Below are 72,089 nucleotides of genomic sequence, written 5' to 3'. Positions count from 1 at the left end.
GTTAAGATGTCAATTCCGATAATATATTCAGAAAGGGGCACGAATAGTACATTACATTCTCTTCTTGGTATTTTTCCGATTCTTAATAGGAGATTGGTTTGTACTGCTGGGGTCTCTTTACCACCTAATCCTGTAATTGTAAAATAGTGTCCTCTAAATTTCTTGAGATTTCCATATATCAAAGTGGCCTCCGCTCCTGTATCTACTAAGGCTCGCGCCCGTTGCATATTACGATGCCTCCAGAACATTTCTATATCTACATAGGGTCTATCACCCACATGCATCATTGTTACATTTTGCGATTTCTTAATTGCGAAAATTAAGGAATCGCAATTAAGAAATCGCAAAATGCTATGCATTAAAAAATCGCAATATTTTTTGCGATTCCTTAATTTTCCTTAATTGCGATTCACAATTTGCGAATCGCAATTAAGGAATCCCTTCCCATTGATTCCTATGGGCCTAGAGGCCCATAGGAATGAATGGGAAGCCATTCTCATTTTGCGATTCGCAATTAAGGAATCGCAAAATGAGAATGCTATTTCAAGGGTGCAGGGAGGGTCCCAAGGACCCCCCCCCTGCACCCCTGAAATTTCACTTTAAGAACATTTTTCACACACACATGCCCCAAGAACTTGTGTGTGTGTAAAATGAAACTTTAAAAAATGCACTTTTGTGCATTTTTGAATGTTTTAGAAAATTACCATGAAGTTGAACTTCATGGTAATTTACCTCTTCCTGTTTGCGAATTCGCAAAAAAAAATATTCATGCATTGCATTTAAGAAATCACAAATTGCGATTTCTTAAATGCAATCGCAATTTAAGAAATCGCAACATAATTGCAATTCCTTAAATTACGAAAAAATAAAAAAACATGATGCATCCCAAATAAGGAAATTGCATTCGCAAACGGCCGAATTTTGCGATTCACACCGTTTGCGAATGCAATTTACCTTGATGCATGTGGGCACAAGATCTTTGCGAGCCCAATTCTGTACCGGAGCTTGACCTATTTCCTAGTCGGTTTTGCTCCTGTCTTGAGCCCAAAACAAATCAGGGTACAGACTCTCATATCGTTTAGGAAGTATGTCTTCCTTGTACACTCTCTCTTCATAATATGAATTTCTCATATTTCTGCCACTCTGTGATCTTCGATCAGGAGACCTACCTCTTTCATTTCTCATTCTCAGTTCAGGAGATCTACCTTTTTCATTTCTAGCCCTGCGTTCTGAGGAGTCTTCCCTCTTGTATTGTGTTCTATGTACTGGGGATCCTTCCCTTCTCCCCCTATATAACTCGTCACCACCTCCCTCTGAATGTCTCTGTTCATGATCCTGTTTATTAACTCTCCTACTCTCTTCTTTTCTTTCCAAACCTCTTTTTGGATATATAGTCCATAGCTTCTGAGTAGGTTCCCCATCTATGTCTTCTATTATCACCCTATCCTTTATTAAGGCTGTAACAAATCTCGTCTAGTCAATTTGTTGTTATCTGTACGGACCTAAGATCTAGATGGTCTTTCTGTTTTCATCCATTCTCCCAGTTCGCCCAACTCACACACTGCTTCAATCACTTGAGCTAGTGTGCTTCTGTTTGATTATTAACAATGTCATCATTACCTGCTTATAAGCAGGAGGAGCAGTACGTATGATCTTATTCCTTACAGAAGTTTTAAGTAATCCTTCCATTAGTCTGTGTGCGGTATCTAGAAAAATAGATGTTTTCTTCACCTCTTCCTTTAATCTCTGTGTCGCACCTCTCAACGTATTCCACGGTTATTCATTCACTGGCCAATCTGATTCAGGCTGATTCAGTCAGGTATTTATGACTGCATCCGGCCACAGCCAATTGTAATAGGCTAATCTGATTGCTAAGCCCGTAGTTTCTAAAATGTTCCTGAATTGTTGGGTGTGTGCTTATCATACAAAATTTTAAAGCATCTCCTTGGCCTGCAGCACCCAAGTCATAGATGCGAACCGTCCATATAAGCATGTTCTCACCAGGTCGAAACCTATCCAGAATGTCATTGAGCTCTTGTTGCGTAAAATCCTAAAAGCTGTCTAAAGCCAGCCCCTGGGGATGTTGTGGACCACTTGCAACTTTCTCCGTTGTATCGGCTGCGTATGCACCTCTCTACGCTCCTCTGATTTAATTTCAGTCTCAGTCTTAATAGGTTCTGTTTTCTTGTCCTCCTCCTCACCTGAACCCAAAAACTCTGAAGAATCCCAAATATTTCCATCCCACTTCTCAGGATCCCAGTCAAACCCTGCTTTTACAATAACTTAGTGTACCTTCCTCTTACTAACTCTCCCTCGCTTGTTCCTGTACTTGCAATGCGGACTGCAGCCCTTTCCGCTACGGTCTGATAAGTCCCTATCTTGTCCAACAGTATTTTTTTTTGACATGTTAACAACGTAGTGGCACGACCGTGTGCTGCCTCTTCTATTACAGCGCTGCTAGACCTTCATTGGCTGCCTGTTCAGCAGCGTACTCTTTTTAAAGCATCTTGCTTGGTTTTCAAAGCCTTACATGGACAGGGACTTGTCTTGCTGCAAAATCTTTTCTCCTGGTATTCTACCTCTCGAACTCTATGATCCTCTTCGGCATGTCTGGTAGTTGTTCCCAGGATCCAGATGTTAAGGATAGAAGGCCGTTCCTTCAGGTTTTCAGCTGCCAAGCTTTGGATTTCTCTCCCGTTTTCCCTGAGGAGTCAGGGAGAACTTTCGCCATTTAAGAGAGGGTTGAAGACCTATCTCTTTCCAAGAGCAGTATGATCCTTGTAAGTGTGTATCAGCTATGCATAGTCAAAGTGCCAGGATACCCTTTGGGTGACAGTGTTGCGCTATAGAAGTATGCAATACATACATACAATACATACATACATAAATTCTTTGCTTCAACATACCGTTCTTCCAATTCTTTACACTCACGCTGTAACTTCACATATTTCTCATGTATCATTCTGTAAGCATTTAGCAAAACCCATCCCCTCCGTCCTAATATAGGAAGCTCTTCTCCTCTTGTTACCGGCACTTTTTGCAAACATGAAAACACCTGAGCCGGTTCGGCTTCGAACAAACACGCATTCCAGTTTTCACTCAAACCAGCAGATTTAGCCCATTCATGAGCCAGCACTCCATATGGAGTTGATTCCCATCCGGGAATTTCCATTGACAATTGAAACTCAACCTTTGTTTTCCTAGAAAACATAATCTTCTCTTTTCCCCTATAATCCACCTCTTCGATCCTTTGAGTCACGACGCCAAGATGTAATGACCTGATAATTCTGCCAATCACCAGGGCATACTTACCTTATCCCCTCTCGGGACCCAAAAGAATATAACACTTGTAAATTGATATGTAAATTGATACTTGGCGTCCACTCCTGGGCACCCCCAAGGTGGAGGCCAGGCATCCTTAGCGTTGTAGGGGCCGTCGTGGAGATTAAGCAAGCTATTGCCCAGAGTTGCAAAGTGGGACTCAATGATTGGAATAGGCACCGAGGCGAGACTTATCAGGTCCGTGGAATTTTGAGCCCAAGTCCCGCCGAGGCGGGGAATTGAACCCGGGTCCCGGGCTAGACCTCTGCATCAGGGTCTGCCGCTCCAACCATTGAGCCACACTTCTCCTTCTTCACACTTCACAATACTTACCCAAGAAAGGAATAATACTAATGATTATCTATACATATAAGCCATTTTCCGGGGAGCTTGCAAACAGCAACAACAGTGCAAGAATCAATACCAGTGACGACAACAACAACAACCCGGGAAAACAACGCAACTCTGTAAAACAACGCAAGAAACCAAGGGCCACAAGGTAACAACGTACCCCAGGGTACGAAAACACAACACAATATCAAGGGCCACAGGGTAACAACAATGCGAAACAATGCGAAACAAAGCCTACCTAGGTGGAACTGAATAAACACTGCACGCTCCTCCTAACAATGCCTTGGGTGGATTACTTATCAGTTTTGGCTTCCCTGGATGAGAGCAGGGACATCCCTCGCTCTACAACTACCTGCAGGAAGGGAAACTTACCATCCTTCTGATGCTACAGCATTTGGGTCAGAAGGGCCCTGACCTCCCATCCCAAGGAACACAGACAAATAGTGATATACTCTGGGGTTTCTTTATTACATAATGATAGAAGGACAAAAGAAAGAAATTACTACTATGTCACGATAGGCCTTCCTCACTTCAATCCCTAAGCAGTTGCTAAATGCAATCAGGATGTACATATACAGAACCTATATATAAATCAGTATATAACCTGAAAATAGAAGACGATAGTTAGATAAGAACAGTTAGGAAATAAGAGTTAGTGGAACACCTCACCAAGTTTCTACACATCCCGCTTCCACTTCGCCAGAGGGGAGCCGGTTTCTCCAGCCGAATCAGGATTCTCTGCTCCACTGTCACAGCTGCACGTCTGCACCGTGATGGACTACCAGTGGTCGAGACCCGAACACCCCCTTTAGTACAAGTGGAAAATTGGTCGAAGCTTCTAGCAAGCCTTGCCCCCCTGTTCCCATCAGATTTCGTACCACTCCGCGCCAAGACCACAGCATCAGCTAGCTAGGCATTTGTTATGACTCCGGGGCAGAGCGGGCACATTCCTCCAACAAGAACCGGTTTCTACCAGCATACAAAGTGCAGAAAACAAGTGAGAAGTAAAGCATGACTCCTCACCCAGAAAAGCTTAGAAGATGGCGACAGCTTAGAAAATGGAGTCGCTTAAGCATAGGCCACTGTTCCCGCAAAGAGCCCGAATTAGTATGCAAGATGGCATTAGGTAAGCCCTGCCTTTAAGCAAGATACAGTTAGACACGTAAAGAACATTATCGGGTCTTACTTTACAGCTAGTTTGTATTATGCATGCCTACACAGCATTATATTGGAGCAAAATATACTGAGATGGTAATGGGCAACGGTCATAATCGAGCCGTTTCCATTCAAAATGGCTCAATCACTACAGGGTGACATTTATCATTCACAAAGAAATAGAATCCAAAGGACTAAATAGAGATAGAAGGAGTTAGACATATACACCTAAAAATAGATAGAAGGCTATCACTACTTTCAATATTATTGAGTATACTCTCAAAAAGAAAGCGAAGGAAACAATAAAAGAGACTACAGTCAGGATCGCCTCAGGATATTTGGTATCCCATCAATACACAATCATGTGCCCAGTGTCATCATCTGGGATCCCAGACAGTCCTCTACTGACTCTCTTGTTAATCAGAGAGACTAGAAAGAGAACTGTATCCTTCTGTGCGATTCTTTACAGAAGGAAAAACAAGCAGGATTATGTTTCTAAAGATTGGGTACTATCAGGTAATCCCTACAGTGCAGTGCAAATAATACTGTGCAAGAAAGTGCTTTAAAAAGGATAAACTAGTGAAATGGTCTATTACCCTATCTATTGGTAATCCTAGGGCCTCCCCTGGTTTTCCTGTTTAAAATCAATATGAAAGTGAGAAAAAATATATATAATGGGCAGTTCGAGATTAATCACTGCTCATACGGTCGACATGTTTCTGCCAAATGGGAATATTCTCCCTGGCTTTCTTTAGGATCAAACTAATCTTGTCACTGCATTTACAAATAAAGAAAAAATTATACATACAGTATTACTGATGTGTTAGTCGTATTCAAGCCCTTGATGTAGGAAATGATGCCTGGACTGCATCTAGGGAGAACAGACACAAATCTCTTTGTGTACCACTGTTTCTAAAATCATTAAGCCTTCATACAGTTCGCATGGAATCAATCACTATTGACTTTTTTAACAATGAAGCTTACCATTTCCTCTCAGGGGATAAGCCTCACCTCACTCGGCACCAGTGCAAGTTTAAGTTTCATGAGGCCCTGCTCTACAAAGAAATAGTTCAACAAAAACTTGTTTGAATGAACTGTATTGATATTCTCTGATTATCAATTCATTAGAAATTGATAATCTCTGATTATCAATTTGTGAGAAATATAACCACAGCAAAAAACCTAGCAGAACGTTAAAAAACCTCGTTGACATCACAAGTACAGTTGTTAGTTGGATATTGATGCTACTTGTATCATATAATCTTTTGGATATGTGTGTTCTTAATTCCTTGTGTCATAAAATTCTTACTCCCATTTCCTATTCCCACTCCAATTTTACCTAATTGGGGGAAAGTTTTGGACACTAAGGGCCAGAGGTAGGTAATCCCATTTTACCGATTATAAAATACAGAATTTTACCGATTTAGTATTTCAGATCCAGAAAATGGGTTGTAGGTAAGAAATCAGTAAAATTTACAGAATCGGTAAAATTTGGAATTTCCGATTCGGTATTTACCGATTCGGTAAATACCAAATCGGTAATACCCATTCATCCCTATAGGCCTCCAGGCCCATAGGAATGAATGGGAATTACCAATTTGGTATTTACCGATTCGGTATTTAAGGAATCGGTAAATACCGAATCAGAAATACAAAATTCAACCAATTGAGCTGCTCAACCAATCAGGTTCCACCACCACACCCCACAACAAAGCAACAGAGGATTCAACCAATCAAATGCATCTAGCCCACCCCACAACCAGGAAGTGGCCACACCCATGCAGGTGCTGAGTAACTGATCATTCAGGAGAGCTGGGAGACACATAGCAACTGGCTGCCCTGAGCCTACCTGAAGTGCACAATGGAATCACAGGAGTCACAGAGGGAAGGAGCAGAGCGCAAGAGAAAACTGAAATTCAGCACAGCTGCACTGCAGGTGCTGGTGGAGGAGGTTGTGAGACAATACACCCAGTTATTTGGTAAGCAGTCTCTGCTGGTTGCAGAGACTGTGAAAAGAAACACCTGGATGGGGATCCAGTCCAAGGTGAATGCCATCGGGGTCACATCACGTGAAATTGATGACCTTAAAAAACTGTGGTATGATCTTAGGATCATCACCAAAAAAACTAGCAGCTCAGAAAAAAGAAGCCAGTGCCACCGGGGGAGGAAGGAGCAGGGCACCTACATTAACAGACCTGGAGAAGATGGTGGAGTCCACCCTGGAGCCAGAGAGTGTCCATGGGATAGGGATGCTGACAGCTCAGCCAGAGCTGCATTAAAACAAGGTAAGCTGCATGGACTTCAACCCTCCACCCTTCCCTGTCACCCTTCCCCAATGTGGTTGTGTGTTTCACACACTAGTACAGGTTTTAGGAATTACCTGCAATGCATCATGGGAGACGTAGTCATAGTAACATACATCACTACATTCATCACAAAAAACAACAAGGCATGCCACATACTACATCCATAAGCAGTTGAGGACTTTGCAAGTGTGTGACAGGAATGTGATTTAATAATGACACACAGGTGTAAAGCACCACTGAGCCAATGTCCATATCTGTCCACAGGAGAGTCATCGCGCAGGACAGCGCTGGAAAGGGAGAAGAGGGCACCCCAAACTGAAAGGAGTGAGGACGCAGGCACAAGTGCAGGGCAAAGCACAGAGCCGCAACCTGCACCCACAGCACAGGCAGGATCAACACCAGAGCGACCCACCACAGCACTGCCTTGTTCTCCTCTGCTGTACGACTCACCACAGCAGGAACCAGCAGCACTCTCTCCCACACAACCTACAAATACCTCTGAACTGGTAAGGCCAAGGAGGCATGATGTGCCCCCTCTCAGAATCTTTGAGTCGTCCGATGAAGATGAAAGGGAGGGAGGACACCGAAACAGCTCCACCTGGAGGCTGAGAACGCTGGGCAGCAGTCCACATGTTGTGCGGACCGGTGCCAGACGCCATAGGGTACGGGAGAGAAGCGCAACTCAGGATGGAGAGGGGGTCTTCTGTGGGCTGGAGGCCAAAATGGTTAAGGTGCAGCTCCTGCAGGCAAAAGGAATATCAGCAGTTTAGAGACAGGTGCGCAACTTAAACACCAAGATGGGCAATATAGACCGGGGCATTAGCTCCATGGCAGAGAGTATGAAAGACATAACAGAAGGAATGAGGGACATGTCGCAGGCCATGATGGCTCTCTGTGAAACCCTAAAGTCTGACCGCACACAGAGGCGCCGTGAGAGGCAGTGCATGCAGCAAAATACAAAAGCTATGAACTGATTTGCAACAGCCACCTCCCTACTATGTTGGCGCTCTGTGGCCATGCAAGAGGGCCTTGTGCACTGCTGCACAGATGTGTCTAGGGGATGGGGAGAGTGCAATCTGCCATGGCGCTGCTGCTGACAAACCAGTCAGCCAACGCTGGGGACCTAGGTGTGGTGGACACTGAAGACACCACCAGCAGGAGCAGCACTAGCACACCCACACCATACATTAGAAGAAGCAGCAGGTGCCAATCTGTTGACCCTGGATCAACAGCCACTGTTGTAACGCAGCCTCGGGCATCCCGCACTGTTGTGCGTGGGCGCAAACAATAATGCTGCCCACAATACACTGGACATGTCAGGGTGAAGTAACCTGTGACCACCCAGTGTGGTAATAAGACATTGGAGTACCATGGTGTGTCATTACTGATTTACCGTAGTGCCCATTAAACTAGGTCATTCATATCCAATGCCTGGCTGTGTCTCCATACTTACTTAGAAATAGCTGCGTGTGATCTCTGCCCGTCTCAGTCTCCCATCTGTTGCTGGCGCTGCTCCTGCTGCATAGGGCTCTGGCTGTTCTGTTCCATCATCAATGTCCTCATGATGTGTTATTTCTACTTCTGTGCCTTTCTTAGTGGCAAGATTGTGCAGCATGGCACAGGTCGCAATGATTTTACAGCAGATGATAGGAGTGTACTGCCGTGCACCTCCGCTCTTGTGGAGGCAGCGGAACCTGCTTTTTAGAAGTCCAAATGTGCGTTCAACAATGTTGCGTGTTGCTCTGTGTGCCACATTGTAACACCTCTCACTCCTGGTAGATGGATTCAGGTAGGCGGTGAGAACAAAGGACCGCAGAGCATAAGCACTGTCGCCTAGGTGGAAAAGAGAGTGCCATAGGTTACATACTCAAAATACATTCATCTGCAGTAACTATCAGGGTGTGTCACAGTTATTTACCTAGCAGGTAACCTTCCCCAAAATCTCCAGCAGCAAGCCGTGTGTAGATCCCACTGTTCTGGAATATGTAGGAGTCGTGGGTTCTCCCAGGGAATTTGGCCACAATGTCTGTTATAATGTTGCCAGCTTTGCATACCACCTGCACATTGATAGAGTGGGGTGACTTTCGGTTCCTGTATATGTATTCTGTGGATGCAGGTGGGCAGATTGGGATGTGGGTGCTATCTATACAGCCTATGAAGTGAGGGAAGTGTGCCAGTTGATAAAATTCTGTTTTGGTCTTCAGCAGTTCTGTATGTGTGTCAGGGAAGCTGATGTAATGATGCATTCTCTGCATCATGTCCTCCAGGAACTTCCTGAAGAAATGGGACAGGCAGCTCTGGGACACACCACCTAATACACAGCAATCACACTCCCAGATGCAAGCAGGTGTAGGCTACACAGCACCTGCACATGGGGTGGGATGGCGTGCGCCCTTGGTGTTGGGTGCTCCAGGAGTGGGTGCAGGTCCCTGATCAAGTCCAGGATGGTTTGGGGGTGTAGCCTGTACCTTTGCAATATCTCTGGCTCAGTGAGTTGGAAGAGCGTAATCGTCTGCCTGTAGACTTGCTCCTCCCTTCTCCAGACCCTTCCTCCTGCTGTCCTGTATCCGTAGCCGCCTTGCAATGGTGTAGAATGCCGCCATTCTGGCCACACTGTTGCATTTTGGGGCCTTTTTTATAGCATGCACCTGGTTACCACCTGCTTTCACTCCATGGTAAATACTGACTCTTAAATACTGAATTTCATGAAATTCGGTATTTTTGAGGTTTCCTACATCTCAAAACGCATTTTTTACCATTTACCATTTACCTGACATTTACCATTAGGACACTAAAAGGGTAACATTTACTATTCTCACTCCAATGTGTATCAATTTGTAGAAGGTGTTGGACGCTAAGGGGTACATATACTATTCTCACTGAAATCTTTAAACATTTGGGGAAGGTGTTAGACACTAAAGGGATCACATTTACTATTCCCATCCAATCTCACCCAATTAGGGGAAGGTGTTGAACTCTAAAGGCATGCCATTTACTATCCCCATTCCATTCTAAACCAATTTGGGAAAGGTGTTAGGCACTAAAAGGGTGACATCATTTATTATTCCCACTCCAGTCTAACCCTTTTGAGGGAGGCTGTTGGACACTAATGGGGTGACATTTACTATTACCACTCCAATCTATGACAAATTGAAGAAGGCGTTGGACACTGAAGGGGTTTATAGAAGGTGTTACTAAAACTAAATATTTTATATACACTATCAATACACCATGCTCACACACAATTCTTTATCTGTAGAATAAATGAATTGTAAAGCACACTTACCAAAACTGCTAAGCTATATATTCATATTTAGACATTAACATTTATAAGAATTTTTTTAATTCTACTAATTAGCTTTAAACCATAAAATAAATTATAAAATCATAATCCAAAATTGTCAACAAAAAATAAATGGACATTTCAATTATGAATTTTTTTGTCTCAAACAATTATAAAATGTAAAATGTTTATTATATTATTTTGTTTTGATACAATTTTAATGTTATATCTGTTGTAATTTAAATATTTATTTAATATTTCAAAATTATATAATTTGTAAAATAATTTGTAAAATGTAATACCATCAATATATATTTGAATAAATTATAATGACAAGTATAAATATAACAAAATGCATGTAAACATTTTACAATATTACTTTGCATATTAAACTAATTAACAGAAAGCTTACATTAAAAAATGCACTTTTCAAAAATCTCTCTACACTCAACCCCTAAAAACCCAATATTCCACTGCTACAGAAAAGTAGAAATCCATTATTTGTATACATTAAAAACAATAAAAAATACAAATTTCAACAATTTCATGATTAGCAAATTATCTTACTAAAAACAGAAATACAAAAATTATTAAATATATAGACTCAAACACACTACAATAAATGACATACTAATTAACACCTACAAACAATATTACATATGACAATATTTTCAAAACAAATATTTTTTATTACAAGGATTTTAAAAACAACATTTAAAATTATATTTTTGCCTTCCATATTCCTGTTGGCAATATTTTTGTTATTGGTATTTATTTTTTGATATTTTGTCCAAACACCTTTTTTGCCTACACTCACTTTGTTTCCAACTTATCACACAAGGTCGCCAGACGGGCTACACCTTTGATTAATGATAGAAAATCCATGTTACCTCTATAAAATGTACTTATGACTCAATTTGCAGCACTTTTTTATAGACATCAGGATTCACAATCTGCCTGTACTGGTTTAATACTCTTCCTTCTCTGCAACTTCAACTTCCACCTGGGAGATCCCTCTGAACATTGTGCCACCGACCTCCTTGAGAAGCTACACAACATAGGACTTTCCCACTCATCACAGACCCTACTCACAATGCAGGACACACATCAGATGTGATCCTCACCTCAGACAACTGCATCAAGTACCTGTTTGCCTCCCCACTCAAATGGACAGACCACTACATCATTCATTTCACCATTTCCATGACTCAAGCCAAAGGTCCTTTCAACACCAACCTAATCAGCTGTTACTGGAGAAGAATTACAGAAACAGGCTGGCACTACACTGTTGAAGGAAACCAACAGGACACCACCTCAACCTAGCCATGGACATCACTAATTTCAACCAATGGATCTCCAACAACATGCTCTCACACCCATCAAAACAAACACACATCACTGAACCAACAACCAGACCTCTAGGCACACAGCCGAACTTGAGACTCCAAAAGAATCTGGAAACAGCTTGAAAGGAAGTGGAGAAAGAACCAAGATGCAGACCCCATATTAACCTAAAAGACCACCACTTCCTGAGAATTACCAAGAGTAGAGCCCTTCTGGATAGGATCGAGGCCAGTTCCACCAGTAGAAAAAAGTTATTTGCCATTGTCACGGAATTCGACACCCCTGACAGCTCAACCAACACTATTGCGCCCTCCCAGGAAATCTGAGAAGATCTTTCAAATGACTATAACAACAAAATCAAAAATATTTACAATAACATCGTAAAGCAACCAACCCCAGGGACCATCTTCAGCAAGCTGCACACCTACCACTCTGACAGACACCTAACAAACTGTAGAACACGCACTGAGGAAGACTCACCCTAATCATGAAGACCGTCCACTCCGGAACCCCCACAAAACTGTGCCCACACCTCATCTACAAAGAAGGAGGATCTATGATCAGCAAGTTGCTCACCCATATCATCAACTCCTCCATTGAGTCTGCTACCTTTCCTGAGGAGTAGAAGCATGCTGTAGTCATAGCCCTCGTAAAAAACATTAGCTGTCCCGAAAAAACTCAGCAACTTCAGACCCATCTCCATACAAACGTACCCAGCAAATATGATAAAGAAAGCTATCACCAGCATCTCACCAACCAACTGGAACACCACAACCTCCTCTACTATTCCCAATCTGGATTCCGCAGCAATCACAGCACAGAGAAGGCATTCAACACCACCACAAGTGAGATCCACAACCCCCTAGTCCGAGGAGACTCTACTGCCCTCATACTGCTGGACCCATCGGCAGCTTTTGACACCATGTCACATTCCAACTCGTCAAAAGATTACATGATACAAGCGTCCAACGCCCAGTCCTAGAATGGATATGCTCCTTCCTCACAAGGAGAACTCAGAAAGTCCTTCCTACCCCACACATCAGAGCTAAAGGGCCTGATCTTCAGAGTCTCCCAAGGATCATCTCTTAGCCCCACCCTGTTCAACATCGCACAGCATCTCAATTATCTCCTATGCCGATGACATCCTGCTCATCCTTTCCATGTCAGACAAATACCCCATGACCAGATTCAACTTCAATGAATGCATGATCCATGTAGCAGAATGGATGAAAAACAACTACAAGATGATCAAAACGGATAAGAGAGAAGTGCTGATCTACAGAAACACACACTCCCCACCCTCCTGGTGGCCATCAGAGTTCGGTCCAACCCCATCACCCTCCAACCATGCACATAGCCTGGGAATTTGATTAGAAGACAAATTCAACTTGGCCGCTCTGGTGAACACAGTTAACCACATGGTACACATCCTTAACAGCATCTTCAGATGAATTCCTAAGATCACCAGGCGCTCCATCACTCAAGCTGTGATCACCAGTAGGCTTGACTATGGCAACACACTCTATGCCAGACTCCCAAACTGCCTCCTCCACTGCTTTCAGACCATCCAGAATGTTGCCACCAGATTTGCTGTAGACCTCCCCCGGCACACACTCATCACACCTCACCTCAGAGATCTCCTGTGGCTGCCGATACACAAATGTTGCTAATGCAAACTCCTCATGCATATAAAGCACTGCACAACCTTGGACCAGCATACCTCAACTCCCGCCTTCACTTCCACCAGCCTGCCAGACACCTACGCTCTACCTCCTTCTCTCGCACACACCCCCCTCACCCACAGAAGCGGAGGACTAGCCTTCTCATATTCGCACCCAAAACATGGAGCAACCTCCCTCTACACCAATGGGCCTCATGTTCGGTTCTAGAATTCCATTAGAATCTGAAGAGCTGGCTCTTCAATGTATGACCCTGCAGAGGGCCTTCACACCTGCTTCAGTGTCTGAATGGTCTCCGGATGATTAGTTGCACTTTATAAATCTATGTAACATAACAATAAAATAAGGATTTAATGATTTCATCTTGTACATTAGCTAATTTCAGCAACTCAGTGCTGAGGCTTCTTGAACTGACTAGGTAGCCTCTGGAGTATTTTATCCTGGCTTGAGATATGGAAATTATGGACCCACGTCCACTGTACACCTCACGTAGCACCAACAGAGCTGTATCAATGTGTGGCCAGAGTTGTAGGCACAGCCCACATCTTGAGCGCGCCCGCAGGGTCGGCCTCACCGTGTACCACAGCGCTGTAGTGAAGGCTCTCCGTGGGAGAGCGAACACCCTTCCTTGTGGGAACGCTCAACCGATCAGACCGCTGTGTCCCAGGCTTGCCTTTGGGCCTCAGGGACCCAAGAGCGGCCAGGACAATGCAGCAGCAACAGAGTGTCTCTCAAGGATGGGTGCCGTGGCTACTGGTGGGTGAAGGGTCAGGACTCAATCCCACTCACCTCGCTTTTCTCCTGCACCAGAGGGAGTGGGACTCTGAGGCTTTAGCATGGGCGAATTTTGCGAATCTCGCGTTCGCGAATTTTGCGGATTTGCGAATCTCGCAATCCGCAAAATCCGCGAATTCTCGCGAATTTGCGTTTTTTTTTTTTTTGTGTTTGCGCGGGTTTCTGCCAGTTCGCGAGGGTTTTGTACAATGTCGCAAATTGCGAACTTACCTGTCGGGTCGCAAGTTTCGCGAACTTGTTGTTTCTACGTGTCCAGCTTGTTTGGGACACTCTTCTTCATCACTGCCACTCTCTGTCACCACTGCCACTCTCTGACTACTCCTGCCACCCTCTGGCCCACCCATGCCACCCTCTGTTTCATCACAGCACCCTCTGGTTGTCCAGTCAGTGTACATTATTGTGGCAACGCAAGCACACCTTCCCTGCCTCAAGTGACCTGAATTAATTTGGGGCTGATTAATGTGTCACAGAATATTTTTTTAGCTGGCACCTGCTTCCTTAGTGCTTCCTGATTAGTGAACTTTTGCACTTGCTAAGTGCTTTCATTGTTGCAAAATTAGTTACAACACCTGCCCTGCCCCAACTGACAATAATGAATTAGGGGCTGATTAATGGATTTGAACTGCCAGCCTGGCTCCTGCTTGTCTCCCTTAGCTGTAATTCAGGACCTTTGTGGCATATGTGTAACTATTCTGAGGTTCAGAGCAGGGTCACATAATAGTTGCAACTGGCAACTGAACTCTGGAGGGGCCCCTCAGCAAGCACTACAGGAAATGGCTACTAATGATGAGCCTGAACTTTTGAACCTGGTAAGTAGTTTCAGTTTTGATAAGATCGTATTTCTGCAATTTTGCACTTATTCGCGGGGCGCGAAGTTGTACTGGGAAGCCGCGAACTCACGCGAACAGTGCGAGCAGTGCGAGCAAAATCCGCTGCTCGCGGATTTGCGGATTTTGCGGGAGATTCGCGAATCTCGCGGATTGCGAATTTACCGAAAATCCGCAAAATCCGCGAGCGAAACGGATTTTCCGCCCACACCTTTGATGCATGGGTGGAGGGGTGTACACCTCTTGATGGTCGCGGTGCACCTGGACCTCATTGGGCTGCAATCCAGGGCCTGGCTCCGCCCAGGCAATCTTCACAGGCAATAAATGGATGGAGAGGGCCGCTTTGCTGGCATAGCTCCGGGGCTCTGGAATGCAGATCGTGTGTTTCGTGCAGCGGTCTCGTCCTCAGTCACCCCCAGGAAGCCATTGGGTAGGATCTCTGGATGTTAACAGGGTGATCCGGCTGAGCTTCAGTGCCGCTTGGCCATTCTGGTCGGCGGCCAGGCCACGCCCCCTTAATTCTGCAACTTTGGGTCTCTGGCACCAGGCATAGAGCAAATATCTAGATATTGCAAAATACAAGCCACCTTGTTGTGTCCGACCTAAATATGCGTAGAGCATCAGAAGGGCGTGAGAAAGAAAGCAGTCAGAATATCGAAATGATCCATAGTTTCCTTACGTTTCCATACACGGGACAGAAGAAAAAAGAAATGTTCTATGGTCTCTGGGGTAGAGCGATAGGACTGGCACAGGGGGGATATATTAACATTTACCCAACTATTTTCATTGCGTTCAGTAAGATGGTCCCTGTCCGAAATTGTATGTAAAGTGCTTGTGCCTGAGGAGATTCAATATTATCCATATACAAATCTACTGAACTTGAAGTTCTTGGAGGAGTACAAATTCAGAGAGATTCAGGAGCCCCGTGATAACTCTGTTGGGTGCTTTTGAATTGGAAAACCTACCGGCTGCTGACTTGTTGTGTGGGCGCTGTTACTCCCTGCCTGCTCCTCGCACTGCTGTTTCAGGCTGTGGGCTGTGATTACCGGTCTCCCCCGCCACCGCATCCTCCATCTACGCGGCCGCCGAGGGGGGGGACCACAGCCCCCAGAACACACCGCAGGCACAGCCCCGCCCACCCACTGCCACTTTTGCGCCCGGAGGCGCTTAAAGAACCGGAGCTCCCTCGAAGGAGTGGGAGCTCCGTGATAACTCTGTTGGGTGCTTTTGAATTGGAAAACCTACCGGCTGCTGACTTGTTGTGTGGGCGCTGTTACTCCCTGCCTGCTCCTCGCACTGCTGTTTCAGGCTGTGGGCTGTGATTACCGGTCTCGCCCGCCGCCGCATCCTCCATCTACGCAGCCGCCGAGGGGGGGACCACAGCCCCCAGAACACACCGCAGGCACCGCCCTGCCCACCCACTGCCACTTTCGTGCCTGGAGGCGCTTAAAGAACCGGAACTCCCTCCGCGTCGCGGGACGCGCAAGGGCGGCGCCGGGCGAAGCCCGGGCAAAGGGCAGGCCCTCTTAGGCCCTCAGAGGCCGAAGGATGCCGGGCTAGGCTCACTCTCTTTCCATTTGGCTTACTGATGTCTAGGACTGCACAAATACTCCAACTATAAACCACTGAGTAAGCAGACTATTATATTTGTAATTTGGTTCTCTGGCCATAAATGTCTTAATAGATATTGGCTTGTTACCATTACTGTCAGAATTGAAGAGTGAGTTAAGTGGGTCCTCCTAGTCGTTATTTGCCTGCTATAATGACATCCATCGTAAAGGAAAAATCACTTCTCCGCGGGGGAACCAATCGAGGTCCGCTCGATAACTACATTTTTAGGGTTGGCAATGAGATTGACAGGGAAACAATGCTTGCAGACCGTCGGGCCGATAGACGCCGTTCAGTGGAGCTCATTAAGAACAAACGTTCGTCTATGGGTGCGTTGCAGCAGGCTGTTTCCCCTGTCCCCGGTCTCACTTGTGAAAAGGAAGGTTGTGCTGAATCCCCTGATGATAGCATTCCATTAATTTTCCAGGATAGATCTCCCACTCTGCCTGTTACCAGTCATCCAACAATAAATGTTTCCACACTCTCTTCTAACTCAATTCCAGAGGTCGAAATACTGTTAGACACTCCACCACCAAAAGCTAAGTCTGCCGAAAAGGTTAAAAAGACCCATAAATCCACTCCTGGTTTGGGTTCCCCCCCGAAAAAAAGAAGAAAAAGAGGTAGCGGTTTAAATAAAAATAAAAACAAGACTACCCATACTAACTCTGGGAATACTAAAAATTCATCAGATAACCCACCTTTAACACCTGTAGTAGTTACATCACCGCACGTACCATTGAAAGACTCATTATCCACTGACCTAATGGGTAACATCGAACATTTAATGAAATCTCTCATACTGCCAGTGGCAGAGAGGTTGAAAAGAATAGGCTTGCAATTAGGAATTCTGGAACAAGTCATGGGGGAAATCAACGAAGCCACAAAAGACCTACAAAAGCTTACACCTGTTCCGCCGAAATCTGTCCCAGCCCCAAATATTGCAAATATTGCAAAGCAAAATGTAATGAAACCAGTGAATCCATCCAAAACAAAGGCAGTAAAACGAATCCCCCCTAAAGCAATAGTACCAAATATAAGCAATAAGCACAAAGCAGAAAGACAAGGAGGCCTTGGCAAGTGGGAAATCGAACCCTCCTCGGAGTGTTCCAAAAGCGAATGATCGAAAAAAGTAATGAGGGAAATTCCATCTAAAAGGCTCACTGTGGAATTGCCGCCGGAAGCAGTTCCATACGTAGTGGTTCTTACTGGTGTGCCACCCTTAGAGGAAGGGACTTCTGAAGCTGAATACCAACTAAGGAATAAAGTAATATATTGGCTAAAACAGAATCGCCCTCTCCCCCCACACATAAATGGCAAAATCGTGTATGTCAGACGTCTTCCCTGGCTAGGACAAAGGAAAAAAGATATAAAGGGAGACATAATAGTAATAAATTTCAAAGATGAAAGAGCTATTGGTCACATTAATAATTGGATTCCCCAAAACGGCAGTAACACCATTAACACATGCGACCTGACATATTTTTATCCTAGAATCCCAACGGCCCGGGTAACCAATGTTAGGCCACTGCTTCAACCTATGAGAAATCACAGAGAGCCTCCTTCACGAAACCAGAATGACTGGTTTAGGCATCCGCCTTTAAATCTGGAAGGTTACCGTAGGCCCCTTTGCCATCAGCAACCCAATTATTCCATTCCATTATACAATCGTTATGCCGTTTTCTCAGGCATGGAGGGAGTCGATTGACTTGATACAGGAATTCTAGTTAAGAATAGTTTTGACAGCTCACAAAAGGTCCCAAAGGTCCCATTGATGACCATCGAGCAACATCTCCCAAATGGCATCTCACCTACCCAAACCCCAAAGCAAGCCTGCTTGAAGGATACAGTGAATGTTCCTGTGACTCTGATCACAGGTCAAAATCACCCTTCCTTAGTTCCCCCTCTAATCAGGATCATAATCCTAGAACTGATAACAGATTGAAACTAGACAACGGGGGACATAAAGGGGACGAGAAAAAACATCGTATCTCAGTCTTATTCTGGAATGTGGCAGGGCAGCGGGCTAAAGTGACTAATGACAAATGGATAGATTTTATTCCCAATTTTGACATCATAGCATTACAGGAGACCTGGGCATGTGATGCGATACATATGGAGGGATTTAAGACCTATTTTTCACCTGCCAAACCTTCTACCTCAGGCAGAGTGAAAGGAGGCCTAACAATCTATGTTTCAAATCTCCTTAATACAACTAAAGTTGTATCTATCAAACTAGACCCAAATTTCCAGATTTTAAGGTTATGCTTCAATAACAAGGATAATTTCCTTGTAGTAAATTTTTATAATAATTTAGCAGATCTTGAAGCACTGAATGCGGGAACTTTGATCCAATCCATATTACTAGCTTGTAAGAGAAAAGCTGTTAAAGAGGAGACAATTATTTGGGGGGGGGGGGACTTCAATCTGGGTCCATGTATTTCTGAGGGAAATGGCATCTGCGGCATCGGAGACGAAGCCAGCAATCCAATCACACACTTTAGGCATTGCACCTTAGGCAATCTCCTTGATGAATTATTGTTTGATCTAGATTTAGTAATAGCAAACAATGTCAATAAGTAAGATTCGCTAATCATTCCAACATTCCATGGGAGGGGGCACCAAACAGTCATAGATTATATTTTGGTCTCTAATGGTGATATGCTGGCAGAAGCTGTGTTCACCTCACATAAAATTCCATTAAGTGATCACACCCCAATTAGCATCTCTATGCCATTGTCCCAGAACCCAAGGAGTGGCTATAGTTCCATTCTAGCACAAAACAATCTGGCCTTAAACAGAATAAATGGCTACGCCCTGAAATGGGGGAAAATAGACCCTACAGAAATAACAAAGCAAGTAGTAGTAAGGGCTTTCCCTCATTTCACAAAATGTCTTAGCTTGGACGTATGCGATCAAGACATTATTACTAATTTTGAGGCAATCATAAAAATAATAAAAGAGGCGTTGTGGATTGAAGTAAAGCAAAAATCCAGACAGAAAAAGGGCTGGTTTAACCATGCATGTACGGTTGCTTACACTAATTTAAAAACTGCCCTGAGGAAATCAGTTAGGATCCCACTAGAGGTAAAAGACCTACGGAAGATATACAATCTAGCACTCAAAATGAGGAAAAGGGAATTAAAAAAACAACTTTGGGACCAACTGCATGAAAGCTGCACTTACAAGAACTCGGCTGCTTTCTGGCAAGTGGTTAAATCGCCTTTTCTAAATGACAATAACAAGATCCCAAAAATAGAGATTGCAATAGATGAGAAAGACTGGGTCCAACACTTCCCCAAGATCTTCTCTCTTAGCCCTGACTCTCAAAATTCAAGGGACCCCAGACCTAATGATCTATCCAGCTCTTACCCCATCGACCTACAGTTCACAACGATGCAAATTGCACAGGCTCTGAAAGTCAGCAAAAATGGGAAGGCGCCTGGTCCTGATGGCGTCCCAATCGATCTGTTCAAAGCCCAAATGGATCTATGGACCCCCCTTCTCACCAGAGTCCTGAATGCAACTTGCAACGTTGGTTTACTGGATTCCTGGTCGAGATCTGTGTTAGTTCCCATATTTAAAAAAGGGGACAGAGGGTCTGTTTCTTGCTACCGCCCAATCTCACTCTTAGACTCCCTTGGTAAAGTGGCTGGCCAAGTCATTTTAGAACTGTTACAAGATTGGGCAGAGGAAGGCAGAATTATTTCAGACCTCCAATATGGGTTTCGTCAGGGCCTAGGGACTATTGAGCAGGCCTTAAATCTCTCCCTCCTGATTGATAAATACGTTTCTATCAAAGGCGGAGACCTTTATATGGTCTATGTGGATTTATCATCCGCGTTCGATTGTATCTCCCATTCTAAACTCTGGTCTCTATTGATCGATATGGGGGCACCATCGAACGAAGTAAAGTTCCTGAGAGAACTTTACTCAAATGCCGCAGCAAAAGTCCGCTACGGGATGGGGGAGACCTGACGGAGGAGCTCCAGTGGAAAGAGGAGTGAGGCGAGGGTGCATCTTGGCACCCTTCCTTTTTACTTTGTACACGAATGGGCTGGAAAGTGAGATGTTGAAGGATTGCCAAGACCTTCCAATGGTGGAAAAGCACCCAATTCCCGCACTCCTTTATGCGGACGATACAGTTATATTAGCCCGCACCCCCATTGAATTGCAAAAGAACCTGGATAGATACTCTACGTTTATGGCTGGTCTGGATCTGAAAATAAATATCAGTAAAACCTTTGTTATGAGGGTGGGATCGTGCCTTAAAAACAAAATGAGGGGGATTTACCTCAATAAGGAAAAAATAGCGACTACTGATAAATATTCTTATCTGGGTATAACAATAGACCACAAACTTTCGTGGACAGCAGCCGTGGAAACCCGTAAACTGCTCTTTTTAAGAACTACAGCTGCCCTAACCAACTTCGCGAGAAAGCTGGGAAAGAGAGCTCCCCCAGAAATGATCAAGATATACAAAGCCAAATGTCTCTCCATGGCCCTGTATGGGGCTAGTCTTTGGGGTTTTGTTGCTCTTGATAGTATCCAAAGGGTAGAAAATTCCTTCTTAAGGTTTCTTCAAGGAGTCCCTGGTAGCGCGGGCACCTTTGCCTGTCACACCGAGCTAGGGCTTTCATATGTCATGGACCTAGCAAAAACTGAACCACTGTTACTGTGGCATAGGATTTGGACCTCAGATAAGGCAACCTTTACCCAGTTCATTCTTTCTGACTGTTTGAAAATGGATAACGCTAATAACTCAAGGTGATTGCGATATATAGCGAGGTTTCTCCATGATTTGGGGTGGGATCAATATTATCTAAATCCCTCACTAATCCGCGAGGTACCGAGAAAGGTTCTAAAAAAGAAATGCCTAGCCCATTTAGAGAATTTGAGGCTGATGAGTGAGATCACCAAACCTTCTGTTACTCATGCCCTGCTCATACAAGCGGAACCTACTATACAGCCGTACCTCACCTATAACACCACGAGTTACGAGCGTTATCTGTTGGTAAGGTTTAGAATGAATTCCATTTATAGATTGGTTGCATTTCCCACTAGGAACAACTGGGCAAAAGTCCTTCCCCTCTGTCCTTGTGACGGTGTCTCGTTACAATCTACTGCTCATATTTTATTTTTTTGTATCTTTTACCATAAGCTCAGGAAAAAATGGCTTACACCTATACTAAGGAGCACCGTTTTTACACAATATCGTCCAGCATTGCTTTTTTTACAATTATTACAGGGTGAGCGGTTGGTTTTTTCAGTGGCGAGCTTCCTTAAATTTCTCGTTCGCCACCGTTTGACTTTAGATTGCCCCCTGTATAATACTGAAACTTGAATTTTAATACTATATTCAAAAAATTGTGGGGCGTGTGATTGTCAACAGGTTGCTCGATTGGGCGGAGGACCACAACATTTTATCTCCCTTCCAGGCCGGATTTCGCAGGGCAACCAGCACTGTGGATCAAGTCTTTCGTTTTCAACTGATCCAGTGGAGGACCGTGGTGCTAGGCGGAGGCAGCCTTTACGCGGCATTTGTTGATCTGCGGGCTGCCTTCGACCTGGTACCAAGGGCAAAACTGTGGGAAGTGCTTGCGACTTTAGGGGTCCCAGGGGACTTGGTGTCTTTGATCATGCGATTGCACGAAGGCAACTATGCCAAAATCCGATGGGGTGGATATGGTAATGACACAGCCGAATTTCCTGTTGAGCGCGGGGTTCGGCAAGGGTGCTCAATGACCCCAACTCTGTTCACCCTTTTTATCAATGGTATTGTTTCCCGCATGCAATCTAAGATAGTGGATGCTCCCTTTCTTGCAGGTGTAATAGTTCCTATTTTAATGTTCGCCGATGATACGTTAATTTTATCTAAAACCCCAAGTGGTCTGCAAAAAGCTTTGGCAATATTTGACGAGTTCTGTGTAGATCACGGCCTGGAGGTGAATGCTTCCAAAACAAAACTCATGGTTTTTAATCCGCATAGAAATTTTAAACCCAAAATTTCCATGAGTGGACGCATTCTTGAGGTCGTAAAATCATTTACCTACCTGGGGATCCTCATCTCAAATGATAATAGGTGGCACCAACATCTTAACATTGCTACATTAAGGCACAAGCAACTAGCTGGCACTATTATAAAGGAACATCGGAAATCACTGACTAAACCGATTAAACCACCCTTGATAATATACGAGGCTAAAGCAATTGTGTCATCTTTGTATGGTGCTGAGCTACGGGGGCATGAAAATCTGCAGGAACTACAAATTTCAGAGAATACATTTTTAAGGACACTCACAGGTACCCCTCAGAGTAGTCCGTTATTGCCCCTGCGTTATGAGCTTGGCAGGAGAGAAATTTCGGAAATGGTCAAACTACGCCCGATTCTATACTGGCGTAGGCTCTGGACCACGCCAGAGCTCTCCCACTATGCGGATGGGTTCATTGACGTTATTAAAGCTGACCGCTTTAATAAAATCAAATGGTTCAAAGCACTAAAGATTGCATTGTTCGAACTAGGACTAAATGCTCTATGGTCCGATCCAGCTGGGGCATCATTTCCCACCAAGTCTATCCTAAAAAACATTTTCTGGGAACAGGTTGCTCAAAGGAGTTTGCTTAGTACCAACAGTGGGTCCATGACCACTAGTTTTCTTGAAGTTAAAATGTACCCTATTTATGAAATGTATTGGGACTATATAATGAAGCCCATGGACAGGAAACTGCTTTTTCAACTAAGGGTCGATTCCCTCCCTCTCCGTAATTTAACATCTAAGTGGAAATCAGGAGGTGTAGCTACTTGCCCGGTATGTGGGGAAGGAAATGAAACCCTCGGTCACTTTTTGTTTTCCTGCCCAGTATATTCTGCCCCAAGGCGAGCCTGGTTGGCACCTATGTGCAGGAACGTAGGTACAAAAAGTAGCATGGTAGCGCTGCGTATTGTTAGATCTACTTCTGTGACTTGGATCACAATTGCCACCGCAAAGTACTTGGGGTGGGCGTGGGTAATAAGGCAGAGATTGCTAGTAGGGTAACCACTCTCTGCCTAGTTGTCCAGAGACTGCTAGGCTATTGTCTATTCTCTGTAATTGTTTATTTTGTCGTTCAGAGACTGCTAGACTATTGTCTATTCTCTGTAACAGTTTATCTAATGTATCATTCGGAATGAAATTTTAAAGATTTTAGCTCAAGGTTACCGCAATCATTTTTGTATTTTTAAATAGTAATGAACTTTACACCTGTGATTATGATGTCCAATAACTTTTTATATGTGATATGTGCTTATGTCTAAATGACTTTTGTAATTTAATTGACTTTTTATTATATGTTTGTTTGTCTGCTTTTATGAGTAATACTCGAATAAAGCACTCAAAAAAAAATACTATAATAAGTAATGCTAAGACCCTTATATGAATTCAATTTGCAGGTTGCCAATTCATCTAACATTTTATCCTGTAAATATTGTATATTGTATTTTTAAAAATTGTACTATAAATGTTATTTGATTGTATTTATTCATGTATGATTTGTTTTGTATGCTTTTATGATTTGCAACCAAAATCGAAATAAAGCAATATTGAATTGAATTGAATTGAGAGATTCACAGGTTAAACCAGGGTCTTCTCATTCACACTCATCTCCATTCCCTTGCATTAGAGAGATTGTTAGGTTTCTAACCCATTAAATCAATGGGAAGGATGTGTGTGGCAAGAATCGAAAAGATGTCCAGTTTGATCACAATACAAGCACTGGAATATCTTTCGCAGCCTGGCCTTCTCTTCTTTAGTCAGGGGCCCATTTATAAGTCCAACTTGCATGGGTTCTCCCTCAGGCTCAGGAACCTTGCAGATAGTTTTTAACACGCGTTTGTTAGGAACTTTAAACTGAGATTCTTTTGGTATTGATTCCATCTTTCCTGAATTCGACTGCCAAATTGGATGGTCAATTGAATGAGTTTCTAGTCTAGCAACCCTAATGAGTCTGACTGGTTATTTTGTAGTATTGTGAGCAGGATGTGAAAGGATTTTAGAAAAAGAGTAGAAGCTCTCTACAGCACATCTTGTCACCCATATTTCTAGGCCACACCGCCCAAAGATGGAAGTTATCAAACCATCTCAAAGTAAGTGGAATTCCCCTGTGGTTCCAAAAACTGATGGATGCATCAGGGTCTGCAAAGATTTGAAAGATTAATCCAGTACCTCAGTTTGATATATATCCAGTGCTTCCTATTGATGAGATGGTAAAACAACTGGGAGCTGAAAAATATCTTACTCTAAAAATTACTAAGATATATTGGTGGATACCATGTAATCCAGTATATATGAATAAACAGCTTTTTCCATGCCATTAGGTATTTATCTATTCCTCATATTGTCTTTCCGACTACGTGGGGCTCCTGACACATTCTGACGTTTAAGGAACCAATTATTGCAACCACACATTTCTATGTAGGCGTTTGCTAGGATGATATTCTTATTTATAGCTCCAGATGTCTTATGCACGCAAAAACTGCTCTCCCTTCAATACCATATGACGTGCCCCTATGTGATACCCAACTAACATGGTTGATTCAGGGGTATGGTCGCAACCTTTGAATACTGTGAATGTAAGTTATAGATAAACATACCCATTAAGACATTAAGACATACCCATTTAATATTTTGCATGAACAGCAAAATCGTAGGGAAGGGGTTCCTTACCTGAAGGATTTGCCGCCATCCTCCCAGCCTAAGTTGAAGGGGGAAGACCCGGAAGAGGAGATGGAGTTAGGCTACGCAGGACAAAGAAAAGGAGTGAATACAAGATAACTTGGGAAAAAGAGAGCTGGGAGCGAAGCCAAGGAGAGAAGAGAGTTGCCCAGTAGAGAAGGAGAGGGAGATCAATGCTGTTTCTATTAAATCGTTTCTTCTCTTATCTTAGAATTTATTGGCACATGTGGCTCGCCCTTGAACCGCTGACCTGTTTAGTTTTGACCATGTGTGCAGTGTTAGACCAGCGTGAAATCACTTAGTAAAATAATTTTAAATTAAATACATTGAGTTCTAAGTGTTTCAACATATTATTACAGCCTTGAAAAATCCCCACACATGTCTGCCAATGTGAGGAGAAACACTATTGGCTGTCCAACCTCCAAAATTCCATCAAAGTACTTAAATATGAACAGGATGGAAGAAAACAAGAATACATAATAAATCTGCATAATTGATTTTGTGAATCAAGTGAATTTTGAATTTGTCTACCCATGTTTTGCTTTTTCATTATAATTTGGGAAGTCATTGGCTACTTTATTCTTTTTTTGGTGTTTGTGTGCAGTTGTTTTAATCAGTGTCCTGTGGGTCAGTGGCCCTAACCAAAACAGTCCCGAATGCTTATACAATCCAACAGACTCATTAGTAAAACATAGAGTGTTTGTAAAATTCCACACCTGGGCTGGTGGGGTCAGATCCACATTTCAATCTCAGATTGCAACGTCTGCGCATCAATCTCCGGAACTGGTCTTTGGGTCTTGCTGCAAGCTGCTGTCTGCTCCTGCCTGGTCTGCTATCTGCTCACTCCTGAGATCAGGTGCATCCCATTGGAAGTTGCTGCCTATAGCTGTGTGAGTGGGCCGGCGAGGGACGTCACAAGTGCAGCTGGAGGAATCTATTGCTCGTTTAACTCCAAGATTATTCCTAGGAATCCTGCTGTGATGTTCTGCCCCACCCATGCTGCAAGCAGCTAACTACACCCCACAGAGGACAGAACAATTCAATGTAGAGGGGACAATCCTTGGAGGACAACTATGGTGATCCTACATATGTGCCTACCTCCATTACTCTCCTCCTATATTTTGGGTGACAGTTCCACACTAATGAGTTAACATCCAAATCACTTCTACACTGCAAGCGCCCTGAAGCTAAGCGTTCCCAGTTCACATTCCCAACATAAACCCGTTAGCTCTGAAGCTTGTTTATATTGAAATCAAACCAATCATCTGTTCCATAGCATGGACTTAAATACTACTTCCGTTCAAGATTTGTGAAAACATGACAGACTACCCCAACAGCTCTCCACTATACATACACTTTTCCAAGCTAGGATCCAAAGATTACAAAATGCTGTACCACCCCCCACCCACAGAATCTCACCAGATATGTCACGAAAAACTCGAAACAGAAAATTCTGAAAATGTTCCAGATCTTTTGATTGCTGACTAATATCTATGACCATGTTCCACAAATACCTCTTCGCTCATTCAGAAGGGCCTGTCCCTATCGGTCTAAATGGGAAGCTCTTGATCCAAGCCTCTCATGAAATTCTAGCCCAGTTCGACAGCAAATTTCACAAAGTTTGTGAAACTAAATAAGATCTCCCACTCTTTCAGTGACCCACACCAGCTCACTTCCAATCGCATTTCGGCCTCATCCTCCTCTGCCTACTGTGCCTTCACCCTGGCCTTTCCAACGTATCTTCCTCACCCAACACTGTCCTATTTTTTTTATTCAGAAGCCAAATTGATCAGTACAAAAGGTAAACCATGTAATTACATCATATAAATAGCAGTTCCAATATCTTAAATACAAAATTCATATTGCATAAATTGTTATACCAATTTTCTTTTTAAGTAGAAAAAGAGAATGGACCATAAAAATAAAATGAAAAAAAGAATACACACATTAATTCCTTCTATTATGTACTTGCTCCATTTCTCTCATGCCTGCTCTTCAGGAGTTCTCAAATTTTCCTTCACATTTCCCTGGCTCATTTGCCCTTGCTTTTATATAACCCAATTTCCTGTGTGTTGATGTTAAGTAAACGATGGAGCCACTGCAGGGGTGTAGGTGGATCCAAGTCTTTCCAGGCAGTAGCAATCTGCAGTCAAGCTTCGGCTGCTGTCATTTCATTTTTAAACATACTTTATTGAAAACCTTATCCGCATAAAAGGATGACCGTTTTGATACATAAGGTATTTTGTCTTTTGTTGTTTCCGACTTATACATAATACATATTTGGCTATGGTATAACTTCTGGTTACAGATGTAGTTCATCTGACGTCCTTATTTGGAGTATAACAGGTATGTTCATATAAGCAGAAAATAATATTACATTGAAATCAGTAATACCAAGCATGTTTATGTTTAAACTAACTTTAACTTTCTAACTCTTCCTTACCCACCTCCCGCTCCCTCCATCCCGGTCTGCAGGTTCCGAGTCATATGGCCGCCTAAGCTACTGTCATGAATGCAAAATCTCTCTCCGATGTATCTAGATTAATCTGACAACCATAACCAAGAAGCATCATTTCCGGGGTAATAGTGACTACCTTGTTGAAGGTTTGTGCCCAGAAATCCTCTATAACTTCCTTCAGTTTAGAACAAGAAAAAAACATGTCTATTAATAATAATAATAAATAATAAAGAAGCTTATAGAGCGCCTGGTAACGCCATCCCGGCGTGTCCCCGCGTCAGTTATATCCGCAGGGCCTAACTGACACCTAGGGCATTTATTGTTTTCTTTCTTTCCCCATGTATAGAGCTTGGCTGGCGTATAATACAGATTAAAAATTATCTTAAAATGCTGAGCCTTTAGATTGGCTGACAAAAAAATCTTTTTACCAAAACTTATTGACATATCCAGGTCGGCATCGCCATCACCCAGCTTGACCACCCATTTGGCCATTTTGCCCAACACTGTCATATCCCTCAATCTGGAAGTACTTTCCATATATTGGCCCATGCACACACCAACCTCCCTGCCTCCAGTACCACCCCTCTCTCCCCCTCCTTGCTTCTCTGCCCCAGATCATCACCAGCACTTCTCCCCCCCTATTGCAGCCAATACCTCACTTTCTGTAATGACCCCCAATGTGGCTAATTCCTGCTTCCTCACCAGAGATTTTCTACGCTTCCGTTCTCATGTCTCTCCGAAGCACTCTCTAATCTGCTCTCCTTGTCCCCACACCATCTACACTATGCTACTACCCTCCTCTCATACTCCTCTCCCATGACCACAATCCTGTTCTCTAACCTAACTATGCAAGCCAAACCCAGCTTACTTCAAACCCAACAACCTCTAGTCCCTCACATTCCAGCCATCGACTAGTCTCTGGAGCCCACACTCAGGTTTTACAGCTGAATTATATAAATGTGTAAATGTAGTAGTATTTGTATAGCACACCGAATCGACCCCCGAAGGGGTATCTCAGGCGCTTGTACGCATACCGCTGTGGAACCCTTCCTGGCTTTTCCCTGTGAAGTGCCCACTCCTGGGCACCCCCAAGGTGAAGCCAGGCATCCTAGCTTTGTTGGGGCCGTTGTGGAGATTTAGCAAGTTATTGACCAGAGTTGCAGAGTGGGACCCATGTTTAGAATAGGCACCGAGGCAAGAATTATCTGGTCCGCGGTAATTGAGCACAAGACCCGCCGAGGCAGGAATTGAACCCTGGTCCCGGGCTAGACCTCTGCATCAGGGTCTGCCGCTCTAACCATTGAGCCACACTTCAAGCTCTTTGAACACCCTCCTCACCTCTGAGCTAAGTAATCTCAACAGCCACCGTCTATACTCTAGCCTAGCTAATAAATCTGTCGATGGCAAATTCAATTTCTTTGCATACCTCATATTTATTATATGTCTCTCCCTTACTTATCTGTACAGCTCCATCATGTCCCATAAAATAAAGATCAACTCACACATTAGAGCCAGCCTCCCCAACAACCCCTCTAGAACTCAACCTTTAGACCTCCCTTGCAGTAATAATGTGCTTTGCTTAAGAATATTGGCCCAATCCCTCTCTGATAATGGTATCAAAGATTTACTTCCCTCCGACTGCTGAACAGATCCTCTCAAACATGAAACATCACCCACAAACTACTAAATCATCATGAGAAACTGAGTTCCCCATACCAGACAAAGGGACTTGGTACCAACCTTGACAACATGATTCTTTCCAACTCATAATGACTCCCATTTCAAATCACTCACTTACACATCAAGTGTATCTGATTCAATTGTAGGTCAAAAGCAAACCTCTGTCTGGAAATGGCAGACTTGATCACATCTGAAAACCTTATAGAAACATGACTAAATGACTCTTATGTTATGTTATGTTAAGTCCACTTGTAGCGCGCACGGATACTCATGAGTGTCCCGGCACGAAGCCTGAGGGGGGCAAGAGGAAATTAACAAACAAAGAGGTGGGTCTTAAGTTTCTTTTTAAAAATAGCAGGGTTCTGAATCGACCGTAAGAAGAGGGGGAGGGCATTCCAGGCTAGACTGGCCTTCACGGCAAGGGAGCTGCCCCCCATCCTCTGAGGCCTGAAGCGAGGCACCCGGGCATAGCATTGAGTAGCGGAACGAAGGGCACGAGCCGGAAAGTAAAAGGAGAAATGCTTTTTACAAGTCACGCAGCCATATGTGGGAAACAGGGAGAACCCCTCAAGCCTTAAGTCTTAACAACTAACCCTTGATCTTTCAAAAACCTATACTGAAAAAAAGTAGGAGGCTGCGTTGCCTAGATCCGCAGATCATCCATTAATTGACCATTCTCTAAAAAAAAACTAATGTTCCACTTTTCAATCACTTCCCAATGAAGTAAAATCCACATCATAAACAAAATAATAAACCTTAAATTTTCCAACAAATATATTACCTTGGAAGACGTTGCACCATTCACCAAACACATGCTGGAATTCCTAGTCAAAAAGTCGAACTGTGATACTACAAACATCTTTGTTGGCTACTTCAATCTGCACTTTGGAGACAAGTGGGATGCTGAAGTCTTAAAACTAGCCCAGTTTCAAAAAGACAATGATTTTGTTCACAAATCTATCTTATAGCACCTTCTAAAGACACTTTTCTTTTAATGCCCCTTCACTCTAACTTTTCTATAATTGTATGTTCTGTGAACTGTGGTTAGTATATCATTAGTATAAGCATATAATTATAGTACTGTTTGTACTAATCCCGACTGTGTTGCAATACCCCAGTGGATCTGTGTAAAGCTATTCAAAACTATAAATAAGTAAATTATATCATTGAACTTATTCTTAGATAATGCATGGGTATACACCTCTATTCCATTGCTTTACTAAAGTAGTGTCGCTCTTTTTGAGAATGTTACTGGTCAAATAAAAGTCTTTGTACAATCTCTCCTCGCATAACGCTTCGAACATTTTTTCAGTTTACTTTCCGGAATGAAATACTTTTTGTATTGATGTGTATGTAACCATTCACTAAACATCCCTGAAAACCTTAACTTGAGTGTAATTGGAATATCACTTCTCCTAAGGAATCTGTGGATTATACAGAGTTATTCGTGATATATGGATTAATATTTAAAGGTGGTGCTTCTACATCAGCCCAAAACCTTTACGTTGCATGTGTGAGTCTTCATCTCTTTGCATGTGAGATATCACTAGTCTGGCTAATCCAGAGCCATCCACTGCTCCAAATACCTTATTTCTTCCAGTTGGGTCTTTGTTGTTCACTTCTATATTTGATGTAATATAATTTCCTGCTACCCCAAGGTATAACACTCTGTTGTTGTATAAACCAACTTAATTACAGTTGCAGGGCGGACTGCCTCCATTTCTGTGCTTTTGAACTAGCTTCTCTTTAAAGTGTAAATAAGTAGCTCATGGCGTACAGATCAAAAGGACGAGGAAGACAGTCCCCACTGTATACAGTGTCAAGACCCAGGTCAACCACCATGATATGGGTATGCAATAAACAAGTGTATAGGTCATGCAGAAAGACAGGACCATAGATCCCCATTTGGTGATACATTTGTTTTTAAAAGGCTGTGTGCAACTTCATCCGGATGCAGAGAAATTCAGAAAAGGTAGCCAACGTGTAAACTTGTGTTGGAAATGGCCCTTTCTGTAGGGTCACCCCAAACATTTTGCCTCCCTCCTTCCCTTTTTGCTGAATTTATGTTTGTTAGCTTTAGGACTCTGGGCACTTTGCCACTTCTAACCAGCGCTAAAGTGCATGTGTTCTCTACTTAAAGCATGATAACATTTGCTTATCTACAATTGGCATATTTTGTTTACTTGTAAGTCCCCAATAAAGTGCACTACATGTGCCCAGGGCCTATAAATTAAATGCTACTAGTGGGCCTGCAGTACTGATTGTGCCACCCACTTAAGTAGTCCTTTAAAACATGTCTCAGGCCTGCCACTGCAGAGCCTGTTTGTGCAGCTTTAAACCGCCATGTCAGCCTGACAAAGTAACACTCTTGCCAGGCCTAAACCTTCCTTTTTATTACATACAAGTCATTCCCAAGGTAGGCTCTGGTCAGGCCAAGGACAGGGTGCAGTGTATTTAAAAAATAATACATGTACCTTTATGTTTCATATATCCTGGGAGTGAAAAACTCTTAAATTCTTTTTTCGTTACTGCACGGCCAATCTCTCTCATAGAATAACAATGGGATTTATCTTATTACATCGTAGAGGGGTAATTTGCAATTGGAAAGAGATGGGACCCCAAGTTTTGGGTCCATGGAATCACAACTTAAAATCCTAATTTATGGTGAAGTTGATTTTAAATTGTAAATCTGAAAATGCCACTTTTAGAAAGTTGTCATTTTCTTACTTCAGCCTTTTGGTGCCTTCTTTCTGTCTCTGAATACACTTCAGGGGTGTGTGACTGATGGACCGTCCTCATCCTGATGGGACATGCTGTACAGGACGGGAGGGAGGAGTTAACACTTACACCTGAATGGGAGTGTTCTGTCCCCACAAGAAGGAATGCCAGGGCACGAAGGGCAGGGACCATGTGCACTTCAAAAGCCTCTCTTTGAAGTCTCCCCCACTTCAAAGGCACAACTGGATATACGTATTGTACCCCAGGTACCACCACTTCAGGACACTTCTGGGGACATGAGGATACTATGCCAGGAAGGACTGTCATGCTGCTAAAAATGCTGTCACTCTGCTGGATCTTGCTGGACTCCTGCTCTGCTCTGCTGTGTCTGCCTTGCTGTTCCCTGTATCCGACCCATGCTTCATCACAGTCAGCCTGAACTTTTGGATTTGACCTAGTCTAGTGTGACTATGTAGCCGTGGTTGGTGTTTTATGCTTATAAGCACTATATTTCAAGATATTCTTTATAAAGTCATAACTCCAAATCTAATAATTGGATTTTTGTTGGTTTGATCTTGGTTTGTTCATTAAATTAAGCCCTATTTTTCTAACCCTATTTATGTGTGGTGTTTTTACTGTCTTAAGTTTTGTACAAATATTTTACACATTGCCTCTTAAGTTAAGCCTGCCTGCTCTGCGCCATGCTACCAGAGGGTGGGCACAGGTTAATTTAGAGTGTGTATCTGACTTATCCTGAGTAGGATTATGGTCCCTATTAGAGACCCCTATTTCTAACAACTAGTATTCAGTGGAGCACATGCCTTTATTCAGACAGACAAAGAAAACAAGAAAAAGTTCTGGTTAAATATACCAGTAAAGGGGACCTCATCCAAAGAAGGCAATCAAAGCAGGGTTGCCTTTAAAGCGAGGAGAAAAGTCAGGAACCATTTCTCATTTAGCATTTACGAGTACAGGAAGTGTTCTTTTACGTACTCCTGCATGTCTTGTAAATTGGCTTGGAAATATACACTTCCTTAGTAGTAAAAGTGCAAGACGTCACAGTCCTTTCTTTTTCTTTTAAGTGTATATGACTATTCCTGAATATTCCCACTTAGGAAGTTTTGGGACCGATTCATAGGTGCAGGTAAGACTAGAGCTGTACAACATGAAAAAAACGTTATGTACTAAAAAATGCCGTTGTGAATAGACGCTCCAGGGTATGTAGTAAATTCTCCAGGGAATGATACAAGGGTATTCACGGAACAAAGCTGTGGGACTTGTGCATCAAGTAAATGTGTTGTCTGCCTGATGAAGAGGTTGTGTGTTTAACCTCGCATGTTGAGACAAAACAACCCACACGCTAAAAAACAGGAAGCCTACTTCCAGGCTGCAACAGTCAGATAGTAAATTGTGGGGGACAATGCACGATTCACAATTCAAAAAGCCCTAAAAGTCTGCTTATGAATGTGACATGCGAGCTGGACGTAATGCCATGACATTGGGTTGGCATGCAAACGGATTGAACAACCCCAATGGGAGGTTGCATAGCAGGCACAATGTTATGATGTGGAATGTACGTCTGCTCTGGCTGCTAAGATTGACAAACACACAATTGGTTTATAGACAGAATCACAACATAAAATATTATGTGGTAAAAGCCTTACAGCATGAAGAAAAATCAACTACTCTGGCTACCACATGGGTTTCTGCCTCACCACAGGATATTACATGTGTGAAAACTCTGCTGCCAGCATAAAGCAAACCCATTTGGACCTGGCACTTTTTACAGCACTCTTACTACTTCTACTTATTACAATACCAACAACGTCATCTGGATAAATAAGTTGCCATGGAAGTTACTGTACATAGGCCACACAACTCGAAAATTCAAAATATACACCAGCCAACATAAGAGTTAAATATGACCAATGACTGAGAATGCACCTGTTATGTCCTGAGTCATAAAAGCTCCTTTAGTTGAGCATGTCAGGCTCAAAAAGCATGGCGCTGATATCTTAATTTTGCAAGTAATAGACAAAGTCAAATTACCAAGATTGGTTAGCAATATCTTGAATCTAGTGATGTTAAAGAATCTAAACTATTTTGTAAGTTAGACAACCCACCTTGGGCTCAATGAGTACTCTGAATGAAAGTCCCTAAGCACCCTCAACTAATACCTCCCTCTCTACTCATTAGGGTACATTACAGGGTGGTTGCTCTCCTTCAGAGTCTCCTCTAGAACAAAAATTACATTCTGAATAGATTAAAAAAATTGGAATTGGATATTTTGCCAGTTGTTTTAAGGTGCCTTGACAAGTTCCCTGATTGGTTTATGCTGCTGTTTATTCCGACATAGAATATTAGTGTGTGCTAATTTAATTTACTTGGTCTTGATTCTTTCCAATATGTTCAGCAATGCATTATAATCTTAAATCAGATCTGCAACAGGCTATTCACCAAATCAGTAGCAGCTTGTTCTAACTTAATCATTATTGTGAGAACTGTTGATCTTATGTATCTATGCAGTTTGTTAACTAATGTGTTATTTAGCTTGTGACTAGTAGTTTGTAGAAGAATATATGCAAATTTAGCTTCATTGAAATATTAGTATGACTCCATTGCTAAGCAGTCCTCAGAGGGAATTTGATTTCCTGAATTCATCAGATTCTCGTGCATTCACCATTTGCACATTACACAAGATGCACAAATATCTTGAAAATCCTCTGGAAGTCCTGATGATTGTAGGATGTAGTATAGTCTAAGAACATTTAGGGAAAGATTTTGACTTTTTTTTCTCAAACCTTGTGTCCTGATAACTAACACACTTATGTCAAGGACAGCAACGGAATGATTAACTTAATTAAAGACTTGAAATTTGATGACAGAAGATTACTTGACCACTTTGCGCATCTTTTGTTCTTAAGTAATGCTTGGAAATATACACATCACACAAGCAATATTTGTTGCACATGTTAGTTTCAAACATCTATTGCCCTTCAGACTCTGATACTCCGTAGAATATATAAAACATCATAACAGTCTCATATTCTAAATTGTATATAGGTAACAAAAACTTTTTCCTGATTAGTCATTTCTCATTGTCAGTAGCAGACCTCCTTTCCTTGTAGTGATATCCCTCATGGGCCCACTTTGGTTATGTTAAGTTATTTGATCTTGATATAGCGCACAACTCACTCACAAAGGAGTATCTAAGCTCTTGGCTACACAGAAAACTGAAATGATTTGGAACATCCAAGTTTTTAGCATCTTCTTGAAATTTGTGAGATCAGGGCAGGTACGAATATGAAAAGGGAGTTTGTTCCAATGAGAGGGCACCAAATCCAAGAGTGGATTAACAACCAGGATCCTCACCTGCGTTTCCTGAAGACATCCAGCGAGAAGGCCATTCCCTTCTTGGATTTACTTATAAGCCTGGAAGATGGTTACTTACATACCACAACTTACAGGAAAACGACCAACTGTAATAGTCTTCTTAGCTTTAAGAGCTACCATCCAAAACCCCTAATGGAGAATCTACTGTATGCCCAGTTTTTGAGTATTCAACGGAACTGTGGCAGGATACAAGAGTTCGATTCCCAAGCTAACGTGCTGGCCAACAATCTACACAAAAGGTATTACCCCAGGGATGTGATCTTGAAGGCTAAAAAATGTGCCAGGAATAATATTTGCCAAGGACTACTGGAGACTAGGGAGCCAAGAACCAGTGATGTGATCACGTGTGCCACCACATTTACCCCGCTATCTAATAAGATAAAAAAGATCGTAAACCGTAACTGGAGGATCCTCAACACTGACTCTCTGGATATGGACCCCCCTCCCCCACCCCCCCGTTTTGCGTTCAAACACACTATGAACCTCTGTGATCAGCTGGTGAATACACGTCTCTGTGCAAAAAAGAAACCCCAGGATACCACATTATGGAACCTGCCAGCAGTAACAGGACATCACCCTTGCGAGACTTGTGGGGCTTGCTCGTTAACAAAACATACTAAATCGTTACAACAGGATGACTTTGTGTGGGAATGGCGAAAACACACTAACTGTAACACCACTAACTGTGTGTACTTTATTACCTGTCTGTGCCCTCTTAGATATGTGGGGATGACTACCCAACCTGTGAAGGTGAGGATCAGCGAGCACAAGAGTACCATCAGAGGCGGACAGACGGTGACAAAAATGACCAATCACTTAATCGACAAGGGACATCCCTGTGAGTCCATACAATGGACTATTCTAGAGGCGGACCAAGGGTGGAGCACTACTTCACTTTAACACCGTGACCAATGGTGGGTTCACTGCCCCGCACTCACGAACAAGGCCTGAATGATAAAATACCATAGACTGAACTCTAATCTTCTATACAGCAGAGTGCTATTAGCATTGTTACATGTGTCTTCGCGATTGCTCTAACAATTGCACAGGCGTTACCACCTGATGCCCCTTACCAGAATTTTCAGGGACAGCACCGTGTCTGGGGTAGGGCTATGTCTGTACCACCTTCCTATGCTGGTCCCACCTGGTCACTAACATACACGTTATTCTCTGGGCTGCACTAGTGCCAAACATTTACACTTGAACGCATACCATCTATATCCAATAAGATGGTAACTATCATTCCATGATATAGCTCATACCTTAGTCATTTCTGACATCCCGAGTCTTCAGGGCCCTGATGTGTGTTCAACTGCTCTCATACATGGGTTTATACTCAGTATTTATCACCCTCTGACACAGACATATGATCAAAACTAAAGAGTTCCCAGGGCTATGGCAACTTGTGATACACATGCGCAGACAATAAGAATGTCCACTGTCCGCTCGTACACATATGCAGTATTCGTTTCACTGTGCCCATGCGCTTGAGTACAAGGTAAGTTAAACGGAGAAACCTCTGTCCCTCCCTTAGCACATGCGCAATGCACTTTACGTTCCTTCACTGTGCACATGCTCGCTACAGATACACTTCGGAAATTCACGCAGGCGCAGCACGAAGGACCATTACGAAGCAAACCGTATACAGGGACTGCCTTTGATCAATCAACGTTAGTATTTCTAGATGGCTCTCGCCTGGTCCTCCTCACTTTCGGGCTGGCGTCAGGAGGGGGCAGGTGCATAGGAGACGACATTCGAGCACTGTGAGTAAAGAACCTTCGACATGACAAAGGGCATTTCAAAGTGAGTGACTGCAATGCCAACCATGGGGTATGCAAGTTTGTTCACTCTGTTCCCTGTCATATCTTGTTTTCTGCTCTGTAGCCCGGTAAGGTGCCACTAGCCTATGTAGTACTTCACCTTTTCCTATTAGGTAAGGGTCTCCAACCAAGGCATACAGCAGCATGACCTATGTAAACCTTGACCTAGAGCGCGCTTCTTCTTCTCTCTACCCTATGTAACTGGACTGCACATGGGAGCTAATATGAGCTGTGGCCATCCGTTTCTTCCACGCATCATTGGGTGTTAGCATCAATTTTAGCATGCCTTTGACGCTTGACCAGCGCTTTGCGGGACCTGAGCTTTGGGCCCCTCACTTTCTCAGGTACCACCCCTCAACGCTGGTGCTTCCTAGGTGCCGGGCGGGGAGTCGACATGGCGGCCGCTCACCAGTCGGGACTGTGTTGGCTCTCCGTCGTCCGCATCTGGCTGATTCATCAAGCTGGGTCATTTGCGTAGATAGTACACTACAAACCTGGTCTGTCTCTCCTTTGTTTTACCACAACACAAGAAGCGTTTCCTCGACATATGTTCACAGAGGCATAACTTGTAGCCGCACCTACTTACTTGAAGTATGTCTTTTTTCCTTTTTTGTTATTTGTTCCTTATTCTAGGTCACAATCAGAATTGGACTCATCTATTTAGTTGTAGCCTTAACTAAAGGGCTCTTAGTTTCTTGCCTGCACTGATCATCTAGAGGTTTAATTCTACCCTTCTATCATCATTCATGTGCACTACACACCACTCACAGTTTATTTGGCCCTTATGAAACGCCAGGGATCTTTATGACCACAGAAGTGTGGAACATGTCGACCTCATAGTTACCTGGGCACATTTTCCTACAGGGGTAACATTCAACCTACAGGTTTTTTTCTGCCAAGGGTACTACCCCATTAAAAGTATTTCTTCTGGCAACCCTTAGTCAGTTTTATCTCTCTACATGTACTTTGTCACCCTCCGCAGAGGACTCACCCCACACAACCGCATACACCAAACGGCAATTCTCAAAAGATCTCCGATAAACTGATCCTTCGGGGGACCCATAGGGCATTGCAGCACCAGCCTAATGAGGAGAAACTGTCCGATGATGAAGCATGACATCCTTCGGGGTGTGTGAGGGCTACAAGAGACAAGACTTGTTCTTTCTTATTTTGTGATTGAGTCCGAGACCTAGGATACCTCTGTACCCTTTCTCCTTATCCTTTCTCCCTCTAGTGAAGTAGTGACTTCTTGCACTACTCACCTTGGAACAGTGTCCCACCTTGTTTTGTTGACTTCATGGTTAGCTTGGAGCATGGGCACTGGACCATTAACTAGCTCCTCGTCCACCCTCTCTTTTTTTTACTTTGTTAGGGCACCTAATCTGCCAGCAAATCTGGATGTGTGCTTGCCTGGGATCTGGAAGAGAATTTTGTTTGTTGACCTTAACTGTCCAGTGGGCTGAAAATGGCAGAGTCTTGAATTAAACTATATAGGGAGGGCCTTATTTAAAGCCTTATGTGTCACGCAATACAGCTTGAAGATTGTCCGTTTCCTGATCGACAACCAATGCAGTTTTTTTAGAAGAAGGGCTAAGGAGGACCGTGAGGGGAAGTTGCAAATCAGCCCTGCAGCTGTATTCTGCACAACCTTCAGTTTCACCAAGAAGGTGTCATTAGCTACTATCAACACTACTTTTCCCATAGTCCAGGCGGCTGGTTGTAAGTACCTAGACAAGGGTTTTGCTGAGGTGAAAGGGAAACATTTTTTTAAGCTCCTCATTGTGGCAAAGCAAGTGCCGCAGGTTGCGTTGACTTTATCATTCATAGCTAACATATAGTTCAATTTTACTCCAAGATTTTTTACCACTTGTTTAGAAGAAGGGGCTGGGCAAAGTTCAGTGAGCGACCAGTCAGCTGACCAAAGCTCATGTGCCTTACCAAATGGCACAACCTCAGCCTTCTCGCCATTTAGTTGAAGACAATTGTTAGTCATCCAGTCTGGGAATCCCCTCGTACAGCTCATAAACAGAAATGTAACTTTTTCTGTATTCGGCCCAAAGGACATAAGAAGTTGGGTATAATTGGTGTATGACACGATATCCACACTGCAAGATCTCACAACTTGTGCCAGAGGCGCTATATAGATATTAAATAGGGTCAGTTCCAGGCATGAGCCTTGTGGGATCCCTTTGTTGTTAAACATCTTTATCGATCTAAAGGGCCTAAGACAGAGTTTTTGGGTACGATTGTCAAGGATGTCCTTGAGCCAGTGCATCGCTCTGCCATAGAGTCCTGCCTCATGAAATCTGCAGATTAGGATACGGTGAGAGGCCTGGTCAAAAGTTGCGGACACATCCACTAAAACCAACATGCCTGGTGTTCATGCATCTAGTAAGGGTCTGATGTCAGTGATTGCCACCAATGTGGACTTGGTGCTGTGTAATGCTTGGAAACCCAATTGTTAGGGGTCTAAGGTCTTATGTTTATCTAGAAAGTGTACTAGTTCTTTATTAATGTAGCTTTCTAGTGTTTTTCTGAGCAGAGGCAGCAGCAAAATAGGTCTGCAGTTGAAAAGAACTTTGGGATTTGTGGCAGGATTCTTGAGAATCGGGGATACTTGGGCACACTTCCTGCGGTTTACATTTTAGCTGAGGCTAGTGAAAAGTTGAAGAGCATCTTTACTGATGGCGTTATGTGATTGCCTAAACTGGCCATAGATCTAGGTGGGCATCGGGCTTTGTACAGTTTCTTTTTGGAATTGCGCACTTGAGCAATTGTGGAAGCTATGTAGAGTTTCCATGCCACCTTGATTTCATTGTGGTAGCTATTTAGGAGGGCCCTGTATGCTGCTTTATCCCCAGGTAGTTTAGTGGAGCGCCATCTATGTTCAAGCTGTTTACATTTTGATTTCTCCAAAAGAAATCTGTTCGTGTACCTGGGAATATAGCTTCTCGGAAGGTAGAAGGAGGTTTTTTAAAGGGAGCAATTTAATCAAATGATCAATCATGGAAAGCAACCAGCGCAGTATTAATATCCATAAGAGGTGTTATTGTGATGGTCCTAAAGGTGTTAGAAAAGGAAGCGGGAGTAAACAACTTCCATGGGTGTTGTGGTCTGTTAGCCTCTATCCTAGGTTTGGCTGGGGCATTATTATGTGGGATACAACATTTGATCAGATAGTGATCTGACCATGTGATAGGAAGAGGGGGTTCACTTATTGCTTCTGCTATGTTTGTACAAGTAAGGTCAAGGGTGTGTCTTGCACTATGTGTATGGCCTGTCAATATTTGTTTGAGCTCTAGTGTTTCCTTTTATGCTAAGAGTTGGGTTACAACTGAGCCATCAGAGTTCACACCATGGTAGTTGAAGTCACTGAATAGTAAGAACTTATCGCTAGCTAGAACATGAGACACAATATAGTCAGTGAGTGCATGTCTTTAATTTTTCCTAGCACCAGGTGAGCGATAAATCAGTGCCCCACCTCCAATATTCTGTGATAGAAATTGAGATTTTGAAAATATACATCTCAATCCAGTCAGTAAGTAAGGTGTCTACCAATTCAACTCTTAAGGAGTCTTGGAAGGCGACAGCAACACCCTCGCCCATTCGATCTAACCAATCTAGCTTGACCAGAGAGTATTGTTCTAGCATGGCTAGTGGAATGCAGGGGATTGCAGTGTTACATAAGTAGGTCTCAGTAAAAAAAGCACAACTTAGGAGAGTAAGAAGTAATATGATCCCATATTTATATGGACTGTTTAGCCATGGACCTAATATAACATTAGAGTCCCTCTATCCTCTGTGTAGGACAGTTAAGGGTAGATGAAGTGATCCTAATGTTCTACTTGGAGACCTCCAAAGTAGTAGCTTTGGAAAAACCAAGGGATGTCCAGGGTGTGGCCAAATTTTCCCTACCCCTGATTGTGGAAACTGCAGAAATTATCGTTAGCATAAGCTGAAGCCATTTTGTTTGTGGCATCCCTTTTAGTCAGCCATGTGCTCGCCATGTCTTCTCCCATCTTCACTGTTGCCTGCCCTTGTATTTCGCTTGAGTCATCAACTATAATTAACTCCTTCAGTACTGAACCAGAGCCTTGCGCCTGCTCAGAAAGGCATGTAGCTGCCAGAATGCACCTGTCTTAGTTTATAACTGTCAGGCTGTTTTAACTGATGCAAACAGAAATGTCTCCCCTCCCACTTTGCTGACTGAGACATATTTGTATGCCCATGTTAGACAATAACTATTCTTGTATGTGCCAGTACCTCCCCTTGGTCTCATGCTGACAATGCAACAAAACAAATAATTTGCCTAAGTCTCTATTTATTACAAGCCTTTTTTAATTTTTAGCTCATAAGCCAAACATATTTCTTTATGTTTTAAGCTTGTATTTTATTTATACTTCTTTTAGAAAACTGTTTTATACTTTTATCATACATTTTTTGAATGAAAAAGAAAAAAGTGCATATTTTACAAATATTACAAAACATATTTCAATATACAAACATTTACACTACACAACATGTGATATACATACTATGTTCTAATCCATATACCTATGTACAAGTACCAATTTTGACCTTAAATGCAATTTATACAATGAGCCAATCAGTTTGATACATTCTCAAAATCCATGCAGATACAGAACTATTGAACATTCAATTAATTCAAAGCTAGAGAAACAATTTCACTTATTTATCTGTACTGCTTTGCTTTATGGATGTGCCGAGGCGTTTCAAGTCATAGATACCCAATTTCTAGACTCTCATCAGGGTTCTCTGATTGTCTGCATAGGTTGTATAAAAATAAAGACATTTTTAAATTAAACAACATATTTTTAAATCTATGCTTCTTTCTGCTTCCACTCCATTTAATTCTCTTTATACCTTAAGGGATGAAGCTACTCGTCCTCCGGTATGCCATCAATAGCTCTCTATTTATTTTTTCAACTGGTCGTTTTTTTCAATATCGACGATTCTCTGTTAAAAACACAGTGAATCAATACCAGTAAAATAGACATTGGCGTTTTTATGTGTTGGAACTTCATTCAGCTTCAGCGTACCTACTATAGTTCCATCATCAACATGTAATGATTTGCTTCAGTACTTCAACTTCACTGCTGTAATCTTTGTTTGATGCTATTCTTACGCGCTCCCTCACGATCTGTGTTTGGAGAAAGCTTTGATAAAAACTAACCTGTTCGCAATTTGTATCTTTATCACTATGCGACTTGAACAAACATTCATACCTGTTCGTTTCTTTAGCTTGTGTAAGCAGCGTACGTTCAGCTCGTAGAAGCTGTTGGGGGCCAGCCTTCGTTCTAACAATAAATAATGTAGCAGTCAGTAATTTATTCGCTGTATTTTTGAAACTTTGTTGAGCAAGATCCCCTCAAGCTTCTCTCAGACGCCTACCTCGGTTCGCGAAGCCTCGAGTCTCGGTATTCAGGAAGTTGCTCTGATGAATAGCGGAGCCTGTGTTAAAAAGCTAACCATTACTATTTGTGCAAGAGCTTCGCGTTTCGCTTTTAATGGAAGGAAATAAATGGAATTCTTTTGTTTACTTTTTAGTCGTGCTTGTTCGCCATCTTGCTCATTTCATAGTCTGGCAAGCCTCTCGCACTAAAGCGGATGGTTCTTTCTTTAAGCAGACTACTTCCTCCTTCATGTTGTTCCTATTGGTGACCGCGATGCATTGCATTATGGGGCTCGTAGTAAGTCTTGATTATTTGAGCCCAATCATTATTTTATGTTGAATTCATGGCTGGCAGTTAGACATCAGGCATCTCTTTTCAGTTCCAGTCTATGTCTTATAAATATACAGCAGCTTTTTACTGGGACAACTCATTATATTCTGGTAATTCCTGACATATTATTTAAACCTGTAAGCACTATTAAATTGCTTGTTTCTGGAGCATTGTTCTATCGACATCCAGTGGTCGTTTTGCTGAGTTTATATTAGCTAAGACTGTCCATTTAAAATCAGTCTCTGTATGTGACTTCTCAATGAAGTGTTCAACCATAGGGGCAGTCAGCACTTTCTTTTTTAATCTCGATTTGTGCTGAGTGATTCTTGTGTTAATCTGTTAGTTAGTCTTCCCTATGTATACCTTCATACATGGGCAAAGTATGGCGTATACTACATTCCTAGTCTTACAATTTGTAAAACCAGGATGTTTCCACACCACACCTTGATGTTTAAATTCAGTACCTTCCATCGTATTAATGCAGGCTATGCAATTGCCACATTTATGGTGGCCCTCAACTGGCTTCAGATTCCATTTAAATAGCAAATCGCCTTGTGGTTTTGGTAAAGAAATGTCCGCTCTTACTATTTGTTGACCTATGCTCTGGTTCTTTCGCATTGCAAATATCGGTTTTGGAAAGGGACACTCTAGGTTCTCAAGGAGGTGACAATTTTTGAGTACTATTTGTTTGAATTTATTGGTCTCCGGTCCAAATGTTGTTACACAGACTCTTTTGTCCAATTCTTTTCGCTCTTTCACCTGTAACAATGTTTCTCGTGGTGTAAATGATGCTCTTTTCAAGGAGTGTTTCAGTAACTTTCTGGGATAGCCTCTCTGACTCATTTCGTTACAGAAATCTGTGGCATGATGTTCAAATTCCTTAAGCTCTGAACAGTTTCTCCTTATTCTGAATAATTGCCCATAGGGCAAATTATCTTTCAAGCTCCTAGGATGATCGCTTTTATGATGCAGGATGGTGTTTTTATCAGTTTTCTTTTTATAGAGAGATGTTTTCAATTCATTTCCCAGATTAATTATTTCTTCATGCAAACAAGTTATTTTTGTTTTGCTCCACTGGATGGAGAACTGAAAGTCTGCATGTCTGGTATTTAACCACTCATGGAAAGCTACAAGCTCCATCTGGCTCCCCTGCAACAGGAGCCAGATGTTGTCAATATAGCGAACCCATTGTTGGATGTTGTCTTTGAAAGGAATATTACATTCTACAAACCTTTCTTCGTATTGTGCCATGTAGAGCACCGCTATTTCTGGGGCATAAGGACATCCCATTGTGATGCCCTTCACTTGGACGAAGAATTGATCGTCAAATTTAAAATAATTTCGCTATAGGGCTATCTCTGCTAGGTTAACCCCTTCCCTGCTGATGATGAGCTGGACTTGTCATGGCACACACTGGTCGTGTACTGATGACGAGTCCAGCTCGTCATGAGCCCCTCCCTCAGGGGAAGCGCTGACGCTCCCCCCGAGGGGGTCCGATCGTGGCTGCAGGTATGGGGATGGCTAAACCCACAATGGTGGCTGGGCCCAATGGGAGAGAGGGTAGGCAGGGCCACACTAACGCGAATCAAAAGGATTGCCTATGCCTCCAATTTTATGAATTTGGACACTGAATGATTGAGGATAAACAATACATTTATTAGTTTACCCAGACAAAACTTTTTGTCACTGAATCAATACTTTAGTTAAACAATTTTCATTATACAAAAACAGACAATGAATTATCATCAACTTCATTTCTAGCCATACGTATTTCAAAAAACGATATGTGCATATTTACAGTGAAAGGGTTTAAATCAAAAACATTGCATTTAATCATACGTGCATGGACACAATAAATCAGAAGTGAAGTGAAAAAACCAGATAAACAATTCACAAGTCAAAGATCATAAATGCAAAAAAGAGAGAGCGAGAGGAAATATTTTTTCAAAGGATCGACTCCCTGCTCATGAACTAAATTCGTTTTTGTCTAATGATCAAAAAGCCCATTTTATACATAACTGACACAAGCCATTAATGTCAAGTCAAATGCCGACGCGTTTCAAATCCTGTTGCGTTATTTGCAGGATTCTCATCAGGGCGGTGATTCTAGTCCATGGGAACTGTTTACAAGAAAATAAATAAAAGTTTGTTTAACAAACTTCATACTCTCGCCATTTCTATTTATTAGAGCTATACCCGCATGAACATGCGTCATACCTTGTCATTATTTGCCCCAAGTGGCTTCTGTTTGGCAATATCGTCTATAGCAGGCGGGTCTGGGCTGCAACAAAGCGAGACTGGTGTCAACAATTCGTGGTGCCGGGATAAAGGCTAACAGGTAGCGAAGCGGTGAGATTTAAAATTTACCTTTAGTCTTCGCAACCTGGGGGCAGAAATGCCGGTGATCGGAATTAAATTTCAATGTTGGCACAAATTTTTGCTGGGGGGACAAAATCAGAAAAAGGTGGGGTTTGGAATCAATCCAAAAATAGAAAAGACATGCACGGAGGCGAACAAACCTCACTGGGAACACTTACTTTTGGATAATTCAACACGGGCGGGAATTCCTCACCGGTATTGGGAAGGAACGCTGTCCGTTCTGTGAAACAAGGGAGAAAGGAGGCTAAACCAGTGTATACTTCGTGGCGCTTTCATTAAAAGCTAATGGCTATGCCGCCGTGAACTGTGGAAGGGGGTCGAGTTCTTACCAAAAATCGCCGCGGAGGGCTCCGCTAATGCATCCTACTTTCAACCGGCACACACAGAGTTTAGTTGTCCAAGGCAATGCCGGTGCTGGCAACATTAAAGGCATGTGATCCGCTATCATCCAATCAGGGTTATTGCAGATGCTGATGCCTTATGGGAATTGAAGTCCACTAGGGGATTCAGGCCCGATTAATCTCGCTGAGAGTGTTAAGACCCTTATTCACACTATCGAATCGGAGTATAAGATATGCCTCCTTGCGAAGTAACATAGTTTCAACGTCTGGGTAGCGTTTAGAATCAAGCCACACGAGTGGTGTCCATTTGAAATCATTTTCAGTGTGGTGATTATTTAAAAAGTGTTCGACCATTGGTGCAGTCATAACTTTTTTCTTTATCCGAGAACGATGTTGCGTTATTCCGGCATTAATGGCTTTGTTTTGTTTTACCAATATACACCTTGTCGCAAGGGCAGACCACTGCATAGACGATATTTCGGGTCTTGCAATTTGTAAACGCATCGTGTTTCCACTTGATGCCATGGTTAGTGAAGGTGTCTCCTTCGATTGTTGAAGAACATGATACACAGTTACCACATTTGTGGTGCCCACTGACCGGTTTCAAGTTCCACTGAGCTATAAGGTCACTCTTGGGCGGCGGGATATAAGTATCCGCTTTAATAAGATGTTGTCCAATGCTCGTATTCTTCCTCATTGCAAAGATGGGTTTAGGCAGGGGGTACTCTATTGTTTCCAACAAATGCCAATTATTTCGTATGATGTTTTTAAATTGGTTCGTGTGTTGACCAAAGGTCGTCACACAAACCAATTTGTCTAGTTGCTTCTTCTCTTTTACCTGCAAAAGTGTATCCCTCGGGGTAAATTTGGCCCTATTTTTGGCATGTTTCAACAATTTTTTGGGGTATCCTCTCTGAGCCATCTCATTGCAGAATCTTGTTGCGTGTGAGTCAAAGTCTTGTAGACTTGTGCAATTGCGTCTAATTCTGAGCAGTTGCCCATAAGGTAAGTTATCCTTTAGGCTTTGTGGGTGTGAGCTGGTATAGTGAAGGATTGTATTCCTATCTGTTTGCTTCTTATGCAAAGAGGCCGTCAGCCTAGAAGCACTGGTGCCTACTGAGACGTCAAGGAAAGTCATTTCTTTTGAACTAGAGTTCATCGTGAATTTAATGTCAAGGTGTCTTGAATTAAGCCATGCATGGAATTGATCAAGTTCCGTCTGGCTCCCCTGCCACAGGAGCCAGACGTCATCTATGTATCTCAACCATTGAATCATATGGTGTGAGTAGGGGTTGTCCTTGTAGATGAATCTTTCTTCCTATTGAGACATATAGAGCACCGCCAGCTCCGGCGCATAAGGACAGCCCATGGCTGTCCCCTTGATTTGTATAAAAAAATCACTCTCAAATCTAAAATAATTACTCCGAAGAGTTATTTCCGCCAATGCCACAATGAATGCGGAGGGTACCCGGTGGGGTCTTTCGCGTTGTTCTAAATACAATTCAATGACCTCCAGGGCCTCGTCTTGAGGTATTTGCGTATATAACGAAGCGACATCCAATGTCACCATCAGCTCCGTTAATTCATTGAATGAGTGTCCCTCAATCCGGTTGATGAAGTCAGTCGTGTCTCTCAGATGCGATTTGACTTGTTCTATGCAAGGTTTTAGAAAGAAATCAATATATTTGGATATCGGTTCCAGCACCGAATCGCACCCGGACACAATGGGTCTCCCCGGGGGTATCCTGTCATTCTTATGGATCTTGGGTAAGAAATAAAGAATTGGCGTTCTTGGTGACTTTTTATTTAAGAATTCATGCTCTTTAGGTCCTAAGTAGCCTTCATCTAAGGCTCTTTGTGTGATTTTGGCTATTTTATCCTGAATAGCAAGGACTGGATCTTCTTTAGACGGTCTGTACCAATCCCTATTGTTTACATGCAGTTGTCCTTCATTGAGATACATGGGGCGGGGCCATAAGACCACCGCGCCACCCTTGTCCGCCTGTTTTATGATGATCGATGTATCAGATTTTAAATCAGCAATTGCCTTTTGAGTATCTTTGCCGATGTTGTTTTTGACAAAGCTGCTTTTCTTCTCAAGTTTAGTAAGGGAGGACAGGACTGCTTGTTCAAAAGCAATGATTTGTTTCGGGATATTTATCATTGGAGTAAACCTTGATTTAACCCTCAATCCAGTGATTTCCTGTGATGACGTCATTTCGGCACCAGCGAAATAAGCTTTCAGCCTAACTTTGCGACAGAAGTCAAGTGCCTCTAGTTTTAGTTTGGTAAAATCTGTTCTTTTAGTTGGGACGAATTTGAGACCCAGGTCAAGAAGCATTTCCTCATTCCTATTTAAAACCTTGTCAGAAAGATTTACAATGGTGGACGAATCTAGTTGTTGTAATTTTTGTTGCGAGTGCGCATTTGCCATGGTTGCTTGAAGCGCGGTCGTGTTTGGCCGCCCCTGGCTAAAAAAGGAGCTGATCCCCTACCTGCGCCTCGTGTTTTGGAATTTGACTGTCTGGAGTCAGAGGAAGAGTCGGAAGAGGTGGTATCCGAGAATGTTATGAATTTATTTCTTGATCTTCCTTGAAATGTATTTAAGGCCCCACTCGACTCACCTGAGGTATAAAAATCTTCTCTGAGGAAGGGATATACTTGTTCAAGTCTTAAAGATTTGGAGTCTTTGTCAAATTGTGCTGTTTTAATATTGAGGGAATAATCTTTGAATGATGCAATTTCTTTTTCTATTTTTTCTAAAAGTATCTTTGCCTCACTCGTGGTTTGAGTATCATTGATGTTTTTGATTAACTCTTCAATCTCCTTCTCTTCCTGACTGCAGATACGTTGAGCTGTCTCAATGGTATGTACCATTAGGTCTCTACTGCATTTAGTGTTTATTTGGCTGAAGCCCTTCTTGTAATCTGAATCCTCCGTGAAAATTACGGGAATGTTCTTGACCTGAAGGCCCCAAGGGATAGTACCTGCTTTAAGATGTTTAAGTAGAAAGTAACCGTGAAGTTCAGTTCTAATGTGCTTCTTCTGAAGCCGTGTCAATTTGTCTGCCTCATTTTGTTGTTTAGCTGAGGTGCTAAGGGAAATAGATGAAAATGGCGAGGACTCAATAAGATTTTGGATGTGGCTTTCCGTGAAGGACAGTGTATCTTTGTCTGCCATGCTATGCAAGAGAAGACCCTTGCGTCAGGCTTAATGCTGCTTAAGATTTTGCAAAAAGACGTTTGTGAACGTCGCTCCCAAACCACTCGGGCATGAGCCCGCTCAGAAAATTAAACCCACAATATTGGCTGGGCCCAATGGGAGAGAGGGTAGGCAGGGCCACACTAACGCGAATCAAAAGGATTGCCTATGCCTCCAATTTTATGAATTTGGACACTGAATGATTGAGGATAAACAATACATTTATTAGTTTACCCAGACAAAACTTTTTGTCACTGAATCAACACTTTAGTTAAACAATTTTCATTATACAAAAACAGACAATGAATTACCATCAACTTCATTTCTAGCCATACGTATTTCAAAAAATGATATGTGCATATTTACAGTGAAAGGGTTTAAATCAAAAACATTGCATTTAATCATACGTGCATGGACACAATAAATCAGAAGTGAAGTGAAAAAACCAGATAAACAATTCACAAGTCAAAGATCATAAATGCAAAAAAGAGAGAGCGGGAGGAAATATTTTTTCAAAGGATTGACTCCCTGCTCATGAACTAAATTCGTTTTTGTCTAATGATCAAAAAGCCCATTTTATACATAACTGACACAAGCCATTAATGTCAAGTCAAATGCCGACGCGTTTCAAATCCTGTTGCGTTATTTGCAGGATTCTCATCAGGGCGGTGATTCTAGTCCATGGGAACTGTTTACAAGAAAATAAATAAAAGTTTGTTTAACAAACTTCATACTCTCGCCATTTCTATTTATTAGAGCTATACCCGCATGAACATGCGTCATACCTTGTCATTATTTGCCCCAAGTGGCTTCTGTTTGGCAATATCGTCTATAGCAGGCGGGTCTGGGCTGCAACAAAGCGAGACTGGTGTCAACAATTCGTGGTGCCGGGATAAAGGCTAACAGGTAGCGAAGCGGTGAGATTTAAAATTTACCTTTAGAGGCATAGGCAATCCTTTTGATTCGCGTTAGTGTGGCCCTGCCTACCCTCTCTCCCATTGGTCCCAGCCACCATTGTGGGTTTAATTTTCTGAGCGGGCTCATGCCCGAGTGGTTTGGGAGCGACGTTCACAAACGTCTTTTTGCAAAATCTTAAGCAGCATTAAGGCTGACGCAAGGGTCTTCTCTTGCATAGCATGGCAGACAAAGATACACTGTCCTTCACGGAAAGCCACATCCAAAATCTTATTGAGTCCTCGCCATTTTCATCTATTTCCCTTAGCACCTCAGCTAAACAACAAAATGAGGCAGACAAATTGACACGGCTTCAGAAGAAGCACATTAGAACTGAACTTCACGGTTACTTTCTACTTAAACATCTTAAAGCAGGTACTATCCCTTGGGGCCTTCAGGTCAAGAACATTCCCGTAATTTTCACGGAGGATTCAGATTACAAGAAGGGCTTCAGCCAAATAAACACTAAATGCAGTAGAGACCTAATGGTACATACCATTGAGACAGCTCAACGTATCTGCAGTCAGGAAGAGAAGGAGATTGAAGAGTTAATCAAAAACATCAATGATACTCAAACCACGAGTGAGGCAAAGATACTTTTAGAAAAAATAGAAAAAGAAATTGCATCATTCAAAGATTATTCCCTCAATATTAAAACAGCACAATTTGACAAAGACTCCAAATCTTTAAGACTTGAACAAGTATATCCCTTCCTCAGAGAAGATTTTTATACCTCAGGTGAGTCGAGTGGGGCCTTAAATACATTTCAAGGAAGATCAAGAAATAAATTCATAACATTCTCGGATACCACCTCTTCCGACTCTTCCTCTGACTCCAGACAGTCAAATTCCAAAACACGAGGCGCAGGTAGGGGATCAGCTCCTTTTTTAGCCAGGGGCGGCCAAACACGACAGCGCTTCAAGCAACCATGGCAAATGCGCACTCACAACAAAAATTACAACAACTAGATTCGTCCACCATTGTAAATCTTTCTGACAAGGTTTTAAATAGGAATGAGGAAATGCTTCTTGACCTGGGTCTCAAATTCGTCCCAACTAAAAGAACAGATTTTACCAAACTAAAACTAGAGGCACTTGACTTCTGTCGCAAAGTTAGGCTGAAAGCTTATTTCGCTGGTGCCGAAATGACGTCATCACAGGAAATCACTGGATTGAGGGTTAAATCAAGGTTTACTCCAATGATAAATATCCCGAAACAAATCATTGCTTTTGAACAAGCAGTCCTGTCCTCCCTTACTAAACTTGAGAAGAAAAGCAGCTTTGTCAAAAACAACATCGGCAAAGATACTCAAAAGGCAATTGCTGATTTAAAATCTGATACATCGATCATCATAAAACAGGCGGACAAGGGTGGCGCGGTGGTCTTATGGCCCCGCCCCATGTATCTCAATGAAGGACAACTGCATGTAAACAATAGGGATTGGTACAGACCGTCTAAAGAAGATCCAGTCCTTGCTATTCAGGATAAAATAGCCAAAATCACACAAAGAGCCTTAGATGAAGGCTACTTAGGACCTAAAGAGCATGAATTCTTAAATAAAAAGTCACCAAGAACGCCAATTCTTTATTTCTTACCCAAGATCCATAAGAATGACAGGATACCCCCGGGGAGACCCATTGTGTCCGGGTGCGATTCGGTGCTGGAACCGATATCCAAATATATCGATTTCTTTCTAAAACCTTGCATAGAACAAGTCAAATCGCATCTGAGAGACACGACTGACTTCATCAACCGGATTGAGGGACACTCATTCAATGAATTAACGGAGCTGATGGTGACATTGGATGTTGCTTCGTTATATACGCAAATACCTCAAGACGAGGCCCTGGAGGTCATTGAATTGTATTTAGAACAACGCGAAAGACCCCACCGGGTACCCTCCCCATTCATTGTGGCATTGGCGGAAATAACTCTTCGGAGTAATTATTTCAGATTTGAGAGTGATTTTTTTATACAAATCAAGGGGACAGCCATGGGCTGTCCTTATGCGCCGGAGCTGGCGGTGCTCTATATGTCTCAATATGAAGAAAGATTCATCTACAAGGACAACCCCTACTCACACCATATGATTCAATGGTTGAGATACATAGATGACGTCTGGCTCCTGTGGCAGGGGAGCCAGACGGAACTTGATCAATTCCATGCATGGCTTAATTCAAGACACCTTGACATTAAATTCACGATGAACTCTAGTTCAAAAGAAATGACTTTCCTTGACGTCTCAGTAGGCACCAGTGCTTCTAGGCTGACGGCCTCTTTGCATAAGAAGCAAACAGATAGGAATACAATCCTTCACTATACCAGCTCACACCCACAAAGCCTAAAGGATAACTTACCTTATGGGCAACTGCTCAGAATTAGACGCAATTGCACAAGTCTACAAGACTTTGACTCACACGCAACAAGATTCTGCAATGAGATGGCTCAGAGAGGATACCCCAAAAAATTGTTGAAACATGCCAAAAATAGGGCCAAATTTACCCCGAGGGATACACTTTTGCAGGTAAAAGAGAAGAAGCAACTAGACAAATTGGTTTGTGTGACGACCTTTGGTCAACACACGAACCAATTTAAAAACATCATACGAAATAATTGGCATTTGTTGGAAACAATAGAGTACCCCCTGCCTAAACCCATCTTTGCAATGAGGAAGAATACGAGCATTGGACAACATCTTATTAAAGCGGATACTTATATCCCGCCGCCCAAGAGTGACCTTATAGCTCAGTGGAACTTGAAACCGGTCAGTGGGCACCACAAATGTGGTAACTGTGTATCATGTTCTTCAACAATCGAAGGAGACACCTTCACTAACCATGGCATCAAGTGGAAACACGATGCGTTTACAAATTGCAAGACCCGAAATATCGTCTATGCAGTGGTCTGCCCTTGCGACAAGGTGTATATTGGTAAAACAAACCAAGCCATTAATGCCAGAATAACGCAACATCGTTCTCGGATAAAGAAAAAAGTTATGACTGCACCAATGGTCGAATACTTTTTAAATAATCACCACACTGAAAATGATTTCAAATGGACACCACTCGTGTGGCTTGATTCTAAACGCTACCCAGACGTTGAAACTATGTTACTTCGCAAGGAGGCATATCTTATACTCCGATTCGATAGTGTGAATAAGGGTCTTAACACTCTCAGCGAGATTAATCGGGCCTGAATCCCCTAGTGGACTTCAATTCCCATAAGGCATAAGCATCTGCAATAACCCTGATTGGATGATAGAGGATCACATGCCTTTAATGTTGCCAGCACCGGCATTGCCTTGGACAACTAAACTCTGTGTGTGCCGGTTGAAAGTAGGATGCATTAGCGGAGCCCTCCGCGGCGATTTTTGGTAAGAACTCGACCCCCTTCCACAGTTCACGGCGGCATAGCCATTAGCTTTTAATGAAAGCGCCACGAAGTATACACTGGTTTAGCCTCCTTTCTCCCTTGTTTCACAGAACGGACAGCATTCCTTCCCAATACCGGTGAGGACTTCCCGCCCGTGTTGAATTATCCAAAAGTAAGTGTTCCCAGTGAGGTTTGTTCGCCTCCGTGCATGTCTTTTCTATTTTTGGATTGATTCCAAACCCCACCTTTTTCTGATTTTGTCCCCCCAGCAAAAATTCGTGCCAACATTGAAATTTAATTCCGATCACCGGCATTTCTGCCCCCAGGTTGCGAAGACTAAAGGTAAATTTTAAATCTCACCGCTTCGCTACCTGTTAGCCTTTATCCCGGCACCACGAATTGTTGACACCAGTCTCGCTTTGTTGCAGCCCAGACCCGCCTGCTATAGACGATATTGCCAAACAGAAGCCACTTGGGGCAAATAATGACAAGGTATGACGCATGTTCATGCGGGTATAGCTCTAATAAATAGAAATGGCGAGAGTATGAAGTTTGTTAAACAAACTTTTATTTATTTTCTTGTAAACAGTTCCCATGGACTAGAATCACCGCCCTGATGAGAATCCTGCAAATAACGCAACCGGATTTGAAACGCTTCGGCATTTGACTTGACATTAATGGCTTGTGTCAGTTATGTATAAAATGGGCTTTTTGATCATTAGACAAAAACGAATTTAGTTCATGAGCAGGGAGTCGATCCTTTGAAAAAATATTTCCTCCCGCTCTCTCTTTTTTGCATTTATGATCTTTGACTTGTGAATTGTTTATCTGGTTTTTTCACTTCACTTCTGATTTATTGTGTCCATGCACGTATGATTAAATGCAATGTTTTTGATTTAAACCCTTTCACTGTAAATATGCACATATCGTTTTTTGAAATACGTATGGCTAGAAATGAAGTTGATGGTAATTCATTGTCTGTTTTTGTATAATGAAAATTGTTTAACTAAAGTATTGATTCAGTGACAAAAAGTTTTGTCTGGGTAAACTAATAAATGTATTGTTTATCCTCAATCATTCAGTGTCCAAATTCATAAAATTGGAGGCATCGGCAATCCTTTTGATTCGCGGTATGGGGATGGCAGCGGAAGAGCTTCCGCTGCCCCCCCACCCCCCCATGGGAATTCCGTGACGTCAGCGTGCACAGCGCGCGCTGACGTCATCAGGGAGTCCCCGCCGCTCGGGAAGCCATTTGCTTCCTGAGCGTCGTGGAAAAAGGTTCGTGTTTGCGTGTCTGGGGGGGGTTGGGGGCCGCAAGGAGGCATCAGGGGAGAGGAAAGAGATTTTCCTCTCCCCTGATGTCTCTTTGCAGGGCATTTTTGCCTCACAATCGAGCACAGCGTCGCGATCGTTCGGCGGAAATGCCCCCACTAGCACCAGGGATTTAAATTTAGATTGTAGGTAGCGAAACTTTGGGCAAGGGTCGCTTCCAGGTGGGGTGTAATTATGTCCTTGATTTTTTACCCCCCTGGGGGCAAATCGGACCGTTTTTTCAGCCGTTTTGCCCCCAGGGGGGCAGAAAATCACCACTAGCACCAGGGATATATTCAGGGGCATTTTGTTGGCATTGGAAGTGACCCCTTGGGCAAGGGTCGCTTCCATGTGGGGAAAAAATTTATTTTGATTTTCTGCCACCCCTGGGGGCAAATAGTCCTGTTTTTCGGCCGTTTTGCCCCCGGGGGGGGGCAGAAAATCGCCCCTAGCACCAGGGATTTCATTGTAGAAATGTAGGAAGTGACCCCTTGGGCAGGGGCCTCTTCCAGGTGGGGGCTACATTTTTATTTACATTTTCTGCCCCCCCTTGGGGGCAAATCGGCCCATTTTCTTGGGGGGGGCAGAAAATGCCACTAGGCACCAGGGATCGTTTTCCTTGCAATGGAAGTGACCCCTTGGGCAAGGGACACTTCCAGGTGGGGGCTAAATTTTGATTTACAATTTTTGCCCCCCCCGGGGGGGGCAAATCGGCCCGTTTTTTGGCCCATTTTGCCCCCCCAGGAGGGTGGGGGTGCAGAAAATGCCACTAGGCACCAGGGATTGTTTTCATTGCAATGGAAGTGACCCCTTGGGCAAGGGTCACTTCCAGGTGGGGGCCAAATGAAGATTTACATTTTCTGGTCCATTTTTTCCAGCCTTTTTGCCCCCTGTGGGGGGGGGGGTGGCGGAAAAAAGCCACTAGGCACAAGGGATTTTTTGTTTGTAATGGCTGCGACCCCTTGGGCAAGGGTCGCTTCCTAGAGGGGACATTTTTTAGGAATGTTTTTCTGCTCCACCCCCATCCCCCTGGGGGTGAATTGGCCCATTTTTGTCAGTTTATTGGCCTTTCTGGCCCACTAGGTCCTAGGGATTATGTTTTGTGGTGTGTGGATGTGAGCCCCTGGCAAGGCTTGCTTCCAAAGGTGGTTATATTTTTGGATGCTTTTTACTGCCCGCCCCCCTTAGTGACATTCGTTTTTTTTTGTCCTTACTGCCCCAATGTGAGGGGGGTACAGTAAGGACAAAAAGACCGACTGGCACCAATGGGGGCAGGCAGAAAAAAACATCCAAAAATATAACTAGTGTCTTGGTGGAAAACCTCACCTAATCCCCATTGGTCTCAGCCCTATTTGAAGGTCCATCTGTCCGAATGTCCATTTGGTTGGCAAATTTGTGTGTTATATTTTTAATTGTTATATTGCTTGTGAAATGTAGTAGTAATTTTTTTTTCTCTATTTCATTCTAGTTCAAGGCTTTTGCTGTTTGGATTGTTGTAGGTTGCGGTTCTGTTACTGCTGGTTTTGCAGCTTGTGTAGTTGCATGTGCTTGGTAAGTGAATGTATTTTGTACTACTTTCCCTAGATGAATGTGGTTTTGTAAAAGGTGTAGTTATAGCAGTTTGTTTGGCTCTGTGTTTTGATTGTCAAAATCTTTTTTGCATTAGTGCTTGATGTGTACTTTGTTGTCTAATGTGTACTTTTTTTTCTTTCTAGTGGGATATCATTTATTTTTGCTGGGTCTCAGCAGAGTAGGTGCTGGTGAGTGTAGCTATCTTTGGTAAGAGTTATGTTTTGGAGTGTATAGATCTTTGTGTGAAAGCCTTACCTTGTTTACTACTTACTTTGCACAGTGTTGGATGTTGTTCAATTGTTTGTGCAGTCTTCTTTCTTTGTAAGGATAATGGCTAGTCGCAGGATTACTGCTCAGCAGGTTGTGGGTATGCTTTTTGAGTCTTCCTCTGACCATGGTTCAGAGACTGACTCCAATTCAGAGCCAGAGGTCGGTGGGGAAGATTCAGACAGTAAGTTTTCTCTTCGCATGGAATCATCGGATGATGAAGCTTCTTCTAGTGCTGATGAAGTACCTGTGTTAGAGGAGGACATTGATGTGCCTGTAGTAGGCCAAGAGGCATCTGGGCTGCAGCCTAGGGCAGCAAGGTTTCCCTTTGGTGTACGTCGGCAAGAGGCATCTAGGCTTCAGGCTGCGCCCAAAAGGCTTCACATTGCTGCTGTGCGGCAAGAGGCATCTGGTGCTGCTAGGCTTCCTGTTGGTGTAGTGCAGCAAGAGGCATCTGGGGCTGCTAGGCTTCCAATTGGTGTAGTGCGGCAAGAGGCATCTGGGGCTGCTAGGTTTCCTGTTGGTGTAGTGCAGCAAGATGCATCTGAGGCTGCTAGGCTTCCCGTTGGTGTAGTGCGGCAAGAGGCATCTGGGCTGCAGGCTAGGACGGCTGCCCTTCCCGTCGATAGGGATGGCCTCTGGGTTGCCCCTGGCCTGGTGCAGCCGGCATTGCCAGATTTTACTGGTGTTCCAGGGAGTAGAGTGAATACTGAGAATTTTCTGCTGATACATTTTTTCTGTTGTTTATGGACAATGTGTTTTTGGCAGAGATTGTGGAGCAAACTAATTTGTATGCAGAACAGTTTTTGACGAACAACAGTGCCAGCTTTAAGCCCCATTCTAGAGCTACCCGGTGGACTCCCACAAATGTTGAAGAGATGAAGAAGTTTTTGGGATTAACTTTTTTGATGGGCTTGCTAAGGAAGCCATCAATGTCTTCATATTGGTCCACTAGTCCCTTGATGGCAACAGCTATATTTCCAGCAGTCATGAGTCGTGATCGCTCTTTGCTTCTGCTTCGGATGATGCATTTTGTTGATAATGGTTTTGCGTTGCCACAAGGTCACCCTGATTGTGACCGTCTTTTTAAGATTCGGCCTGTTCTTGATCACTTTGTTGATCGTTTTTCTGAGATCTTTGCTCCTGGTAAAGAAATAGCAGTGGATGAGTCTTTGATATTGTTCAAGGGCCGATTGGTTTTTAGGCAATACATTCCTAGTAAGGGGGCACACTATGGAATTAAACTGTATATGCTGTGTGACAGTGGGACTGGAAATGTCTATAATTTCAGGGTGTACACCGATAAGGAGTCCAGCATTAACCCTACTGGTTGTCCTCCCACTTTTGGAGTGACTGAGAAAATTGTGTGGGAACTAGGTAGAGGATTATTTAACAAAGGCCACCATTTATATGTATAACTTCTACAATGGTGTGGGGTTGTTCAAGGAATTGGCCAAAATGGGCACTGTTGCTTGTGGCACAATGTGCTGTAACCGTAAAGGTTTCCCAAAAGAACTTGCTTGCAAAAGGCTTGTGCGGGGACAGTCTAATGCATTGCGATGTGAGGAGCTACTAGCAGTGAAGATTTCAGACAGGAGAGATGTGTACATGCTGACTACCATCCATGATGAAAGCACTGCACCGGTTCCTGTTTGGGGTCAGGGTGCTGAAGTGTGCAAACCTGTGCGCATTTTAGACTATAATAGGCACATGGGTGGTGTTGACAGAGTAGATCAGAGGTTGGAAACTTATGCAGCTCTTCGAAAGTCTTACATTTGGTATAAGAAGTTGGCTATCCATCTTTTCCACTTGGCAACCTTTAATGCTTTTGTTGTGTTCCAGAATTCTTGTCCTGAGTCAAAGATGTATTTTATTAAGTTTCAGGAGTCTATATTAGTCAGCCTTGTTCTAGTGGAACAGGCAAATGTTCCGAGAGTTGGAGTGGTGGAGGATGCGGCTAGACTGAAAGATCACCACTTTCCTGAATACATTCCTCCCACATCCTCAAAAAACTTTCCCACTAGTGGATGTAGAGTCTGTTGGCGAAGAGGTGTGCGGAGGGAGACTCGTATGTACTGCCTCGACTGTCCTTCTAATCCTGTATTGTGTGTGTCTGCTTGTTTTAAATTGTACCACACGCATAAGAAGTTTTGGGATTTTCCATGAGCGGTAAAGTGAACTGCCTGGTCTGTATTCTGTAATATTTTTTAGTCTGTTTCATGGCATTAGTGCAATGTGTTTAGTTTTAGAATTTGTGTTAGCAGATTTGTAGGTATTTGCAATTGGTTTGTGTTCTTTTTTAAAAAAAATCTAAATGCGATGGCGGTGTGTGCAGGCTGGTGCTTGGATGGCGGTGTGCGTGGACTGGCACTTGGTTAGTGGTGTGCGTGGACTGGTGCTTGGCTGGCAGAGTGCATGGATTGGTGTTTGGCTGGGGGTGTGCGTGGATTTTTGCTTGGCTGGCGGAGTGCAAGGATAGGTGCTTGGCTGGCGGTGTGCGCGGTCTGGAGTTTAGCTGGAGGAGTGTATGGATTGGTGCCTGGCTGGCGGTGTGCATGCACTAGTGTTTGGATGGCGGTGTGCGTGCAGTGGCGATTGGCTGGCGGGCTGCCTGGACTGGCGCTTGGCTGGTGGTGTGCGTGGACTGGTGCTTGGCTGGTGGTGTGCGTGGACTGGCGCTTGACTGGCGGTGTGCGTGGACTAGTGCTTGGCTGGCAGAGTGCAAGGATAGGTGCTTGGCTGGCGATGTGCGTGGACTGGCGCTTGGCTGGTGGAGTGCAAGGATTGGTGCCTGGCTGGCGGTGTGCGTGGACTGGAGTTTGGTTGGCGGAGTGTATGGATTGGTGCTTGGCTGTTGGTGTGCGTGTACTCGTGTTTGGATGGCTGTGTGCGTGCAGTGGCGCTTGGCTGGTGGGCTGCGTGGACTGGTGCTTGGCTGGTGGTGTGCGTGGACTGGTGCTTGGCTGGTGGTGTGCGGGACTGGTACTTGACTGGCGGTGTGGGTGGACTGGTGCTTGGCTGGCAGAGTGCAAGGATTGGTGTTTGGCTGGTGGTGTGTGTGGATTTGTGCTTGGCTGGCGGTGTGTGTGGAGTGGTGCTTGGATGGTGGTGTGGGTGGACTGGCGCTCGGCTGGCGGTGTGTGAGTATTTACTTTCTGTTGGTCAGTACACACACTGCTAGCTGAGTGCCACTCCACGCAGTCCATCACTTTGTGTAGTTGCTGTGTCAGGAAAGTGGGCGTGTGAAAGTGTTGGGCCCTTGAATGGCGCTATCTGCTGATGTGAATGTTGTAATGTGATGGGCCCATGGCTGGCGGTGTGAATGTTTTGTATGTGTCACACGTATGAAAGTTGTATGAGTGGCCTGTAAAGAGGTTGGTGCCTTGGCGTGGCTTTACAGCTCACGAGCGGTGAGTCAATGGTTCAGTTTCTTGTCTTTTGAAGTATTACCAGTGCATTTCATTTTCGTGAAATAACTTGCTAATGCAATTGTATATACTGAATCATCACTCACCCTCGTGCCAAATCCAACCAGTATGTGTGTGCGCTTGCGGATTAGATGGCTGTGCATTAAAATGTGACTTTTTTTTCTTTCTGAAGCAGGGTGTACCTTGTCCCTTTTTGTGAATGTTGTAATTTGTTGCTTTTGCTCCCGGATGGTGTTAATGGTATGGTGTGTATCAGGTGTGAAAGGTGCGTGAATGGCCTGTAAAACGGTTGGTGCCTTGTCGTGGCTTTACAGCTCACGAGTTGCGAGTCAGTGGTTCGGTTTTTATGCATTTATTTATTGACAGAGCACTAAATTTCTGTGAAATATCTTGTTAATAATATTTTATGTACTGAACCATCACTTGCCCTCATGCCAAATCCAACCAGTATGTGTGTGTGTTTGAGGAATAGATAGCTGTGCCGCAATGTTTTACTTTTGAGTAACTCTGTTAAGGTGTACATTACAGCTATAAATAACTTACGAAATGAAGATAGTATTGGTAAACCATGGGAGTATATGGTGATGTCTCTCTTGTGAAATCTAAGTTATTTTTTTATCCACAATGTCCTGTAAACTTGAAAATGTCTATCACAATTTCCATGCAATATTGTCCCAAAAATCTCACGCTGTAGAACTGAAAACATAATCAAGTCAAAACAATTTGGTTTTGCAAGGGAGGTCACCTGGTTTTTTGGTCCTGTGCTCGGTGGCTATCTAGGGAAACCTATCAAACCCATACACTTCTGAAAACTCCCCCGGGTGTCTAGTTTCCAGAAATGTGTGGGTTTGATAGTTTTTCAAGATGGCCGTCGAGTACGGGACAAAAAACTCAGGTGCCCCCCAAAAATAAGGTTGTTTTGCTATAGGTAATTTTTAAGTCTTCTCCGTACGATTTGGGCCTTTTCCAGTTGCAGCCACTATGCCTACCCACGCAAGTGAGGTACCATTTTTATCGGTAGAACTGAGGGAACGCTGGGTGGGAGGAAATTTGAGGATCCATGCAGATTCTACAACTTTACCCTACAGAAATGTGAGAAAAAACCGATGTATTTTTGCAAAATTTGAGTGGATTCTGGGTAGAAGAATGATGAGGGAGCCACACAAGTCATACCTAGCTGGACTCCCCCAGGTGTCTAGTTTCTACAAATGTATGTGTTAGGTAGGTTTCCCTACATGGCCGCCGAGCCCCGGGCCAAAAACGCATGGGAACCCCCTTGCAAAACCAGGTTGCTTTGGGATAGGTCATTTTGATGTCGCCTCATTAGGTTTTGGGCCCTTGCCTGTTGCGGGTCCGTAAGCCACCCACGCAAGTGAGGTACCATTTTTATTGGGAGACCTAGGGGAACGCTGGGTGGGTGAAAATTTGTTGATCCATGCAGATTCCAGAACTTTCCATCACAGAAATGTGAGGAAAATGCATTTTTTGTCACTTTTTTAACTTTGCAAGTGATTCTGGGTAACAGAACCTGGTGGGAGCAGCTGAGTCACCCCATCCTGAATTCCCCTGGGTGTCTAGTTTAAAAAAATGTATAGGTTTGCTAGGTTTCCCTAGGTGCCGGCAGAGCTAGGGTTAAAAAACAACAGGTAGGCACTTTGCCAAAAAAGGCCAATTTTTCACTGCAAAATTGAGGTGCGACCACATTGCATTTTGCGCCGTTTCCTTACGCAGGCACTAGGCACACCCACGCAAGTGAGGTAACATTTTTCTCAGACGACTTCGGGGAACATGGGGTGGGTGGAAATTTGTTGATCCACGCAGATTCCAGAAATTTACACCACACAAATGTGAGTAAAATGCGTTTTTTTGTAAATTTTTTAGTTTGCAAGAGATTCTGGGTAACAGAACCTGGCGGGAGGCAGTCGAGTCACCCAATCCTGAATTACCGTGGGTGTCTAGTTTTCAGAAATGTATAGGTTTGCTAGGTTTCCCTAGGTGCCGGCAGAGCTAGGGTTCTAAAACGACAGGTAGGCACTTTGCCAAAAAGGCACTTTTTCACTGCAAAATTGAGGTGCGACCACGTTGCGTTTTGCGCCATTTCCTGATGCAGGCACTAGGCAGCCCCAGGCAAGTGAGGTACCATTTGTTAATTGTTTTGGTTTACAAGGGATTATGGGTAACAGAACCTGGTGGGAGGCAGTGGAGTCACCCCATCCTGAATTTCCCTGCGTGCCTACTTTAAAAAAATATATTGGTTTGTAGGTTTCCATAGGTGCCGGCAGAGCTAGGGTTAAAAAACTACAGCTAGTCACTTTGCCAAAACATGGTCATTTTTACCTGCAAAATTGAGGTGTCACCACGTTGCGTTTTGCGCCGTTTCCTGTCGCAGGCACTATGCCGACCCACACAAGTGGGGTACCATTTTTCTTGGAAGACTTTGGGAAACGCAGGATGGAAGGAAGTTTGTGGATCCACACAGATTCCAGAACTTTCCACCACAGAAATGTGGGGAAAGTGTGTTTTTTTGTACACTTTTTTAGGTTTGCAAGGAATTCTGGGTAACAGAACCTGGCTAGAGGCAGTCAAGTCACCCCATCATGGCTTCCCCAGGGTGTCTACTTTTCAAAAATGTATAGGTTTGCTAGGTTTCCCTAGGTGCCGGCAGAGCTAGGGTGCAAAAACTACAGCTAGGCACTTTGCCAAAAAAGGGTCAATTTTTAACTGCGAAATTGAGCTATGACCACGTTGTATTTTGCACCGTTTCCTGTCGCAGGCACCAGGCCTACCCACACAAGTGTGGTACCGCTTTTTTATCGGGAGACTTAGGGTAATTCAGATTTTTAAATCAACTGTTATTACCTATTGAATTTTCATGCATTTCCCCCTTCAAAAAGAAAGACATTCCCAATTTTGAAAATGTGGAAATATATACTGTTTCTAAACTCTACAATTTGTACCCAATCCAAAAATACATAGGTGTCTTTCATACCGATTTTTCCATGTATACATTTTCCCAGAATAATTGCTCTATACCCGGTACATAACAAACTACTATTGCAAGTTGCTGCTCAATTTTTGGCTCGGGGTTCGTGCGGTTCTTGATGAAACTACAAGTCCTGTATATCCCCACAACCAGGAAAGTCTAACGGATGTAACGGTATATTGCTTTCACAGAGCAGTCAAAATTACAAGAAGTTACAGGTGAAAACGTTGAGACAAAAGGCTGTTTTTTTCAACTAATTTTCAATTTTTTCAATATTTAACTGTTAGTTTCTATAAAGAAACCTTCAAGGATTTAGACAAATGACCCCTTTCTGAATTTAGAATTTTGTCTACTTTCTGACAATGTATGGGGGGGGGACACGCAGAACTGACCCAGGAGTCCCGGAGGGTCCTTGAAGCGGCGCAGCCTTCCTGCGCTGTTTGCTGAGGGAAGAGGGAGCAACCGGACTACATTTCCCACCGCCCCACGCGACCGGAAGTCGCGCACGCCCTGTCCCGCCCCCGGAGGTGCTCACAAGTCCAGCCAGAGCCCCGGGGGAGCGGGGGACACGCAGAACTGACCCAGGAGTCCCGGAGGGTCCTTGAAGCGGCGCAGCCTTCCTGCGCTGTTTGCTGAGGGAAGAGGGAGCAACCGGACTACATTTTCCACCGCCCCACGCGACCGGAAGTTGCGCACGCCCTGCCCCGCCCCCGGAGGTGCTCACAAGTCCAGCCAGAGCCCCGGGGGAGCGGGGGACACGCAGAACTGACCCAGGAGTCCCGGAGGGTCCTTGAAGCGGCGCAGCCTTCCTGCGCTTTTTGCTGAGGGAAGAGGGAGCAACCGGACTACATTTCCCACCGCCCCACGCGACCGGAAGTCGCGCACGCCCTGTCCCGCCCCCGGAGGTGCTCACAAGTCCAGCCAGAGCCCCGGGGGAGCGGGGGACACGCAGAACTGACCCAGGAGTCCCGGAGGGTCCTTGAAGCGGCGCAGCCTTCCTGCGCTGTATGCTGAGGGAAGAGGGAGCAACCGGACTACATTTCCCACCGCCCCACGCGACCGGAAGTCGCGCACGCCCTGTCCCGCCCCCGGAGGTGCTCACAAGTCCAGCCAGAGCCCCGGGGGAGCGGGGGACACGCAGAACTGACCCAGGAGTCCCGGAGGGTCCTTGAAGCGGCGCAGCCTTCCTGCGCTGTTTGCTGAGGGAAGAGGGAGCAACCGGACTACATTTCCCACCGCCCCACGCGACCGGAAGTCGCGCACGCCCTGTCCCGCCCCCGGAGGTGCTCACAAGTCCAGCCAGAGCCCCGGGGGAGCGGGGGACACGCAGAACTGACCCAGGAGTCCCGGAGGGTCCTTGAAGCGGCGCAGCCTTCCTGCGCTGTTTGCTGAGGGAAGAGGGAGCAACCGGACTACATTTCCCACCGCCCCACGCGACCGGAAGTCGCGCACGCCCTGTCCCGCCCCCGGAGGTGCTCACAAGTCCAGCCAGAGCCCCCGCGTCGCGGGACGCGCGCGGGCGCCGCCGGGCTAAGCCCGGGCAAAGGGCGGGCCCTCTGTGGCCCTCAGAGGCACAAGGAGGCCGGGACGGTCCACCCCTCCTGGCTACTACGAAGGTGGAGGCACCGAGTTGTTATACTGTCCTACCTTCCACTGGATACAGGAGGTAACTCATATTGACACATAATCGTGACTGCCTTGTTACCCATTCCGCCTAACAGAACTGGTCTTATGACTTTGTACACTGGTCCAGTACTGGTGTTTGTTGTTGTTACCATATTGCTGCTACATACAAAGGCTATCAATATTATGGATGGCAAAGGGGTCACTAATAATACTAACTCCCGTGGGGGGCTTAGAAACGGGAGTTTGGAAAACTTAAATCTCTGCCATCAATCCCCTTTAGTAACAACCAAATACTGCCAATCACTATTGCTATTGGAAGAACTTAACGCGCTTTGTAAAACTAATTACATTCTGTTTCAAGAGGGTAACGAATCAACTGGCGCCCCACTAAATATAAGTCCTAGTCCTAACAAACTACCTAACCCCCAAGAAACCCACCAGGGAAACCTCTCCCTAATTACGGATAAAGGTAGTACTTTTATTACAAACCCTCAGACGCCCCCCACCAAAAGAAAGCGGGATGCAAGTCCACCCTCGGTGTGTACTATTTCTCCTCACTCACTCAGGGCATGCTCCACCTCTTATTCTCCCCTACCTTCAACACCAACTGATCCTTTGACCCTGATTGAATACATCATTAAATCTTTAATATCCCCTTTGGTTAAAAAAATCATGGTTATCGGGGAAAAAGTTACCTATATAGAAGAAACAACAAAGGCAAACGCTATCCTCCTAGAAAGTCTGGTAAGAGCTAACAAAGCTGAACTCACAGCCACTGCCAATCTTCCCATAATTATAACACAAATCAGTACTCCCCTAACCCAGCCATCTGCACCTAACAAATCTAAAAAGTCATTACCACCTAATACTCGGCAGACTACATCTAACAGAAGTAGTCCAAAAAAGGTAATACCATCGAACTCTGAGAAAGGAGTAGGGTCATCCAAAGATTCAACGCCCTTAGTGGGGACTCTCTCAAAAAATGGTTATAGGCAAAGAAAAACTAATCAAATTGACCTACCGCCGGAGGCAGCTCCATTTGTTTGCATTCTATCAGGCGTGCCTGAATTAAGCAATGGAAAAATCGAGGGACAAACCGAGCTGGCAAACAAAGTATCTTTTTGGTTATCAAAGAATAGGCCCCTTCCACCAAACGTAGACGGGAAAATACTGAATGTCAGAAGGGTGAAATGGCTGGGTCCCCTAACCAAAGATATAGCGGGAGATCTGATTCTTGTAAACTTTAGGGATCCTCGGGTTGTCCATTATCTTCTGGGCTGGCAGCCTCAAAGGGGGGACGGCCCAATAGTTGTGAGGGAATTGAGAGATTTTTACCCCAGAGCCGCATATATGCCCCATGTAAGATTTAAGACAGGGAATAACTACTGTAGGGGCAACAATACAACCAGTAACTACTAGCAACTACAAGCTACCCACTTGGAATCACTTTTCGCATTGATCTGATAATTTGACCCTTGAAAGGTCTGATAACAAATCTCTGATGCCTGGGGCTGCTTAGAATTCCAGAGGAGGCGGCATTTAGTGGGGGAATGATCTTACGTCAAGACGGGTTACATGCCGATTGAGTGAAGGTTCTATTCCCCTATTTTTATATGAATGAAATTTCTTGTTAACGCACATTGCACTTTTTTCGTACAATCCAAAAAAACTGTTTGTTATATTTTTTTATTCTTATTGTATGTACATATTTACTCTTTGGCATGGTATTTCCTTTTAATGTATAGATATGAATGTATTTTAATAATTGCACTGTGCTTTTATGGTTGCTTTGTTTCAACCGAATAAAGCTTAATGAACGGACAATGTATGGACTTCCAAGATCCATTATTGCTTTCGAACTCATTTCTACCAATAACTGGAAAGAGGTTGAACGCACTAAAAAAAGCAAAAATAGGCTATGTCCCAGAACAATGCCAAAACTGTGTGAAAAATGTTGGTTCTCTGACAAAAGACTGTCATTCCCTAAAAGCTGGGAAAATGCATATTTCAGCCCCACAAACTCTTTTTTGATAACATTTGCAGGGAAAAACCCAGAGGCTTTTATCTGCAACCCGTTTTTCCCATTTTTCTGAAAAAAACTAAAATTTTACTGTATTTTGCTTAATTTTTGGGACCCCTCCAAGGGAATCCACAAACCCTGGGCTCCTTTAGAATCCACATGATGTTGGAAGAAAAGGACGCAAATATGGCGTGGATACCTTATGTGGTCAAAAAGTTACAGGGGCCTAAGCGCGCACTACCCCAAATCGCCAAAAAACGCTTAGCACAGGAGGGGAAAAGGCCTAGCAGCGAAGGGGTTAAGGATGAATGAAGTTGGAACTCTATGTGGTTGTTCTATTCTCTCTAGATACAATTCCATCCCTTCCAGTGCTTCGTCCTGGGGGATCTGTGTATATAACAAAGTAACATCTAGTGTTACCATCAGTTGTGTTTTTTCATCAAACGGCATCCCTTCTACTTTATTGAGGAAATCTGTTGTGTCTCTTAAGTAGGAATGTACTTCTTTCAAGAATGGTTTAAGAAAGAAGTCTACGTACTTAGAGATTGGCTCCAATATGGTGTCACATCCCAAAACTATCGTTCTTCCCGGGGGTTCTTCCAAATTTGTATGACTCTTGCGCAGAAAATATAGTATTGGGGTTCTTGGAAATTTCTTAACCAAAAATTCTTGTTCCTTTGGGCCCAAAAAACCTTAATCGATGCCCATTTGTACAGCTTCATGAATAATATCTTGTATTGATTGTATCGGGTCTTCATTGACCTGACGGTACCAGGTTTCATTATTAACCTGGTTCCTGCCCTCTTTCAGATACATTTCACGAGGCCAGATGACTACTGCCCCTCCCTTATCCGCCTGTTTTATAATCACGGAGGTATCTGATTTTAAGCTTTGAATTGCTGCTTGTTGTTTTTTACTTCTATTCCTTTGAACACATTTTATTGCTTTTTCTAGTTTATTAATTGATGACAATATAGTTTGTTCGAAGGCAACAACCTGTTTTGGGATATTTTGTGTCGGTGACAAATTTTTATTTATTTCTCAAACCGGTTACCTCTCTATCCACTGTTGGTTCCTGATTGGCCAAAAAAGGATTTTAGTCTGATTTTTCTACAAAACTAAATTGCTTCCAATTTGAGTTTTGTGTAGTCCATTTGCTTGCATGGTACAAATTTCAACCCTAGATTTAAAACAGATTCCTCTTCTTTAGAAAGTATCTTTCCAGATAGATTCACTACACTAGATGTGTTTACGATTTGTGGAACCGGTTCCGGGTCCTCATTTCCCATGGTTGTTTGTACCGTGTTTTTAGTTGCTGGCCCTTGTCTAAAAAAGACACCTGTTTTTTTAAATTGTTCCCCCCATCCTGCACCATAAAAGCGCTCATCCTAGGAGCTTGAAAGATAATTTGCCCTTCGGGCAATTACTCAGAATAAGGAGAAACTGTTCAGAGCTTAAGGAATTTGAACATCATGCCACAGATTTTTGTAACGAAATGAGTCAGAGAGGCTATCCCAGAAAGTTACTGAAACACTCCTTGAAAAGAGCTAAATTTCCACCAAGGGAAACTTGTTCAGGGTGGAAGAGTGAAAAGAATTGGACAAAATAGTTTGTGTAAAAACATTTGGACCGGAGACCAATAAATTCAAACAAATAGTACTCAAAAATTGGCACCTAGAGTGTCCCTTTCCAAAACCAATATTTGCAAAGCGAAAGAACCAGAGCATAGGTCAACAAATTCTACGAGCGGACATTTCTTTACCAAAACCACAAGGCGATTTTCTACCTAAATGGAATATGAAGCCAGTTGAGGGCCACCATAAATGTGGCTATTGCATAGCCTGCAATAATACGATGGAAGGTACTGAATTTAAACATCAAGGTGTGGTGTGGAAACATCCTGGTTTTACAAATTCTAAGACTAGGAATGTAGTATACGCCATACTTTGCCCATGTATGAAGGTATACATAGGGAAGACTAACCAACAGATTAACACAAGAATCACGCAGCACAAATAGAGATTAAAAAAGAAAGTGCTGACTGCGTCTATGGTTGAACACTTCATTGAGAAGTCACATACAGAGACTGATTTTAAATGGACAGTCTTAGCTAATATAAACTCAGCAAAACGACCACTGGATGTCGATAGAACATTGCTCCAGAAAGAAGCATACTTAATTTTGAAATTCAATAGTGCTCTTACTGGTTTAAATAATATGTCAGGAATTACCAGAATATAATGAGTTGTACCAGTAAAAAGCTGCTGTATATTTATAAGACATAGACTGGAACTGAAAAGAGATGCCTGATGTCTGACTGCCTGCCATGAATTCAACATAAAATAATGATTTGGCTCAAATAATCAAGACTTACTACGAGCCCCATAATGCAATGCATTGCGGTCACCAATAGGAACAATACGAAGGAGGAAGTAGTCTGCTTAAAGAAAGGACTATCCGCTTTAGTGCGAGAGGCTTGCCAGACTATGAAATGAGCAAGATGGCCAACAAGCACGACTAAAAAGTAAGCAAAAGAATTCCATTAATTTTCTTCCATTAAAAGCGAAACACGAAGCTCTTGCACAAATAGCAATGGTTAGCTTTTTAACACAGGCTCCACTATTCATCAGAGCAACTTCCTGAATACCGCAACTCGAGGCTTCATGAACCGAGGTAGGCGTCTGAGAGAAGTGCGAGGGGATCTCGCGCAACAAAGTTTACAAAATACAGCGAATAAATTACTGATTGCTACATTATTTATTGTTAGAACGAAGGCTGGTCCCCAACAGCTTCTACGAGAAGGACGTACGCTGCTTGCACAAGCCAAAGAAACAAACAGGTATGAATGTTTGTTCAAATCGCATAGTGATAAAGATACAAATGGCGAACAGGTTAGTTTTTATCAAAGCTTTCTCCAAACACAGATCGTGAGGGAGCTTGTAAGAATAGCATCAAACAAAGATTACAGCAGTGAAGTTGAAGTACTGAAGCAAATCATTACATGTTAATGACTGAACTATAGTAGGTATGTTGAAGCCGAATGAAGTTCCAACACATAAAAACGCCAATGTCTATTTTACTGGTATTGATTCACTGTGTTTTTAACAGAGAATCGTCGATATTGAAAAAAACGACCAGTTGAAAAAATAAATAGAGAGCTATTGGTGGCATACCGGAGGACGAGTGGCTTTATCCCTTAAGGTATAAGAGAATTTAATAGAGTGGAAGCAGAAAGAAGCATAGATTTAACAATATGTTGTTTAATTTAAACATTTCTTTATTTTTATACATCCTATGCAGACAATCAGAGAGCCCTGATGAGAGTCTAGAAATTGGGTATCTATGACTTGAAACGCGTCGGCACATCCATAAAGCAAAGTAGTACCGATAAATAAGTGAAATTGTTTCTCTAGCTTTGAATTAATTGAATGTTCAATAGTTCTGTATCTGTATGGATTTGGAGAATTTATCAAACTGACTAGCTTATTGTATAAATTGCATTTAAGGTCATAATTGGTACTTGTACATAGGTATATGGATTAGAACATAGTATGTATAGCACATGTTGTGTAGTGTAAATCTATACTACTATTATAAAGAGAGAATTGTGAACCTTTGAGGCGGGTAAACTCTGGAAGTACAGCACCAATCATAACACCCAATACACCATTGGAAAGGGGAGTGAATGCAGATGGACATAGGCTATACTTCTGCGCACCATATACATAACAAACGTAAAACAACATAGGGGGTAAAGTAGTCCCTTCTAGGCGTTCTAAACAACAGTGGCCGTGTTGGTGGGCGTGTCGTGGGTGTCATTGGGGGGCGTGGCGTGTACTCACTCATCGACCTCCACTACAGTGGGTGGAAGCGCCGCACATTAAACACAGTGCTGCCAATTACAAAGTAAACACACCATCGCATCATGAAAGTAATTAAATAGGTCGAAATACAAGCGCAAGTTCGCCAACAAGTTTCATAAACAAGTGGGCGTCTTGGTGGGCGTGGTGTCTGTGTCATTGGGGGGCGTGGCGTGTGCTCTCTCATCAAGCTCCACTACAGTGGGCAGAAGCGCCGCACATTAAACAAAGTGCTGCCAATTACAAAGTAAACACACCATCGCATCATGTAAACAAGTAAACAGCTCGAAATACAAACGCAAGTTCGCCAACAAGTTTCATAAACAAGTGGGCGTGTTAGTGGGCGTGGCCGTCATTCATTTTACGCATAAGGAATGTAGGCGGAAATGTCAGAAACAACTTTTACCAACCCTGTCTATCCTTTCACATTCACATGGGGCCAGATAACAAGAAGAATCGCCTCATTGGACACGTACTGATGTGCCTGCGTCAACACGCGCACAGTTACAGGTATGGAATGACGACGCGTCCTCATTGCATGCCTTAAAGTACACAGACGGGCGCCAATAGCGGGAAGTCTGTAGACTAATCGGCGTAATACTTAAACATTCAGGAATACTTACGGACCTTTCAATGCATAGAAAAACACGCGCAGACAATTACAGATAACAAATGGGGATGCGTCTTTATTGCATGCCTTAACGTACACAGACGGCCGGAAATAGCGGGAAGTCTGCAGTAATCGGCGGAATACTTAACGGACCTTTCAATGCTTACAAAACGGGCGGCAATAGCAGGAAGTCTGTACACTAATCAGCAGAATAATTAACGGAGCTTTCAATGCTTACATAAACACACGCGGACACAAACAGATAAGGAATCCGTCACCCTGCTACACCAAGGCTGCTACAGTAGGACGAACACAGCAGATGTGCTAACATTTAAACAACCACAAGATAACATTCACCACGGGAAACATTTAGTTTTCAAACATCAACCACGCAGCAAAAAAAAACGCTCCTTTCAAACACACAGAAGGACAAAGTTCTATGGGCAACGCACAGGCACTAAAACAGGCACACAGAAACACACAGTCACGCTGAAGACAAATCTCTATTTACAAACCTCACATGACTGACAGACATTAAAAACATTACAAACATACATTTTCAACCCAGGACAACGTCGGGACGGGCTGCTAGTGTTTGTATATTGAAATATGTTTTGTAATATTTGTAAAGTATGCACTTTTTTCCTTTTCATGCAAAAACTTGTCTGATAGAAGCATAAAACAGTTTTCTAAAAGTAGTATAAATAAAATACAAGCTTAAAACAAAGAAATATGTTTGGCTTATGAACTAAAAATAAAAAAGGCTTGTAATAAATAGAGACTTAAGCACATTTTTTGTATTGAATCTAATAGGCCCTGCCGGTCTCTTGTCCCACCATGGCCCCACTCCTTTTGGTTTAAAAAAAGACAATGCAACAAATGCATATAAAAGACCCCTGGTTTCTGTACTCCTTGTACTACCTCATACAGTGCCCGAGGGTGCTGTATTGATGTAGTCCCACTCATGAGTGATTA

The sequence above is a fragment of the Lissotriton vulgaris genome, chromosome 3_1 (genome assembly GCF_964263255.1).
Source record: "Lissotriton vulgaris chromosome 3_1, aLisVul1.2, whole genome shotgun sequence".
NCBI classification, from domain to species: domain Eukaryota; kingdom Metazoa; phylum Chordata; class Amphibia; order Caudata; family Salamandridae; genus Lissotriton; species Lissotriton vulgaris.
The sequence above is the reverse complement of the archived record's forward strand: the minus strand, read 5'-3'. Positions refer to the sequence as shown.